The sequence below is a fragment of the Dendrobates tinctorius genome, unplaced genomic scaffold (genome assembly GCF_039654945.1).
Source record: "Dendrobates tinctorius isolate UK_male_01 unplaced genomic scaffold, ASM3965494v1 ptg000098l, whole genome shotgun sequence".
In the NCBI taxonomy this organism is placed as follows: Eukaryota; Metazoa; Chordata; class Amphibia; order Anura; family Dendrobatidae; genus Dendrobates; species Dendrobates tinctorius.
In genome coordinates, this window is record NW_027361766.1 from 28,664,082 (window position 1) to 28,736,170 (window position 72,089).

The 72,089-nt window shown below is 43.2% G+C and overlaps 1 protein-coding gene across 1 annotated transcript; it reads left to right on the forward strand.

Moving 5' to 3' along the window:
- Nucleotides 1-297: 297 nt before the first annotated feature.
- On the forward strand, nucleotides 298-53,348 carry LOC141099196 (protein lev-9-like). Its single transcript, XM_073587333.1, has 12 exons — nucleotides 298-477; nucleotides 2,032-2,217; nucleotides 4,925-5,110; nucleotides 18,630-18,815; nucleotides 23,495-23,591; nucleotides 24,173-24,249; nucleotides 27,697-27,891; nucleotides 43,284-43,380; nucleotides 44,561-44,637; nucleotides 48,206-48,394; nucleotides 50,213-50,309; nucleotides 53,010-53,348. The coding sequence occupies exons 5-12, from the start codon at nucleotides 23,509-23,511 to the stop codon at nucleotides 53,092-53,094; spliced, it is 900 nt and encodes a 299-aa protein (XP_073443434.1). The 5' UTR covers nucleotides 298-477; nucleotides 2,032-2,217; nucleotides 4,925-5,110; nucleotides 18,630-18,815; nucleotides 23,495-23,508; the 3' UTR covers nucleotides 53,095-53,348.
- The last annotated feature ends 18,741 nt before the right edge of the window (nucleotides 53,349-72,089 follow it).

The following is a 72,089-nucleotide window of genomic DNA, read 5'->3' on the forward strand; positions in this document are numbered from 1 at the left end:
TTTCATGAAAACACATACAAGACCCCCTTAGTATCTGCTACATCCATTTGCAACACAATTTGTTACCTAAGTATCATTTTAGTTCACTGATAAAAAACCCACAAATGATATATATATATATAGAAAGTACAACTTGCTGGGTTGATGCAATGGATTAGCTACTTGACAACTAATATGTATGTATGCAACTTTAGAGTATACTGTTTTTGTCACTTTGTCGCTGTTTTTGTCGTTTTTGTCGCTAAAGTAATTGAGTCACATTTTGACTGGATTGATTATTTATCAAAACGGGTGCTTGTCCAAAGCCGCCACCTCTGATATATGCTGTGCCCAATGCTGATAATGATACCTACAATGAAGGGGACCAAGTAACTTATTCTTGTTCAGAAGGTTATAATTTCATTCCATCCATAAGTAATATTGCAACTTGTGATGCTGATGGAAGTTGGACCAAATTTCCAGAAGCCTTCTGTCGTAGTAAGTATATGTTTTGTCAAACACAGAACTGCTGAGCTTCTTATTGTATTGCAGCTGTATTTGTCTTTAATGGGACTGAATGAAAACCTTGATTTCAATGATTGACAGGTGTGTCCCAATACTTTTGCCCATATTGTGTATGTCTCCGGGTTCCCCCAAGACCTCTCCAGCACATGACAACAATCACCTCTCCATGATGGCGTGGCCTAAGGCATTTCGCGGTCCATGTACAGAGTTCAATGCTTGGACCATCCACAGATCTTCTCACCTCAACTCATCAGCCCCATGTATGTTAATAAGGCTCAGTCCAGGTCAGAAGACCAGTGATCGGTCTGGGCATTGTCCTCCGTGCAAGGGCCATGGATTACAGCTGTCGGTCTTGGCCTTAGGCTGCCTCACACCTGCATTCAGACATTACATTTGCCTTTTCCGTTTTTAGAAACAGACAAATGGAGTTAATGATGGAGCTCAATCCTATGCATATCTGATATGAATGGAAGTAAAGGGACCCCGTTAAATATTGTGTAGGTCTTCTGGGTTCCTCTATATATTTGTATTTAGAATGGAAGAAAAAGAGCATCATGCAGAACATTGATTTTCTGTCCTTAAACTGAACATATTAGAACCCAGATGCATCCTATAATCAGTTGGATCCCAATTTTTCCCTTTGTATCAGATTTGTAGTGGGTTAATTTTGAACAATTTATTCTTTTTGCTTCTAAAAACAGAACAGATGTCTGGCATTTCCAAATGCAAGTGAGAAAGTAGACTATGCTATTACATTCAAAACTTAGAAAAGACAAAATGAAAAAAAAACCCTGCTGTAATTAAATAAGTAAAAAGCAAAAGTGCATTTAAATCATACAGAGTTCTTAGTAATACTGTATTTGATCAAACATAGCATAAAAGCCGTCCCACCATCGACAAGGTGACTCTGTGGTCGGGGCGGTCCTACACTGTCTAATATTAAAAACCTTATCATGTGTCAATGTTGACGTCTGTGTGAATAAGGGCAGACAAGGATCGGGTCCCAACCAGTGGACACCAGTCAGGGGAAACCTTTAAATACAATTTCCAGCTCAGGAGAGTGAGGCCACACCCCAGCTTGCACAGAATGCAAAAATACAGAGAAAAAACACAAATATTGAGCTTGGTTTGAGGTGGTACACATGTAGCATATAAATGCATGTTCACATGGCCAAAAAGCATACAAAACCTACAAAAGACAAAATGAAAAAAACCCTGCTGTAATTAAATAAGTAAAAAGCAAAAGTGCATTTAAATCATACAGAGTTCTTAGTAATACTGTATTTGATCAAACATAGCATAAAAGCCGTCCCACCATCCACACCACTGATAAAAAACCCACAAATGAAATATATATAGAAAGTACAACTTGCTGGGTTGATGCAATGGATTAGCTACTTGACAACTAATATATATGTATGCAACTTTAGAGTATACTGTTTTTGTCGCTTTGTCGCTGTTTTTGTCGTTTTTGTCGCTAAAGTAATTGAGTCACATTTTGACTGGATTGATTATTTATCAAAACAGGTGCTTGTCCAAAGCCGCCACCTCTGATATATGCTGTGCCCAATGCTGATAATGATACCTACAATGAAGGGGACCAAGTAACTTATTCTTGTTCAGAAGGTTATAATTTCATTCCATCCATAAGTAATATTGCAACTTGTAATGCTGATGGAAGTTGGACCAAATTTCCAGAAGCCTTCTGTCATAGTAAGTATATGTTTTGTCAAACACAGAACTGATGAGCTTCTTATTGTATTGCAGCTGTATTTGTCTTTTTCATATGTTTTACAACTCACTGTGATATAATAATTTGCTATCCGTGCATCTGGTTACCTATATTGCAGCTGAAAAAGGGAAAGCGTCACAATAAAATTCTGAATTCTGCTGCAGCTTCTAAAAGTTCAACTGTTCTTGAGATTGTTGGGAGTCTCATCTGTTGGACTCCTTTCCCATGGATAACTTACAATTTTGGGAAAACTCTCAGAATTTATAGTTGAAGCCAAAATTTGGGTGTGTTTTGATGTGTGGGAGTAGAACATTTATGAAAAGCATTAAATTAAAGAGGTGGTCTCTGTTACAGAATACAATTTTCCATCTAGAAAAGCTTTTCGAGCAAAACATTCTTTTACAATTATTAGTGCAGGTAGACTGCATGGCTAGGGGCTAGATTTTATACATCTGTGATAATGGGACTGAATGAAAACCTTGACTTCAATGATTGACAGGTGTGTCCCAATACTTTTGCCCATATTGTGTATGTCTCTGGGTTCCCCCAAGACCTCTCCAGCACATGACAACAATCACCTCTCCATGATGGCGTGGCCTAAGGCATTTCGCGGTCCATGTACAGAGTTCAATGCTTGGACCATCCACAGATCTTCTCACCTCAACTCATCAGCCCCATGTATGTTAATGAGGCTCAGTCCAGGTCAGAAGACCAGTGATCGGTCTGGGCATTGTCCTTCGTACAAGGGCCATGGATTACAGCTGTCGGTCTTGGCCTTAGGCTGCTTCACACCTGCATTCAGACATTACATTTGCCTTTTCCGTTTTTAGAAACAGACAAATAGAGTTAATGTTGGAGCTCAATCCTATGCATATCTGATATGAATGGAAGTAAAGGGACCCCGTTAAATATTGTGTAGGTCTTCTGGGTTCCTCTATATATTTGTATTTAGAATGGAAGAAAAAGAGCATCATGCAGAACATTGATTTTCTGTCCTTAAACTGAACATATTAGAACCCAGATGCATCCTATTATCAGTTGGATCCCAATTTTTCACATTTCCAAATGCAAGTGAGAAAGTAGACTATGCTATTACATTCACAGTTTCCAAGCAACTTTTTTGCCAACATGTTGCATGTACCTTTGCACTTTGCTTTGGTTCTGTTGCTGTTATAACAATGCTACTCACACATGAGAGCGATATGAGGTATCACAAGAACAGTTTCTATTTACGTACCAGTTGGTTTATTTTAGTCCTCATAAACCACATCACAGGAACACTTAAATACAGCCTTTGTCCGACATAAAGTAAAACATAAAGTAACAAGTCCATACAATTGTGCTGATTAGCCCAACTGGCTTAGAGTCCAGCATCTTAGTCCTTTAGCAAAGGCACTCAATCCAGGAGATGTGCACTCCTCCATACACACAAACATGTCTGAAACAAACAAGTCTCATTTTTCAAAGTGAACCACACCCGGGGTGGAGATATGGTGAGCAGCCAACTCTCCCAACTCTTCAACTGCTCACAGTCAAACTGTCATGGCCGATTAACAACTTTTAGTCTTATATATGCTAAAGCATTACTCCAGGATAACCTCCCATCCACTAGGTGTCCTACGTCCATCTTACACTGTGTATAATCAGAGTTAACTGAGTTGTTACATGGGACTGCAGGTTTCATATACATTGTGTGTGCTCAAAGAGTTATCTGTGGTGTTACATAGTACTGCAGGTAACAACTACTACATTATCTGTACTCAGTTATCACTGTGTTATACATAGTAACCCAGTAACATAGTTAGCAAGGCCGAAAAAAGACTTTGTCCATCCAGTTCAGCCTATATTTTGTCAGAATAAATCCCCAGATCTACGTCCTTCTAAAGAACCTAATAACTGTAAGATACAATATTGTTACGCTCCAGGAAGACATCCAGGTCTCTCTTGAACCCCTTGACTGAGTTCGCCATCACCACCGGCACCTCCTCAGGCAGGGAATTCTAGATTCTCACTGCCCTAACAGTAAAGAATCCTCTTCTATGTTGGTGGAAAAACCTTCTCTCCTCCAGACGCAGAGAATGCCCCCTTGTGACCGTCACCTTCCTTGGTATATCAGATCCTTGGAGAGATATTTGTATTGTCCCCTTATATATTTATACATGGTTATTAGATTGCCCCTCAGTTGTCTTTTTTCTAGACTAAATAATCTTTTATGTTACATGGTTATCTGTTATGTTACCTAAGATATCTGTAATGTTACATGGGACTGCAGGTAGCATCTACTACATTATATGTACTCATTTATTACTGTGTTATCTGTGGTGTTACATAGGCCTGCAGGTGACTTTTACTACATTATCACATCGTATCACAATCCTGCTGTAATTAAATAAGTAAAAAGCAAAAGTGCATTTAAATCATACAGAGTTCTTAGTAATACTGTATTTGATCAAACATAGCATAAAAGCCGTCCCACCATCCACACCACTGATAAAAAACCCACAAATGAAATATATATAGAAAGTACAACTTGCTGGGTTGATGCAATGGATTAGCTACTTGACAACTAATATATATGTATGCAACTTTAGAGTATACTGTTTTTGTCGCTTTGTCGCTGTTTTTGTCGTTTTTGTCGCTAAAGTAATTGAGTCACATTTTGACTGGATTGATTATTTATCAAAACAGGTGCTTGTCCAAAGCCGCCACCTCTGATATATGCTGTGCCCAATGCTGATAATGATACCTACAATGAAGGGGACCAAGTAACTTATTCTTGTTCAGAAGGTTATAATTTCATTCCATCCATAAGTAATATTGCAACTTGTAATGCTGATGGAAGTTGGACCAAATTTCCAGAAGCCTTCTGTCATAGTAAGTATATGTTTTGTCAAACACAGAACTGATGAGCTTCTTATTGTATTGCAGCTGTATTTGTCTTTTTCATATGTTTTACAACTCACTGTGATATAATAATTTGCTATCCGTGCATCTGGTTACCTATATTGCAGCTGAAAAAGGGAAAGCGTCACAATAAAATTCTGAATTCTGCTGCAGCTTCTAAAAGTTCAACTGTTCTTGAGATTGTTGGGAGTCTCATCTGTTGGACTCCTTTCCCATGGATAACTTACAATTTTGGGAAAACTCTCAGAATTTATAGTTGAAGCCAAAATTTGGGTGTGTTTTGATGTGTGGGAGTAGAACATTTATGAAAAGCATTAAATTAAAGAGGTGGTCTCTGTTACAGAATACAATTTTCCATCTAGAAAAGCTTTTCGAGCAAAACATTCTTTTACAATTATTAGTGCAGGTAGACTGCATGGCTAGGGGCTAGATTTTATACATCTGTGATAATGGGACTGAATGAAAACCTTGACTTCAATGATTGACAGGTGTGTCCCAATACTTTTGCCCATATTGTGTATGTCTCTGGGTTCCCCCAAGACCTCTCCAGCACATGACAACAATCACCTCTCCATGATGGCGTGGCCTAAGGCATTTCGCGGTCCATGTACAGAGTTCAATGCTTGGACCATCCACAGATCTTCTCACCTCAACTCATCAGCCCCATGTATGTTAATGAGGCTCAGTCCAGGTCAGAAGACCAGTGATCGGTCTGGGCATTGTCCTTCGTACAAGGGCCATGGATTACAGCTGTCGGTCTTGGCCTTAGGCTGCTTCACACCTGCATTCAGACATTACATTTGCCTTTTCCGTTTTTAGAAACAGACAAATAGAGTTAATGTTGGAGCTCAATCCTATGCATATCTGATATGAATGGAAGTAAAGGGACCCCGTTAAATATTGTGTAGGTCTTCTGGGTTCCTCTATATATTTGTATTTAGAATGGAAGAAAAAGAGCATCATGCAGAACATTGATTTTCTGTCCTTAAACTGAACATATTAGAACCCAGATGCATCCTATTATCAGTTGGATCCCAATTTTTCACATTTCCAAATGCAAGTGAGAAAGTAGACTATGCTATTACATTCACAGTTTCCAAGCAACTTTTTTGCCAACATGTTGCATGTACCTTTGCACTTTGCTTTGGTTCTGTTGCTGTTATAACAATGCTACTCACACATGAGAGCGATATGAGGTATCACAAGAACAGTTTCTATTTACGTACCAGTTGGTTTATTTTAGTCCTCATAAACCACATCACAGGAACACTTAAATACAGCCTTTGTCCGACATAAAGTAAAACATAAAGTAACAAGTCCATACAATTGTGCTGATTAGCCCAACTGGCTTAGAGTCCAGCATCTTAGTCCTTTAGCAAAGGCACTCAATCCAGGAGATGTGCACTCCTCCATACACACAAACATGTCTGAAACAAACAAGTCTCATTTTTCAAAGTGAACCACACCCGGGGTGGAGATATGGTGAGCAGCCAACTCTCCCAACTCTTCAACTGCTCACAGTCAAACTGTCATGGCCGATTAACAACTTTTAGTCTTATATATGCTAAAGCATTACTCCAGGATAACCTCCCATCCACTAGGTGTCCTACGTCCATCTTACACTGTGTATAATCAGAGTTAACTGAGTTGTTACATGGGACTGCAGGTTTCATATACATTGTGTGTGCTCAAAGAGTTATCTGTGGTGTTACATAGTACTGCAGGTAACAACTACTACATTATCTGTACTCAGTTATCACTGTGTTATACATAGTAACCCAGTAACATAGTTAGCAAGGCCGAAAAAAGACTTTGCTAATCCAGTTCAGCCTATATTTTGTCAGAATAAATCCCCAGATCTACATCCTTCTAAAGAACCTAATAACTGTAAGATACAATATTGTTACGCTCCAGGAAGACATCCAGGTCTCTCTTGAACCCCTTGACTGAGTTCGCCATCACCACCGGCACCTCCTCAGGCAGGGAATTCTAGATTCTCACTGCCCTAACAGTAAAGAATCCTCTTCTATGTTGGTGGAAAAACCTTCTCTCCTCCAGACGCAGAGAATGCCCCCTTGTGACCGTCACCTTCCTTGGTATATCAGATCCTTGGAGAGATATTTGTATTGTCCCCTTATATATTTATACATGGTTATTAGATTGCCCCTCAGTTGTCTTTTTTCTAGACTAAATAATCTTTTATGTTACATGGTTAGCTGTTATGTTACCTAAGATATCTGTAATGTTACATGGGACTGCAGGTAGCATCTACTACATTATATGTACTCATTTATTACTGTGTTATCTGTGGTGTTACATAGGCCTGCAGGTGACTTTTACTACATTATCACATCGTATCACAATCCTTGGATTGGCCGTCGACTCTCCTGACCTTAGCATGACAGCTGTATAGAAATATATGCTGTCGCACTCAGCTCAGGAGAGCTGACTGCCAGTCTGAGGATTGTGAGGTGATCCTCGCATGAGTAATATGGTAGTCTGACTTCACCCTAACAGGGTTATGGGTTAGCGGCCCTCTCAGATGTCCCCCTGCCCCCCCATGCTCATCCCCTAGCTTTGCATCTGCCACAATCAACAAGTTGTCACCTATTCCATAGATAGGTGATTATTACTTGTTTTCACCAGACAACTCATCATGGATAGCATCTTCTGTATCTACTGTTAAGCACCAACATATAGATGAGGCTTGTGCCTAACTGAGGAATGCCAATTTGCTATGCAGTATAACCTGGACTGTTTTCTGCAATGTACTTGTTAGTTCTAACAGTGTTTTCAGAAAAAATTTGAACCGGATCCGTTACCTCCCCAAAACAGGAATTTTTCCAAAGCCTAAAAATTTGTCCTTTGCTGTGCCCAATGCTGAGAAAGAAGTCTACAAAGAAGGAGACAACGTCACATATTCTTGTTTACCCACTTATAACTACATCTCAGCCTTAAATAATGTTTCCACCTGTGGAGAAAACGAAACATGATCAACATGTAACAAGGGCCAAAGTGATAGTCATGGCGAGGGGCTGCTGTTCCGGCACGCCCTGGCACCCCACAAAAACCTAACAGCTCTCCATCCTACTCATGACTACTACCTCAGGAACACATTCTCCAAACCCTTCTCTAGCTCCTCCCACTAGCCATCTTCCTATTGGCTTAACTAATTCTTATCCTAACTTGATCTAATCTCCTAATCCAGAGTGCCCTCCACTGTTCTAAAGGGGGCTTTACACATAGCGATATCGCTAGCAATATCGCTAAAGCGTCACCGATTTAGTGACTCAGCAGCGATATTGCTAGCGATATCGCTGTGTGATACTTACCTCCGACCGGCTCCCCCGCTGTCTGTCGCTGATCGCGCAAGATCGACCGGGTCCATTTCTCATCGGGCGCTTCCTGCTGGGCTTCCTGCTGGCGCCGACGAGCGACGCGTGGACGCGGGCGGGAGGACGTCAGGATCACCTCGTCTGAAAGGTAAGTAACGACCGCTGCTGCGTCGCTACATCGCTGGTGAGTCTGCCTGTTTGGCAGCTCACTAGCTACCATTTAGTGATACATCAGCGATCCCGACCGGGTCGTATCATGGTCGGGATCGCTGGTGCATCGCTAAATGTAAATGGGGCTTTAGTCCTATATTACCCCTTACTAATGCTAAACTTTACATTATTACTATATCTCCCTATCTCTATCCCTAGCCCATACAGTTATATATAACTTATACAACATATGAACATAATAAGTACAATTACAACAATATCACATTACATGACACTTTATGTGCAAACGTACCCGATTTAATTAGGAAAGTGTGCAAAGGAATGCAGGGCATAAGCTAGCCCCAGTACACCACCTACAAACATTTCAGAAGGTCTTCTGTAAAAGTAATTCATATTAATTTATTTTATGTGCTACAGTCAAATACCGTACAGGTCATTTATTGCCCAATATAGACAGGTGTGCCAAAATACTATGTACACAGAACGATCATTAATATGATCATTCTGCATGCATACAATAAATACCATTTTATTGATAGTCCATCGCCTGTTTATAAAGGACTATGTGATAAAGATGAATTTAAAGGCAACTTAAAAAATTATCGTATCCAACAAACGAGCGTTTTGTTCGTTCATCTGATGGATGCTGCTGGCCTAGTTAGACGACTGATAGTTGAGAATGAGAACTCCTATGAATACTTGTTCCCCAATTATCAGCCTGTCTAAATATACCTTTAGTGGCCTACCAATGAACCCTGACTGATGATTCAGAGGGAAAAAAGAATTGGGTGTCACAGGGATATCACGACAAAAAGGAGCTAGAAGATCTGGTCTGGTTTCACAAACTCCTGCACTGGTTAGAAGTACTTCAGCATCGTAATAAACAGTGCATGATTTTTCCTTGCTAGCAGTGGGAGGGTTAATCTGTTCAGTTGGAGCTTTTCTACTTGGATTGTCTCAGCTGTTCAGTGTTGGTCACTCCCCTTTGCTATATATGCTCACTAGGGATGAGCAAGTATATTCGCAAGTATTCGGTACTCTGCGAGTAATGCGGTACTTGGAACATAGCGAGTATTTCACTACTCGCCTCGCAATATTCTAATCTCTCGCTCAGTATGTTAGCCAATCACAGTAATGTCGCAGACATCTTGGATGTGGCATTGCTATGATTGGCTAGCCACACAGCATCATAGATCAGTCATAGTCTATGACTCATAGGTTCTATATAAGCCCTGCCGCCACCATATTCTGCACATTGCATCCAGAACACAGCTAGTGCTAGCGTAGGGAGAGTGTGAGTAGCTGCTAGGGAGAGTTGTGCTTTTGCAAATCGTCCATAAATCATCTCAAAAACACAAAAGCTCTTGTGAGAGCTACCTGCAGTATTTTAGTAGTAGGTGACTGTAGTGCAGGGAGACAGGCGTTACAGTACATACATAGTACCTCAATATCTCAGCTCTTCTGAGAGGTGAAAGTGCTATATAAGGTAAGGGAGTAGTGACAGTTTTCCCAGCTATTTTTGGGGTCACATTTACCCCTGCAGGCCAATATTTTTGCCCTTGCGGTGCTGTTTACACACTGAATAGCACGCATGGTACTGTACAACTGAGACGCAGCCAGCATCACTGTCTTCTGTGGTGACTGTCGAGCTAAATCTTCGGCTTTAACCTCAGGCCAATTTTTTTGCCCTTGCGGTGCTGTTTGTAAAACACTAAGCAGTGCTAGGCTGTAGTGCTACCTTCCACAAAGCATAAACTGCTCCTTGTTCCCCAATATCTGCATCTGAACATCTGCAACTATATCACAAAACCCCCAAATTCCCAAAAAGCCTGTTGTGAAGGGACAGGGACATGGACATGGACATGGGCGTGGGATTGTCAGCGGTGCCTGACAAGGCACTGAGTCTAGGAAACAGATGAAGGTTGATGCATCTATGTTCCTGGTGAAAATTCCAGGTCTGGAACGTAAGCATGTCTGGAAGCCAGAAGAGCAAGAGCAGACATTGTCTTGGATGGCAGCTAAGGGCTTAACGAAATTTTCTATCAGCACCCAATCTTCCACAATCACACAGTCTACTGTTGAAACACAGAACACTGGGTCATCCAATCCTGAACCTGGTCCTACTTCCTCCCCCCTCAGCAGTCACAGGAAACATTTGACCCCAAGCTTGGCCATTCCGATGATCTGTTTGGTACATATGATCCTTTGGTTGCCTCTGGCCTCTCAATGTGGAACATTGAAGAGGAACGTGAGGAGGTATCTTCGGTTCATGGCCAAATATTTGAAAACCCACGGCCAGAAGAAAGTCACTTTGAGCCACGTGATATACCGGCTCAAGAGGTGGAAGCTAATGAGGATGAGACACAGTTGCCATCTGGTCAGCCGACAATATCAATAGGGAAGGAGGATGACATGGACAACAAGGTGGTCGATGATGAGTACCACTGATCTGACCTGGACCGTTGGTACGCATAGCCAGCACAGCAGCACAGAGGAAGAAGGTGGATACATAGCACCAACAAAGGCACCAAGGACTACTGGTTTGAGCAGAGTGCGAAGTGTGTCAACTGTTCCCAAGAGCAATCCCTCTGTGCCTCAAGTCAAGGCAAGGGGGTGTTCATTTTCAGTCTGGAATTTTTTTTCGGATAGTCCTTCTGAACCAAACATTGTCATCTGTAGCATCTGCCATACGAAGCTGAGCAGAGGCCAGGGCAAAGGCAACCAGAGCACCACCAGTATGCAGAAACACATGGCAGCCAAGCACCCTAGTCGGTGGGCAGAACAACAGAGTACCAAATCAGTGTCTGCGGGTCAAAACACTGCCATGTTGCCTGTGATCCATACTTCCCAATCTGCTGGCCAGGAAGCAGGTACTCATACCTCCTGCTCACAAGCTGCGGTTGCAGAGACACAGGACACAACAATCCCATTCACTTGTTTGTCCCAGCCAAGCGTCCAGTTGTCCGTGCCCCATATCTATGAAAGGAAGCATAAATACCAACCCACGCACCCACAAGCACAAATACTAAACGCGCACATTGCCAAGTTGCTATCCGTGGAGATGTTGCCATTTAGGCTTGTGGGGACACAGTCTTTCCATGATCTCTTGGCTGTGGCTGCCCCACAATACTCTGTTCCCAGCCGGCACTATTTTTCCCGGTGTGCCGTCCCCGCATTACACTAGCACGTGTAAGGCTGGTTTCACTTTAGCGCTTTTTTAGCGCAGTGCATCATGCGCGTCCATGCGCATGCGCCATGCACCCCCATGTTTAACATGGGGGCGCATGGTCTAGCGTTTGCACGTGTTTGCATGGGTTTCGTGCGCATGCGTTTTTTTGTAGTGTGCGCCTAGGCGCGCCGGACGCAAACTGTTGCATTTTTGGTCCGTCCAACCTGTGTCAAAAAAACGCATGTGAACGGAATGCGCACGGAATGCGCCAAAATAACACATTGCAGTCTATGGGAACGCAGGCGTGTGCATGGAAATGCGCACGTGTGCGTTTAAAATCACATGCGTTTTAAGAGTTAACATGGCTAGAAACGCATGCGACTAAAAAAGCAAATGCATGCAAAACGCATTATGCGTTTTTTGCATGCGTTTCTATTGCGCACGAAGCGCAGAGCTAAAAAAACGCTAATCTGAAAGTAGCCTTAAACAATTTAAAGCGTGCTCTCACCAACACCGTAATTGGGAAGGTCCACCTAACAGACATGTGGACAAGAAGTTGTGGACAGGGATGATACATTTCTGTCACGGCACACTGGCTGAACCTGGTGAAGGGTGGGACAAAGTCGCAAACTGGAACACCACATATCCTACTCACGACATGAATAATCAATCATGGTTTCCACCTCATCATATACATCCTGTCTCCCCTCTTCCTCCTCCTCCTCATCCTATGCTGAATTACCCTCCACATCACTCCCAAGCTGGGAGCTGTGCAGCAGCGCATCTGCAAAGCGGCAACACAATCTGCTGAAGCTGATCTGTTTAGGTCAAACACCACACACTGCAGCATAGCTGTTGCAAGGAATAGAACAACAGACCAATCAGTGGCTCTCCCCACCCACTGCAACTTGAGCCCGGTCTGGTTGTCTGCGATAATGTGCATAACCTGGTGGCAGCTTTAAAGCTTGGGAAGCTGATACACATGCCATACATGGCTCACGTGCTGAAGCTAGTGGTTCATAAATTAATCAAAACATACCCTGACTTGCCATACCTACTTGAGAAGGTGTGCCGTATTTGCACCCATTTTCACCATTCTTCTACTGCTGTTGTTGATCTTGCAGCGCATCAAAAGCAATTTAATTTGCCAAATCACCGACTCATTTGTGACCTGCCAACACGGTGGAACTCAACATATCATATGCTGGCAAGGATTAGTGAGCAGCATAGGGCAGTTGCTGAATACCAGCTTAAACATGCCCTTCAGACTGCGACTCAGCCAAGACACCTAACAACTTTCGAGTGGGTGTGGATCGCTGACATTTGTGAGGTGATTGATAACTTTGAGTACTGCACCAACCTCATGAGCGGTGATCAGGCTATTATCAGAGTTACCATCCCGATGCTATGTACGTTGAAAGAATCGCTGCATAATCTACTGTAAACATGGAATGTTTGAGTGCCCATCAGCTGGGTATGGAGCAAGATTTCACACTGGGTGATCCTACCCAGCCCAGCCAATATCATGAGGCAAGATTGGGTTATGAAGATGAGGAGGAAGACAAGGAGGGAAAGGACTTCTTTTTCTGTGGTACCAAGAGGACTCTTGATGCTACATAGGGGACTCCCAATCCCAGCTTCATGTCTGTCCAGCATTGTTGGGCTGGAGAGGAGGAGGTGGAGGAGGAGGAGAGTGTTCATGTCTAACTGTCTGTCCCAAGACCCTCACGTGATCCACATTTTCAACAGCAATCTATACTGGTTGGCCACCTTTCTCAACCCACGGTAGAAGGACAAATTTATTTCGCTAATGTTGCAGTCACCAAGGGGTTTCACAATTGAATCCTTCAAGAGGGCTGTTGTCGATCATTTGATGACAACATCACACTCAGGCAATGCTGATAGCAGAGGTACCAGCTCTTTGCAACACCATGCATTAATGGGGAGAGACACGCCCAGCATGTCCAAAAGAGGTGGGGGGAAAATGTCCACAAACTGGGCCATCTTCAATAATCTGGCTCATCAGCAAGGGCTAGCTGGATCGGTAACAATGTCAAGGAGGCAGAAGTTGAACAACATGATCAGCGAGTATCTAAGTGACCATACCTGCATCCTTCCTGACACTTCTGTTCCATTTAATTACTGGGTATCCAAGCTGCACCATTGGCCAGACCTCTCCTTATATGCCTTGGAGGTGCTGGCCTGCCCTGCTGCTAGTGTGATGTCAGAGCGTGTTTTCAGTGTCGCTGGGGCAATCATCACAGATACATGAATACGGCTTACTACAGAGAATGCAGACAGGCTGACTCTGAGAAAATTTAACAAGGACTGGATTTCGCTATAGTTTTTAAGCCCTCCAGATGACAACATCCCAACCAAAAGTCACCCAAAAGGTTCTTTCATGCTACTGGTGATCACGTCCATACCTTCTCATACAAACCCCTTTCCTTCTTCATACATGTGTATCCTACTCCTGCTTCTGCCATATGTACCTCATGGTCAACAAGCTAGAAACAATGTTCCATTTTTCCCATCGGAGACATTTGTGATGAGACTTCCTTCCTGCGTCAACCATGATACAGCCCTTTGGGCTAATTTTTGGAAACACTGTCTATTTCTGCACATTGGGCAGTGAAACTACCGTGCTAGTAGTCCTAACTTCATAATTGTCTGGCCCTTGAGGCCTCCTTCCTGCATCAACCATGATACAGCCGCTTGGGCTGATTTTTGGAGACACTATGTCTATTCCTGCACATTGGGCACTGGAACTACTGTGCTAGTAGTGCTAGCTTCATAACTGTCTGGCCCTTGAGACCTCCTTCCTGCATCAACCATGATACAGCCCTTTGGGCTAATTTTTGGAAACACTATGTCTATTCCTGCACTATGGGCACCGGAACTATAGTGCTAGTAGTCCTAGCTTCATAATTGTCTGGCCCTTGAGGCCTCCTTCCTGCATCAACCATGAAACAGTCCCTTGGGCTAATTTTTGGAAACACTATGTCTATGCCTGCACATTGTGCACTGGAACTACCGTGCTAGTAGTCCTAGCTTCATAATTGTGTGGCCCTTGAGGCCTCCTTCCTGCGTCAATCATGATACAATCATTATACAGCCCCAAAGGCTAATATTTTTGGAGACACTATGCCTGCAGTGGCAGTGGAACAACAAGGACAGTAGTCCAACCTTTATAATTGTGAAGCCAACACACAGCTTCTTACCACCTGCTTTTAAACTATCATGCACCCATCTCAGCCTTTTCCTTAGGCCCCCAGACCGCTTACTTCCATTTCCCATTGACTTGCATTGGACTCGCTACTTGTTACGAATACCTGAGTATTAGTACCTACTCGTTACGAGTATAGCGAGTCCGAATATTTGACTACCCGCTCATCCCTAATGCTCAAAACTAGCACTTAAGGATTGCCATTGTTCACTCTTACTGACTGGTTCTGAAGTTGGAGGTGTAGTTCATGGTTGAAGATGGCATTTCAAGATTGTTCAGGAGATTGTTGCTTGGAGTTTTGTTTGTGTGCACATCCTCATCCTCTTCTATTTGTTTTTTCCTTCCTTAAACTCCTCTGTGTCTCACGCTTTTATTTGGTGTGTGAATTTTGTACGGTTAGTATTTTCATTTATCTCTGTCTGTCTTCTCTTGTTTGTCTAGTTAGTGTGTTACTATACACTTCGGCTTCCCACTACCCTGGATGGGGCAGGGGACAGAAAAGGGTTGATATAGGTGCATAGCAGCATCTCCATCTTCAGGAGTAATCTGGGGGACAGGGACAACCTAGGGCGCCCCTAGTTCTAGGGACCTGTTTAGCACTCATAATCACAACACAATCCACTGTGAAGTCAATTTTCCCTGCATGAATCAAAAGTCCCTTGCAGGGTGAGGAGGGAGCATATGGGTCAGGAGTTAAAGAGGAGAATGATTCATGTAATTATAGAAGGATAGGGAAAATGAAGGGAGGTCAGCTCACCAGTCTCGGTTGCGATCCATAATCCTCCTGCGCACGGAGTCACCTTGATCAGGGGTGTTGACTGAAGCAAAATAAAGGATGGAATCTCCAGCGCTGGACTTCAGTTAAAAATACATCATTTATTGTAAATTCTTAAAATCGAACAGAAAAAGTGTGGATAAGGACATACAGGCAGATGGGGTCTCTGGTGGTCTCCAACCAACGCGTTTCGACCTAGAGGGAACCATGAGTAAGACCCTCTAGGTCGAAACGCGTTCGTTGGAGACCACCAGAGACCCCATCTGCCTGTCTGTCCTTATCCACACTTTTTCTGTTCGATTTTAAGAATTTACAATAAATGATGTATTTTTAACTGAAGTCCAGCGCTGGAGATTCCATCCTTTATAATGATTCATGTAGGGACAAGAGATTTCCTGTTTCTACACAGAGCGAGAAAAAAAGCGCAGAGTGGATTTTCCCTCACTTCAGTACCGAGGATCCCTTTAAGAGAGCCTTGGCTCAGAACCAGAGCGCTGAGTGGATTTGCCCTGACTTGCATACCAATGATCCCTTTAATAGAACCCTGGGGTCAGAATCAGAGCGCCAAGGGATTTGCCCTAACTTCCATACAGGAGATCCCTTTAAGAGAGCCTGGGTCAGTTCCAGAGCATTTGAAGGCAATTGCCCTGACTTCCATACCGGGGATCCCTTTAAGAGAGGCCTGGGGTCAGAATTAAAGCACTGGATGCATTTGCCCTGACTTCCATATCGGGGATCCCTTTAAGAAGGGCCTGGGGTCAGTACCAAAGCGCAGAGTGTATTTGCCCTGACTTCCATACTAATGATCCCTTTAAGAGACCCTGGGGTCAGAACCACAGAGCTGAGTGGAGCGGTCCTAACTTCCATACCGGGGATCCCTTTAAGAGAGGCCTGGGGTCAAAACCAAAGCGCTGGATGGATTTGCTCTGACTTCCATACCAATGATCCCTTTAAGAGGGAAGATGTGCCTACGGGATGCAGGTTGTGTGATGTGTATATGGGCACGGGAGGGGGGATTCATTTCTGTCATGTGCTCTCTGCTCCTCTCGGGGGGGGGCAGACAATGGCTGGGAACTTATGTTCCCAGGGATGCTATATTTCTCCCACCATGTCAGTGTCTGCTGAGGTGTTGTCAAGTGTGAAAACTGTTGTTCATAGCAACCAATCACAGCTCAGCTTCTTTTAACCAGCTCTGGTGAAATGAGAGATGCTTAGTGATTGTTTGCAAGGAAAACTGTTGCTCATAGCAACCAATCACAGCTCAGCTTCTTTTGAACAGCTCTGGTGAAATGAAAGATGCTTCGCGATTGGTTGGTGATACATACACACACACACATTCATTTTTATATAGAGAAATACGGTACAGTAAGATACAGTACAGGTCATTTATTGCCCAGTTTAGACATTTAGACAGGTCTACCAAAATACTATGTACACAGAACGATCATTAATATGATCATTCTGCATGCATGCAATAGATCATATTTTATTGATAGTCCATCGCCTGTTTATAAAAGATGAGGTGATAAAGATGAATTTAAAGGCAACTTAAAAAATTATCGCACTCAACAAACAAGCATTTTGTTCGTTCATCTGATGGGTGGTGGCCTAGTTAGATGACTGATAGTTGAGAATGAGAGCTCGTACGAACACTTTTTCCCCAATTATTAGCCTGTCTAAATAGGCCTTTAGTGGCCTACCAACGAACTTTGACTGATGATTCAGAGGGAAAGAAGAATTGGGTGTCACGGGGATACCACGGCAAAAAGGAGCCAGGAGATCTGGTCTGGTTTCACAAACTCCTGCACTGGTTAGAAGTAATTTAGCATCGTATTAAACAGTGCAGGAATTTTCCTTGCTAACAGTGCGAGGGTTAATCTGTTCAGTTGGAGCTTTCCTACTTGGATTGTCTCAGTTATTCAGTGTTGGCCACTCCCCTTTGCTACATATGCTCACCTCTAGTACTTAAGGATTGCCAATGTTCGTTCTTACTGTCTGGTTCTGGAGTTGGAGGTGTAGTTCGTGGTTGAAGTTGGCGTTTTAAGATTGTTTAGGAGATTGTTGCTTGGAGTTTTGTCCGTTGGCACATCCTCATCCTCTTCTATTTGGTTTTTCCTTCTTTAAACTCCTCTGTGTCCCACTCTGTTGCTTGGTGTGTGAATGTTGTATGTTTAGTATTTTCATTTATCTCTGTCTGTCTTCTCTTGTTTGTCTAGTTAGTGTGTTACTATACATTTCAGCTTCCCACTACCCTGGATCAGGCAGGGCACAGAAAAGGATTGATATAGGTGCATAGCAGCATCTCCACCTTCTGGAGTAATCTGGGGGACAGGGATAACCTAGGGCACCCCTAGTTCTAGAGACCTGGTTAGCACTCATAATGCCAACACCATCCATCTTGAGGTCAATTTTCTCTGCATGATTCAAAAGTCCCTTGCGGGGGGGTGGGGGTGGAGGAGGGAGCATATGGGTCAGGAGTTAAAGAGGAGAATGATTCATGTAGGGACAAGAGCAGAGAAAAGAGAAGAATTAGTTGGGTAGAAAGCCAGAATGAGCAATTGTACGCTCACAGTGCTATATAATATGATGATTGCAATATATTAAGTAGGGTTGCTCCTTTAAAGAAAAGAGAATGGTCAATATTTAAACATTTCCAAAACTACTAAATAAGCCTTCTGCGTAGCTGAGGGGGGATGGGTATGGTAATTTGCTATACAATAAACTTGGGTTGTTTCGTGTTACAAAATTACAGTAAAATTGTGAGAATTATTTAGCGACATCTCAACTGGTCTGTTTTTCTCTCCTCAAAACAGGGATTTGTCCAAAGCCTCAAGATCTCTCATATGCTGTGCCCAGTCCTGAAAAAGAGTCCTATGTAGAAGGAGACAGTGTCACATATTCTTGTTTATCGACTTATCAGTACATCCCCGGGTCAAATAATGTTTCCTCCTGTGGCGATGATGGAAAATGGTCAACGTTTCAGAAGGTCTTCTGTAAAAGTAATTCATATTTATTTATTATATGGTACAGTAAAATACAGTACAGGTCATTTATTGCCCAGTTTAGACAGGTCTACCAGAATACTACGTACACAGAACGATCATTAATATGATCATTCTGCATGCATGCAATAGATACCATCTACTTATCAGTACATCACTGGGTGAACTAATGTTTCTTCCTGTGGAGACGATGGAAAATGGTCAACGTTTCAAAAGGTCTTCTGTGAAAGTAAAGATATTCCATCCCATTGCTGATTAATAATTACGGTAGTCATTCAGTACAGTAGTTATGAGAGGTGGGCAAAGGGTTTTGGCATAAAAACATATAAAAGCATGGAATCACATCATGTTTCATACAAAGTCTAAGAGAATTATGGTCTAAAGATTATCTATAAGGTCATATTTAATATGGTGATATAATATGGTGCTATAACATGCAGAAATCTGCAGGGCTAGTGTTGTGACCCATATTAAAGATTTTAAGACTCTACGTGCACTTTGTGAACACTTTTCTAATGATGATTGTGGGAAAGAAGGATAATGCATGTTACGCTGGATCCTTTTGTAAACCCAGGAAATAAGCTTTCCCCAGAAGTGTCTCCCCATCTACAAACAGAACACATGCATGCTCAGTTCAACTAAACGTGCATTTGTATGAGAGCGTTGAGAGAAATGAAGCGAAATGCTCAAAAGTGGGGATTTGTCAGAATTCTCATATTCTGACGTACACTACCGTTCAAAAGTTTAGGGTCACTTAGAAATTTCCTTATTTTTTAAAGAAAAGCACAGTTTTTCCAATGAAGCTAACATTAAATGATTCAGACATACACTCTATGCATTGTTAATGTGGTAAATGACTATTCTAGCTGCAAACGTCTGGTTTGTAATGCAATATCTTCATAGGCGTATAGAGGCCCATTTCCAACAACCATCACTCCAGTGTTCTTATGGTACTATGTGTTTGCTAACTGTGTAAGAAGGCTAATGGATGGTTAGAATACCCTTGGAAACCCTGGAGAAAGTATGTTAGCACAGCTGAAAACAGTTTGGCTGATTAGAGAAGCTGTAAACCTGACCTTCCTTTGAACTAGTTGAGAATCTGGAGCATTACATTTGTTGGTTCCATTAAACTCTCAAAATAGCCAGAAAAAAAGAACTTTCATGTGAAACTCGACAGTCTATTCTTGTTCTTAGAAATGAAGGCTATTGCATGAGAGAAATTGCCAAGAAACTGAAGTTTTCCTTCAACAGTGTGTACTACTCCCTTCAGAGGAGAGCACAAACAGGCTCTAACCAGAGTAGAAAGATGCATGGTGGAGGTAATGTGATGTCTGGGGTTGCTTTGGTGCTGGTAAAGTAGGATATTTGTACAAGGTAAAAGGGATTTTGAATAAGGAAGGCTATCACTCCACTTTGCAACGCCATGCCATACCCTGTGAACAGCGCCTCATTGGAGCCAATTTCATCCTACAACAGGACAATGACCCAAAGCACAACTCCAAATTATGCAAGAACTATTTAGTGAAGAAGCAGGGAGCTGGTAATCCATCTGTAATGGAGTGGCCAGCACAGTCACCAGATCTCAACCCCATAGAGCTGTGCTGGGAGCAGCTTGACCGTGTGGTACGCAAAAAGTGCCCAATAAGCCAAACCAACTTGTGGGAGGGGCTTCTGGAAGCATGGGGTGAAATTTCTCCAGATTACCTCAGCAAATTAACTGCTAGAATGCAAAGGTCTGCAATGCTGTAATTGCTGCAAAAGGAGCATTCTTTGACGAAATCAAAGTTTGAAGGAGAAAATTATTGTTTCAAATAAAAATCTTTTTTTCGAACCTTGCCAATGTCTGGACTAGATTTTAAATTCCTTTGGCAACTCATTTGATTAATAATAGTATGAGTTTTCATGGAAGACACAAAATTGTCTGGGTAACCCCAAACTTTTGAATGGTAGTGTATGCACAGTGCTGAAAAGGAGTTCTACAAAGGCTACAGATGTTAATGTATCATCATAATTGACCTATTTAAATTAAGTTCGTATGTTCCTATAAAAGTAATGTACTAAAAAATGTTATGTTTTTTAACTTGATATTAATGTATATATACAGTACATCAAGCCTAGTGAAGGCCTATGCTTCCTTTTCAGGAATATACAATATAAGACCGGGGTCAGACTTGCGAGAGCAATGCAAGAAACTCTCGCAAGTCTCGTATCATTACTCGCCACTGCCGCCGGCCAGGGGTGCCACTAGGAAATTCGGGGCCCCATAGTGGCAAAATTTTCGGAGCCCCCTTGAAACTCCGCCCAGGCTCCACCACTTGAACTGTCCGAAGCCCCACTGCTCTCTAGGAAAACTCCACTTCTCACCAATCACACATTAACAGTTCCCATCACCAGATCACACATATAACCAGCAGCCTTTGTTTTGGCCAAAATATTTTTTTAAGCCGCCACCATGACACGGTAGACTCTTTAGGTCGGGCCCTACTCTACTCTAACCTATTAAACATTTGTTAAAATATGCAATACAATTTAGGTATATTTTTAAATTTTTAAAATGACCAATAATATCACACACAAGGGAAAAATACCACCGTGCCATGACTAGTCACCATATTACCACCACATAGTGACCTATAATACCACATACAAAGAACAAATGCCACCACACCATTTTCAGACCACATAATAAAACCACAGTGACCGAATAATATCACATACAAGGGACAAATGGCGCAACACCATGACCAGACCACATATTACCACCACATGGTGACCAATAATACCATATACAAGGAACAAATACTACCACACCATGACCAGACCACATATTACCACCACATAGTGACCCATAATACCACATACAAGGAATAAATACTACCACACCATGGCTGGACAACATATTACCACCACTTTGTGACTGAATACTACAACACTGATCAGTAATAAAAAAAACACAATACTAATATCACCATATGTGCCATTATACACAGGAGATCTGTACTTAGTATGCAGTGTCAGTGCAAAGGTGATCACTGGTGACATTGTACACAGGACCTCTGTATATAATATACAGTGTATAGTGTCAGTGTATAGATAATAATAATAATAATCTTTATTTTTATATAGCACTAACATATTCTGCAGCGCTTTACAGCTTGCACACATTTTGAACACTGTCCCCGATGGGGCTCACAATCTATATTCCATATCAGTATGTCTTTGGAATGTGGGAGGAAACCGGAGTGCCCGGAGGAAACCCACGCAAACACGAGGAAAACATACAAACTCCTTGCAGATGTTGTCCTTGGTGGGCCACTGTGAGCCACCGTGCTGCCCACTGATAACCCACTGACTCACCAGTGATGCCTCTAGGTGAAGTCTTTCATCTTCATCCAGCACAGATCAACGTCACTTCTTCCAGCCAGGGATCGACTCTGCAGGAAATAGCACAGTTATCTAGAGCACCACTTGCAGAACACATTACTTATTTTTTTTCCAACTTCTACACTATACCAAATGAAGAAAAAAAGGCAACATAGTATCACGCCCCCTGTGTCTCCAATCATGCTCCCATATCTTTCATCCTGCCCTCGTGTTTCCATTCTGCCCTGTGTCTCCAATCATGCCCCCTGTGTCTCTAATCATGCCCCCTGTGTCTTCAATCCTGCCCCCTGTGACTCCAATCATGCCCCCATATCTTTCATCCTGCCCCATGTCTCCATTCTTCCCCCTGTGTCTCCAATCAAGCCCCTGTGTCTCCAATCATGCCTCCATATCTTTCATCCTGCCCCCTGTCTCCATTCTGCCCCCGGCAGGATGGACGTTTGTCTCCATCCTGCCAGCTTGCCACTTTCAATAAAAAAAAACCTTTCTTCTTACCTTACCATGCTCCTGCAGCAAGCAATCTTCCCTCCAGGCTGAAAGCGCACACTCGTCGGCGACTAACAATGACGTCAGACGCCAGCGATGTGCGTGCTGACATTATTGCCATGCGGGCCCGGGCCTGCACAGCAATAGAGTGTAACTGAACCGGCAGAATCCTACCGCTGGGGCCCAATCAGCAGAACAGACGGGGCCCCAATGCGGGCCCCCTCTGCTGACCAGGTCCCATACGCCAGTCAGGGAAGTAATGCCCTGATAGCGGCCCTGCTGCCAGCACTCGGACCAGAGTGTGTGGCTACATAGAAATACACTCTTGCGCAAGTTTCTCGCATCACACTCACAAGTGTGACCCCGGCCTAAAACAGAAGATCATGTTATTCACAATGGGTGATGTTCACAACACACCTCCCACTACTCACTGATCACACAGCATGCCTAGACAGGACTTTTATGGTAGTCAATGTGTCAGCTCCAAATTATAGCTGTCTGTGGTCCATATGGCTGCTGTAAATCATATTTCTAAAGGCTAACACAAATTCGGGCAATATGTCTGTTCCATAATCATGTACAGAAAATTCTAAAAAAATATATATATACAATGAGAAAATAAAAGCAAATGGAAAACTTGGCGCAGTATGTGTGCGCCCAGAACCCCACCCTTACGTAACAACTTCCTAGAAGAAATGTTAATGTGCGTGAAAGAGGGATGACTGTGTATGTTGCCATCAGATTCACATTATTTGGTACCACACATTAATATCAAATCATTTAATAACCATTTAATGTTTTTAAAGAATTGGATTGTCACATGCCAGATATTCTTCAAAATGGAAAAGTAGAATTTTTGAATACTGTGATTGGATCCAATGCATCTTATCAATGTGAAGATGGGTAAGTCTGAAAATGCAAATCAATATCCAATAGCATAGTGTTACACTGAATTATTCAGAAGGTTGGGAGATTTACATGTAAATACCTAATTCATAAATTAGGTGTATTATGTTAATTAGGTGATCTTCACAGTGCTGTGGGACTAAGAAAAGGACACCCAGGACATGAGTAAAGTAGATGTTAATAGTGAGATGCAATGTCCTGCTTCATTTGCCTACAGCACACAAACATTTCAAAGCCATACATGACTTAAATTGGTTATTCCATGAACAACATCCACGGGATAGATGATAAATATATTAATATTTAGTCACTGTTTTTTTAGTGGTGGTTTGAATGTGTCAGCACCTTTCCATTAATTTGGAGCCATTTTCACATGTGAACTACCACTCTATTTGCCATCTGGGACATAGGAGATCAGGTTCACATGATTTGCTGGGGTCCCAGTGATTCTGTGAAAATGTTACATTTGAGATAATCCCTTGAATGTTTTACTTAATTTATGGAGGATTTAAGATTATTGGGGCATAAATCCAGAACTTACATTATATTAACAGCCTAATGTTGTCTTCATCCTACAGGTACAAGCTGTTTGGAAGTGACACCAGATACTGCTTAGCTGATGAAAAGTGGAATGGGACAGTTCCCTCGTGTAACAGTTAGTAGGGTTTTAGCCTAACATGACATTACAGGGTTAAATCAGATGAAATAACACAAATATTTCTAACTTTTATTTACTTTGTGTGAGGTTTTACTTCAACAACAAGCCCCCAAATAATTTGCCCAACAGTCCATGCTGGGATTTATTGAAATTCATCTACAACAGTATATAGAAATTGGCAAGTGGCAAATAGAATCCCTACACTCAAGACTTTAGATAAAACTTAAATGTTATAAATATATCATTAGACACAAATTCTAACTACATAATCACAGTTCCTGGTGCTATTATGAGCAATCTGTGTGGTCTTAATGTGCTAGAATGGCATCCGACATTTCCGGATTTGTGTCCTATTAAGCACATCTGGGATGTCATTGGTCTTCAATTACAAAGGCAGCTGCCAGCTGCAGATCTTGATGATTTGCCCAAGTGCATCTAGTGTGGTAGAACATCCTCAGATGAGCATTAATAGCCTCACTGAAAGGCAGGCAAGGCATGTTAATCCGTGCATTCTTGCGCCTGCCGCTCACACTCAATACTGAATAAATCGCGATGTTTTGCAAATTTAGGGCCTGATTCATTAAGATCAGCAGAGTTGACGCTTGTCTTCATAAGGGAGTATGCTGGACTCAGATGCTCCTGATTCATGAAGAGGTAGACACCTCTTCATGAATCTGGAGAGTCTGATGAATGGAGTGCACCACACCAGAAATCTTACTCTAGTTAGGGACCTGAGTGAGATTTCTGGAGTAGGGAATGCCACAGCTTGTCATGAACTACATGAGCTGCAGCATTGCGCTTCTGCTGCACCCCAGTTCCATCCATTTTAGCACAAACAAAAAAAAGAGGGGACAAAGAAATATAGGGGATCAACCTGTAGCATACCCAATAAACATGAACTGGCAGAAAGAGAAAAGAAAGTATGCAATGGAGAAGGGATCGCTCATTAAAGAAGTGTAATTTTTATTAAACAACAGAGCCAAAACTACACATAAAACACTTAAAAAGCCAAAGGACTAGCACAAATGCTAATCAGACAAATCCCTTGTTAGGGCAGAAGTTCACTGCATCTGATAAAGATAGCAAGTACAATAAATAAATATATTAAAGAGTATGCAAAAGTAAAGATCACAAGTACAGATACTGTCACAGTAAGACACTATAATAGCGGAAACATTTTTTATGGTCAGTACTGAAATGCAACAGCAAGATGAAAAAGAAGTATTATTGTAGGTATAAAAATGTGCCTAAGGAAATATATGAGGCAAAATAGTACTTCAATAAAATGCAAACCCGGTCACCATGCAGTAGTGGAAAAAGCAAAGCAAGCAGATAAAATGTGAGACCTATAGCACAAAAATGAATGGAACCAAAAGAACCATATGAAGAAATACACATCAAATATACCTCATAATATTAAGAGCGATGTCAAAGTCTACAGTAACCTGTATAGAAAAGGAAAGGATGAGCAGATGGGGGAAGATGTACCTTATGCGTTTCGCCATAAAACAGGTGGCTTCTTCAGAGGAAAGAGCAATGAACCAAGGCACATCTGTTTAGTATATACACTGTGGCATATAAAAGTTTGAGCACCCCTGGTCAAAATTATTGTTATTGTGATGGTTTAGCAAAAGTAAATAAATAATAATAAACAATGATCCCAGATTAAATATTTATGCATGAGGATACACCCATTTTGGCAGAGCTGAGGGAAACTGGTGTGAAAACGGCAAAAGCCACAAAATTTTTGTGTAACCTTGAGTTGTGCATAAATTTTGCAACTTTTCAAAGCTTTTATGCCAGAATTCTGGCTTTGATCAATTGGGCCCTTAGTTTCCATATTTTCATAATTTCTATATCATTAAACATGTCTATCAATCTCGTTATTTCCATAACGTTTTCCTTCTTGGTGTTGCAATTTCAATGTTCAATGGCTGGGGAGACAGAGAGCCAACCTGCATTTTAATTGCCTGATCATTTTCAAAAAGTGTGGCATGGGGCAACACATCAAAACGTGGAAGGTCATTGTCATTTTTATGTTAAAGAAAGATGCATTGTACTTAAAACAGTAAAAATAATAAAAGGCAATGAGGAAAGATTCATGATTCTATCTATGAGAAAAATTGTCTTTGTTACATTTAGTAACCAATAACCCACAGGTTTAATTTTTCAAGAACATAGTACAAAATAAAAACTGCACTATGATTGGCTACTATGAATAATGTTCTGCCCTCTGATATAGGGCAGTCTGTCTTGTGTTATGTGCTCTGAATAAAGCAATATGTTTATTTTCTGCTGGGTTAATTATAGCACCATCTAGTGGTGGCTGAATTTATAGCAGTGTTTTTTGATAGCATTATATAGTCTGTGCCTTTAACAGAAGCAATGGCACATGGGATTGAAGCAGTGCTTTCTGGGAAGGAAGCATTGTATTCTAGGATGAAGAAGGGCCATTTTGCTTCTTTGTATATCATAGGATGCACGTGTTTACCTGTCCTCCATCTTAATTCTCCAACTTGAATTCGTTATCCGGGTAAATAGCATATCTGGTAAGCTCAATCTTTCTTACAATGCAGTGTGTGTGCAGAGAGTTTATTAGCTGCATTCAGTAGATGTAATTAGACACCTGTGTGATGATCATACATGATCATACTGTGTGATCATCTGCCCAATACTTATGTATGTCATTGCATTCTTTACAGTTTTACCGCGCATGTTCTATACTCTTCACAAATAAACAAGTTAGACTACAGAGAACAGTCTGCTTATTTTGGAAGACAGAGCTGTGGTTTATACTGTATGCTGGATTGCACATCTTGTCAGCGTGCCTGAAGGCAGAATAAATAACAAATATGCAAATTGCCTCTTCAGAGAGAAAGACGACTTGAACTGTAGAGCGCCACCTGTTGGAAGCAGGTCAAAATACCGTGTCTGCAAACTGAGATTCTGATTTGACTTTTATCCTAATTCATATTGCAAGACTTGTTAAACGGGCAATAATGACTTGTAGTATTTCTCTTTGAAGAGGCAATTTTCATATTCAATTTCCCCAGAGGAACATTGCACGGTAAATAAGCCTCCTTACCTTAACATGCCAGAGCTGGAATGTTACTCTCCACAAAGAGAAACCTTACCTCTTAGACTCCCATAAATAACAAAAGCATACTTTACCCTAAGACAATTTCATATTTCCCATCATGAGTTAGGCTACTTTCAGATTTGCGTTCCGAGGCGCAGCACAGAGCCGTCGCTAAGTCGCCTCCTCCAGTCAGCTCCTCCTCTGATCGTATGACGCTGCCCTATATTTATCGTTGGGTACTTAACAACGTGTCCATTTGCATGTGATAATCCAACATATAGTAGTATTTATGATACATTTCCCCTTAGAGTGCTATATTTTCATAATTTAACAGTATAATTACTTTAATTTCTTCTTTCCTTTAGGAACCTGTCCTGAACCTCCAGTCTTTAATTTTGCAATAATAAAATCAACCACAAGCCAAATTGCCCACTATTACCCACAGTCATCTAAGGTCGACTATTCGTGTATTTCTGGATTTATACCCCGTTTCTTGCCGCCATTATCTTCCACTTGTCAAAGTGATTTCAAATGGTCAGAAATCATAGAGCCCTGCATAAGTAAGTATAGCTTTACCAAATATAATCTACTAATCTAAATTTATAATACCGGTATTTATAATCTGAAATAAAGGTATTGCCAGACAATTCAAAGCTGATGTGTTATGTGTCCAGGGATCACCAGTTTACCTATCCAATTTTGTTATCTTGCTTGCCAGTGAGAAAATGAGCTCATAAACAGAGTAAGGACCCTGTCACACAAGTTTTGTGACACAGCAGCGATCTCACCAGCGAGATCGCTGTGTGTGACAGCGATCAGCGACCGGCCCCCCTGCCGGTATCGCTGATCACTGTAGGAAAGCCCTGGACATTTCTTTGGTCGCTGGTCTCCCACTGGCCAGCACGCATCGCTGCATGTGACAGGCGGGAGACCGGCGATCAGCTGGTAACTAGCGTACACATCGGGTATCCAAGAGACTTGTGTCCCTTAGAAACCCGATGTGTATGTTAGTTACCAGCACACTGATGCAGGGAGCTGGTAACTAACGTACACATCGGGTATCTAAGGGACGCACGTCCGTTGGATATCCGATGTGTACGTTAGTTACCAGTTTCCTGCATCAGTGCGCTGGTAACTAACGAACACAGCGACGCTGCGCGCTCGGCATCACTGTGCTGATCGCTGGTGAAGCTGTCTGTGTGACAGCTCACCAGCGATCATGTAGCGACTCACCAGCGATCCTGACACATTGATATCGTTTTCAGGATCGCTGGTGAGTCGTTATGTGTGACGGGGCCTTAAAGGACTCATGCCCACTTGCGATGAAATTGGACAAATTCAATCCGATAAAAAATCAGATTGAATTCAGACCAATGTTAATCTATGATTGTGTGTTCATCTGCGTTTTTCAGCTCGGATCGGATCACAATCAGGCTGGAAAAAAATCGCAGCAACCTGTGATTGTAATCGGTATTCGGATCGCATCCAGCAATAGAAGTCAATGGGTGCAAGAAAAAAAAAATCGCACAGCACTAGGTCCATGCGAGTGCTCTCCGATTTTTACGCACTGGTGTCCTTTGAGAAGCCGGCAATTCATATGCTGGTACTGTAAAATCACACTGACAGGTTAGAATAGAATAGGTAGATACTGGATATACACATAGAATAGGTCAGTGACACACACACACACATATATATATATATATATATATATTTATATATATATATATATATATATATATATATATAAATATTTCATAGAGAGATAGATAGAAGATTAGACGGTAATTCATTTGTCGGCTTCCTTTCCTAGGCTATGAATATCAGCCTGCAGCTGTCTGCATAGCCTTTTCTTAATAATAGGGGGACCCCATGTAAGTTTTTTGGGGACTACCCTATTTTAACAGCGAGTAAAGGCTAAGTATACAACTGCGGGCTGATATTCATAGCCTGGGAAGATCCATGGGTATTAACCCCTTCCCAGGCTATAAACATCAGCCCTCAGTCGCTGGGTTTCCCTGCTCTGGTTTAGAAAATTGCGCGGGAGCCCACACCATTTTTTCCCCCCAAAGAATCTTTTATTAATTAAATATTTGTCCCCTAATTTGCACACACACACTACTAATTTTATTGGTCACTGACATCTAACTATTCTGCATGCATTTACTGTATGTACACCATGTCTTCTATCCTGTCGGCTCCTGCAGTGATTTTACAGTAGCCGACAAATGAATTACCGGCTATTCTTCTATCTATCGCTCTATGCAATATAAAGACACATATATATTTAATATATATATATATATATATATACACTCACTGGCCACTTTATTAGGTACACCTGTCCAACTGTGTGTTAAGACTTAATTTCTAATCAGCCAATCACATGGCGGCAACTCAGTGCATTTAGGCATGTAGACATGGTCAAGACAATCTCCTGCAGTTCAAACCGAGCATCAGTATGGGGAAGAAAGGTGATTTGAGTGCCTTTGAACGTGGCATGATTGTTGGTGCCAGAAGGGCTGGTCTGAGAATTTCAGAAACTGCTGATCTACTGGGATTTTCACGCACAACCATCTCTAGGGTTTACAGAGAATGGTCCGAAAAAGAAAAAAAATTCAGTGAGCGGCAGTTCTGTGGCCGGAAATGCCATGTTGATGCCAGAGGTCAGAGGAGAATGGGCAGACTGGTTCGAGCTGATAGAAAGGCAACAGTGACTCAAATTGCCACCCGTTACAACCAAGGTAGGCAGAAGAGCATCTCTGAACGCACAGTGCGTCGAACTTTGAGGCAGATGGGCTACAGCAGCAGAAGACCACACTGGGTACCACTCCTCTCAGCTAAGAACAGGAAACTGAGGCTACAATTTGCACAAGCTCATCGAAATTGGACAGTAGAAGATTTGAAAAACGTTGCCTGGTCTGATGAGTCTCGATTTCTGCTGCGACATTCGGATGGTAGGGTCAGAATTTGGCGTAAACAACATGAAAGCATGGATCCATCCTGCCTTGTATCAACGGTTCAGGCTGGTGGTGGTGGTGTCATGGTGTGGGGAATTTTTTCTGGGCACTCTTTGGGCCCCTTGGTACCAATTGAGCATCGTTGCAACGCCACAGCCTACCTGAGTATTGTTGCTGACCATGTCCATCCCTTTATGACCACAATGTACCCAACATCTGATGGCTACTTTCAGCAGGATAATGCGCCATGTCATAAAGCTCGAATCATCTCAGATTGGTTTCTTGAACATGACAATGAGTTCACTGTACTCAAATGGCCTCCTCAGTCACCAGATCTCAATCCAATAGAGCATCTTTGGGATGTGGTGGAACGGGAGATTCGCATCAGGGATGTGCAGCCGACAAATCTGCGCCAACTGTGTGATGCCATCATGTCAATATGGTCCAAAATCTCTGAGGAATGCTTCCAGCACCTTGTTGAATCTCTGCCACGAAGAATTGAGGCAGTTCTGAAGGCAAAAGGGGGTCCAACCCCTTACTAGCATGGTGTACCTAATAAAGTGGCCAGTGAGTGTATATATATATATATATATATACATACACTAGCTATGAACCCGCTCTACCCCTGGGTGGTGGGCATTTTTATTGGTATATCGTCTCCCATCCTGGTATGTGCTGCACCCCTCATCCCTATCCTGGTATGTATGGTACCCTAACCCCCCAATCCTGGTATGCATGGCACCCCCTTATCCATATACTAGTATTCATGGTTCCCTCACCTCCCCAATCCTGGTAAGCATGGCACCCTTCTCATCCCTATCGTGATATACATGGCACCCCCTTCATCCTTATCATGGTATGCATGGTACCCCCTCATCCCTATCGTGGTATGCATGGTGCCCTCACCCCCAATCCTGGTATGCATGGTCCTCTCACCCTCCATCTTCGTATGCATGATCCTCTCACCCCCCAATCCTGGTATGCATGGTCCTCTCACCCCCCTATCCTGGTATGCATGGCCCTCTCACGCCCCAATCCTGGTATGCATGGTCCTCTCACCCCCACAATCCTGGTATGCATGGTCCCCTCACCCGCCAATCCTGGTATGCATGGTCCCCTCACCCCCCAATCCTGGTATGCATGGTGCTCTCACCCCCCAATCCTGGTATGCATGGTGCTCTCACCCCCCCAATCGTGGTATGCATCGTGCCCTCACCCCCCTATCCTGGTATGCATGGTCCTATTACCGCCCTATCCTGGTATGCATGGCCCTCTCACCCCCCTATCCTGGTATGCATGGCCCTCTCACCCCCCAATCCTGGTATGCATGGTCCCCTCACCCCCCTTTTGTGTTATGCATGGTCCCCTCACCCCCCTATTCTGGTATGCATGGTCCTCTCACCCCCTATCCTGTTATGCATAGTCCCCTAACCCCCCTATCCTGGTATGCATGGTCCCCTCACCCCCCAATCTTGGTATGCATGGTCCCCTCACCCCCCTATCCTGGTATGCATGGTACCCTCACCCCCCTATCCTGGTATGCATGGTCCTCTCACCCCCCTGTCCTGGTATGCATGGTCCCCTCACCCCCCCTATCCTGGAATGCATGGTCCCCTCACCCCCAATCCTGGTATGCACGGTCCCCCTCACCCCCCTATCCTGGTATGAAAGGCCCTCTCACCCCCCCAATCCTGGTATACATGGTCCCCTCACCCGCCTACCTGGTATGCATGGTCCCCTCACCCCCCCACTCCTGGTATGCATGGGCCCCTCACCCCCCCAATCCTGGTATGCATGGTCCCCTCCCCCCTGTCCTGGTATGCATGGTCCCCTCACCCCCCCATCCTGGTATGCATGGTCCCGTCACCCCCAATCCTGGTATGCATGGGCCCCTCACCCCCCAATCCTGGTATGCATGGTCCGCTCACCCCCCTATCCTGGTATGCATGGTCCCCTCACACCCCCTTTCCTTGTATGCATGGTCCTCTCACCCCCCTATCCTGGTATGCATGGTCCCCTCATCCCCTATCCTGGTATGCATGGTACCCCTCTTCCCCCAATCCTGGTATGCATGGTACCCCTCATCCCCCATCCTGGTATGTATGGTACCCTCACCCCCCCCTATCCTGGTATGCATGGTAGCCCTCATCCCCAAATCCTGGTATGCATGGTCCTCTCACCCCCCCTATCCTGGTATGCATGGTACCCCTCATCCCCCAATCCTGTATACATGGCCCCCTCACCCCCCAATCCTGGTATGCATGGCTCCCTCACCTCCCTATCCTGGTATGCATGGTCCCCTCACCCCCCTTTCCTGGTATGCATGGTCCCCTCACCCCCTATCCTGGTATGCATGGTACCCCTCTTCCCCCAATCCTGGTATGCATGGTACCCCTCATCCCCCATCCTGGTATGTATGGTACCCTCACCCCCCTATCCTGGTATGCATGGTACCTCTCATCCCCCAATCCTGGTATGCATGGTCCTCTCACCCCCCCTATCCTGGTATGCATGGTACCCCTCATCCCCCAATCCTGTATACATGGCCCCCTCACCCCCCAATCCTGGTATGCATGGCCCCCTCACGTCCCTATCCTGGTATGCATGGTCCTCTCACCCCCCTATCCTGGTATGCATGGTACCCCTCTTCCCCAAATCCTGGTATGCATGGTACCCCTCATCCCCCAATCCTGGTATGCATGGTACCCCTCATCCCCCAATTTTGGTATGTATGGTACCCTCACCCCCCCTATCCTGGTATGCATGGTACTCTTCATCCCCCAATCCTGGTATGCATGGTCCTCTCACCCCCCAATCCTAGTATGTATGGTACTCCCTCATCCCCTATCCTAGTATGCATGGTACCCCTCATCCCCCAATCCTGGTATGCATGGCCCGCTCCCCCCCCAATCCTGGTATGCATGGCCCCCTCACCCTCCCTATCCTGGTATGCATGGTCCCCTCACCCCCTATCCTGGTATGCATGGTACCCCTCTTCCCCCAATCCTGGTATGCATGGTCCTCTCACCCCCCCTATCCTGGTATGCATGGTACCCCTCATCCCCAAATCCTGTATACATGGCCCCCTCACCCCCCAATCCTGGTATGCATAGCCCCCTCACCTCCCTATCCTGGTATGCATGGTCCCCTCACCCCCCCTTTCCTGGTATGCATGGTCCTCTCACCCCCCTATCCTGGTATGCATGGTCCCCTCACCCCCTATCCTGGTATGCATGGTACCCCTCTTCCCCCAATCCTGGTATGCATGGTACCCCTCATCCCCCATCCTGGTATGTATGGTACCCTCACCCCCCCTATCCTGGTATGCATGGTACCCCTCATCCCCCAATCCTGGTATGCATGGTCCTCTCACCCCCCCTATCCTGGTATGCATGGTACCCCTCATCCCCCAATCCTGTATACATGGCCCCCTCACCCCCCAATCCTGGTATGCATGGCCCCCTCACCTCCCTATCCTGGTATGCATGGTCCTCTCACCCCCCTATCCTGGTATGCATGGTACCCCTCTTCCCCAAATCCTGGTATGCATGGTACCCCTCATCCCCCAATCCTGGTATGCATGGTACCCCTCATCCCCCAATTTTGGTATGTATGGTACCCTCACCCCCCCTATCCTGGTATGCATGGTACTCTTCATCCCCCAATCCTGGTATGCATGGTCCTCTCACCCCCCAATCCTGGAATGTATGGTACTCCCTCATCCCCTATCCTAGTATGCATGGTACCCCTCATCCCCCAATCCTGGTATGCATGGCCCGCTCACCCCCCAATCCTGGTATGCATGGCCCCCTCACCCTCCAATCCTGGTATGCATGGCCCCCTCACCTCCCTATCCTGGTATGCATGGTCTTCTCACCCCCCTATCCTGGTATGCATGGTACCCCTGACTCCTATTAATACTACACACATACAAAAAAAGAAAAAACTTTTATACTCACCCTTCTTTCCTGTGCTCCAGTGCTGTCATGGTCTGCAGGAGGCCAGGCCAGGAGTGCGGCCGGAATCGCGCATGCCTATAGCGCTGGCCGGCACCATATTGCTGAAGACACACTGCAAGTGTGTCTTCAGTAAAATGGTGCCGGATCGCGCTATGCGTATGCGCGATTCCGGCCACACTCCTGCCCCGGTCTCTGGCCGAAGAGAAGCGCCGCTGCAACACTCCTCCCGGTCAGGTAAGTATGGCGTCAGAGATGGCGGTATGCAGTGTGTACGGTATCGCCATCTCCGGCACCATACACATTCGTCACCGCTGGCTGCCTCACTCTGTCTGGAGCCAGACTGCGCAGGGGCATCGCGCTTGCGCAGTCTATAAAGGCTTCGGACAAAGTGACGCTTACAGTGTTATATTAATGTTTAATGTGCGCATGTGCCAAACCCGGCACCATTTTACTGAAGCCTGCAACCAAATTGACATGCGCAAGCCTGTGGCTAGGATTTTAAACAGTATGTAGATCCTTACACCAGAAGCACCTGAGGGACCTTGGCAGGGATGAAGACCCTACCCACAATCCCACCCCACAGGCCCGCTCCAATGCACAAACTGCTTGTTGTCTCAAAATTTTTATTGGTGAATATAGAATAACCAGGCTGTTTATTTCAACAATGAAGGTACCAATTAAATCAGCAGAACATTGCTGCCCATATATTTAGTTTACCTTGCCTCATCCTGATGACAGGTTCTCTTCAAACTCAAACCTGGGGCACAAAATAGTTCAATGCACTCTCATGAAATTCCATAGGGAACATAACTAGGATCCATATGATATCGAGCTTTAATACTGCTGTATGTATGAGAACACACATAGAGGTAGTACAAAAAGCTAGTTTAGATGTACCTCATAATTAATTTTGCGCATCTTTCACCTGCCATGCACCATTGAAGAAAATGTACTCCACTCATAGACTGGAGAACATTTCTGTCATAATTTACACCACTTTTGGGATGAATTTGTGGTCAGGCTCAATCATATCTGTCCACTCGGAGCTAGTGTAAAAACTAGCATCTACACAAAAATTTTGCGAGTCATTTCAAGCAGGTTTACACTAGAGTTCTGGTGCAAACTGATGAATTGGCTCCATAGTGTAATTGAACAATAATCATGACGAAAAAAATGCCAGGAAATTAAGTTGGAAAGTCAACAGTAAGTGAACGTAAACACATGATGATTAAACACATAATAACTATTAGTGATGAGCGAGCATACTCGGTAATGCTTGTTACTCGCCCGAGTTTCACTATACTCGCGGTACTTGTCAGATTTGTGGGGTTTTCAGTTAGTGTGGGTCTACCATCCTACAATTACAATGCACAATTCCAGCTAAACCAACAGTCCTTCTAAGGACTAATTACGAAGTATATAGATTGCAGTGCTAGGTAGGCAGGGGAGTGTATGTAGCTCTATACATATCAGTGCAAGGCATGCATGTGCAGTAATCGCAGGTACGCCGGAGGCAGTGATGAGGCGGGAGACGGGAGGAGCTTTAAGATGTAACTTATATATATATATATATATATATATGCCTATAGGTGCTATCTCGAGCAACCAAACAAGTTAACAGCAGTTATTCTCACAGGGATCAACACAAGAATACACTGGTAACACAAACACGACTAACCCGGCAAAGACCGGTCACTATAGGGCCGCGGTATGGCCGACTACGGGTCCAGATTGTTAACTACAACATGTCAGTTATCCACTCTGACGTCCGGCAGAGCGATGGTCGATGATGCTTCGGCGTATCAGCCGCTGGGCCCAGCCGACGAGGATTTGGCGGAGACTTCGGGCGCTCCTATGCCCCGGCGACATGGGGCACAGCAGGCCCCTGAAGAGTTCCTCTGCGTCACACCTTCCGGCGGAGGTGGGATGGCGTTGCCCAGGGTCTGGACGGCGTAGGCCGCAGCCGCGGGCGGCAGCAGACAGGCCGCACCCGTGGGGTGGAGTTGGACGTCGGCTGCTGCGGGCGGGAGCGGATGGGCCGCATCCGTGGGGTGGAGTCAGGCTGTGGCGGCCGCGGGTGGCAGCAGACGGGCCACACCCGCGGGGTGGAGCCGGGCGGTGTCTTTCCGTTGGACGGCTCGGTGCTGTCTCCCTTCTGTTAGCGGTGAGTCTCCCTTCAGTCTCTCCCGTCGCTGCTCTGCTCGCCTCGCTCTGATTCTGGCTCTCGCTCTGGCTCTCTGGCGCCCTCTAGCTTCCTTGCTTCTCCTCTCCTGCTGCGTCGACTGACTCCTGCTGGTGTCCTCAGCCTTTTTTATAGTGGCTCCTCCCCCAACCTTTCTAGGAGTCTCTGCGGTCCTTCCCCCAATTGTGTCCCCCGGAAACAATCTCCCTAGGAACCTTGGTGACGGCCCCCTTGGTGCCGGCCCAGATACACAGCGGGGACTCCTTCTCCTACACTTGCACTGCATGTGGGTATATAGATCTCATTACATACATCAAGACGGTCCATTCCATTACTGTCTGCTACTGCTGTCTATTACAAATATACCTAGCCACAGGTATCAGTGGCTAGGTATATATTTTTTTGCATCTTAATCCTGATTATTTTATTCCAAAGCAATCCAGAGCCCCATTTTTTACTCCATTTGCTTGAGGACACTGCAGAATACAGCCGGCTGCTTTTCATAGTACAGCGTGAAAATCCAGTTATTTTAAAAGGATTTGCCTGTCCCAGCCTTCACATCTAAGTGCGCAGAAAATTCTGCCATTTTTTGTGGTACTGTAAAAATTTTTTGGATTGTCTTATACAATTTCTTGACACTATTTTGCTGCCCAAAAAATATTTAGCTGCCAAAAAAATATTTAGCAACAGGGCAGATATTTTAAACTAGGCTATGTACGCCACACGAATCGCATATCATTGCGCTTATAATTGTGCCATTTCAGGATTCCATACAATTTTTTTTGTTGTGTCATTGCCTACTTATTGACACAATTTTGCTGCGCCCCCCCCCCCAAAAAAAAACCAAACAGGTCTGATATTCGAAAGTGGGCTATCTCTGTCACACGCCTCATCTGTCTGTGGACTACAAATTGTGGAACTTGAGGCATACATTCTACTGTATTTGCTGTCTGACACCCTATTTCTATACACTATTTTGGGGGAAAAAATAAAAAAATACAGGCCACATATTGAACAGTGTGGTATCTCTGTCAGATGCCTGATCTATCTGTGGGCTACAAATTGTGGAATTTCAGGCCTCCATTCTACTGTATTTGCTGTCTGTTACCCTAGGTCTATACACTATTTTGGGGTAAAAAATAGAAAGATACAGACCACATATTGAGCAGTCTGGTATCTCCGTCAGACACCTCCTCTATCTGTGAGCTACAAATTGTGGCATTTCAGGTCTCCATTCCACTGTATTTGCTGTCTGTTACCCTAGGTCTATACACTATTTTGGGGTAAAAAATACAAAAAATGCAGGCCACATATTAAACAGTCTGGTATTTCTGTCAGACGCCTCCTCAATCTGTGGGCTACAAATTGTGGCATTTGAGGCTTCCATTCACCTTCTTTTGCTGAGTGTTACCCTAGTTATTGACACCAGCTTGCTAAAAAAAAAATGTTACCTACGGGGCAGATATTTTAAACTGTGGTTTTCCCGCACACGGATCACATATAAGTTTGCTCCAAATTCATCCATTTGTAGCATGGCAGTACCAAATGAATAATGTGAACTTGGTTTTCCTGTGGCCATCCAGTACGTGGGTTCAAAGGTTTATTGGGGTGCGTGTGAATTTGGTGGGAGTATGGGAGTACCAAATGAATACTGGGAACTATGGTTGCACGTGGCCATCCAGTATGTGGCTTCAAAGGCTTATTGGGGTGCATGCAACTTTGGTGCAGGGCAGGCCTTGCATTCAATGCATAGGCTAACAGTATGGGCGTACCAAATGAATAATGTAAACTTGGTTTTCCTGTGGCCATCCAGTATGTGGCTTCAAAGACTTATTGGGGTGCATGTGAATTTGGTGCAGGGCAGGCCTTGCATGCAATGCATAGGCTAACAGTATGGCGGTACCAAATGAACAAAATCGGAACTTTGGTTTCCCTGTGGCCATCCAGCACGTGGCTTCAAAGACTTATTGGGGTGCATGTGACTGTGGCAGGGCAGGTCTTGCATGCATTGCATAGTTTAACAGTATGGCAGTACCAAATGAAAAATAGTGGGAACTTTGTGGCATCCAGGATGTCTGTTCCAAGGGTTTTGGGGGTACGTGTAACTTTGGGGCAAGGCAGGCCTTGCATTCAATGCATAGGCAAACACTATGGGAGACCCACTTTCTTATAATGGGCACATTTTTTCGCCACTCACTGCATATTCAATACCAGTATAGGAGACCCACTGTTTAATAATGGCCCTTTAAGAATATTAATGGCGCCTGATGGCCCTATAAAAATAGGCTTTGTGACTTTAAGAGTCCCTCCATAAATGAAACAAGATGTGTCTGATGATGTGTCACACACCACATGGCCAGCTAGGGTTGTTAAATGTTACAATGACATTTCCCAGTGAATGCATTTGCATTGGTTGAAAGCAATGCTAAAGTTGAAAAACGCAACAAAAACGCTACATGTGAACATAGCCCAAGTGATGGAGGAACATTTTTGTTTTGGCTTAATTATTTTGCCTTACATAAAAGTCATTACCCTGGAAAGGATGTTCCTTATTTCCCAGGAAAATCCATTTTGGTTTCGTTTTTGTATGCTTTTTGGTGCCCCGGTAAAAATGGCGTAAGACTCTGACAAAATTGTTCACAGCTGTGACCTGGGAGTCAGAAATACTTCCAGGAGCAATCCCCGTGATGGTCCCATGGCATTTGAGCACTGTTTCCATCATTTTTAGACGTTTTTATACCCTAAATGGACCCCCGGGGGGGTCGCGGTAAAAGTGCTCAGGTTTCCCATAAACTTACATTGGGCTCATTGTTCTGGTCGAGTACCTGCGTATTCCAATTAGCTCGACCCAAGCAACGAGCACCTGAGCATTTTAGTGCTCGCTCATCACTAATAGCTATCCTATGATAAAAATAAAAAGGAAATAATAGAAGGGCAAACTACATGGACAGACCACGTGGTTGTTTATGGCTATCAGTCATCTATATTTCTGTTTTTATGCAGATTTTGCCTTTCCCAACACAAATAATTTATTATTGTGTCAGTTTCAGTAATGAAGCTTGTGCTCCCCATGGATACTCTCTGTTGGTAAAACAAAGGTGCTGTGGTCCCCTTCTTTGCTGCCGAAAGCTTTTTTTAGTGGAATCAGTAGAGTGGTCATTCATGTGCACAGCTCTCCCCATTGAAAAATATGAGAGCTATGAAAACAAATGAAGAAGCAGCATTTTGATCTTTCTGTTATATCCTTCAGACTTCTATGGCGGACGCTACATCTCCACTGATTTCAATGGGAAAAGCATCCACTAATGGCTGTTTTAAACTAGAAAACTATGGATTAAATGGCCCCAATTGTCCCAAATATAAGGGTCCAAGAAAAGGAAATCCAACTTTACCATAAACATAAATGTGTGAGATAGCATAACATTCTGTGTGTAATAAGCAACCCCCAGCAGAGACTGGAGGCAAACACTAGGACTGTGAGGCCGGGTTCACACAAGCGATAAAAAAAGTTTCACCTAGATGATTTTTTTCTCCCTTGTCATCGATTTCCAATATTTTTTTTTTTTTTTTACAGCAGCAATTAGTTATAATTTACAAGACCATTTACAGTTTCCACTGTTAAACTTTTCACTCCCCAAGCCTGTTTTCACTTTCATGATCAGGCCAAATTTTACAACTCTGACCAGTCTTACCTCATGAGGTAATAACTTTGAAATGCTTCAAGTGATCCCATAGATTCCAAGAATGTTTTTTCCTGACATATAGTACTTTATGCTAGTGGCAAAATTTGTGAAAAAAAATTCAGAAATTTGGTGAAAAGTTTGCAATTTTCAAACTTTTAATTTTTATGCCCTCCTTAAACCAGAGAGGTATGTCACACAAAATAGTTAACAAATAAGTTTTCTATCATGTCTATTTTATATCATCATAATTTTTTAAACATTTTTTTTTTGTTAGGAAGTTAAAAGGGTTAAAAGTTGACCAGTGTTTTCTAATTTTTCCAACCAATTTACAAAAATCATTTTTTAATAGACCAAATCATATTTGAAATGACTTTGAAGAGCCTACGTGATAGGAAATATCCAACATTTACACCATTCTAAAAACTACACCTTTCAAGGAATGTAAGCAATGTGGAAAGAAAAAATTAATATTTAATTTTTATCACAAAAATGTTACTTTTATTTTCGTAAGGGTACCAGTAGAAAATGGACCCTAAAATGTGTTTTGCAATTTCTCCTGAGCACGTCTATACGCCATATGCGGGGGAAAACAACTGTTTGGGTGCACGGCATGCCTTGGATGGGAAAGAGCACCGTTTGACTTTTTGAAAGTAAAATTTGCTGGATTAATTAGTGGACGCCATGTCGCATTTGGAGAGCCATTGATATGCCTACGCAGTTTAATTCCCCACAAGTGACACCAATTTGGAAACTAGACACCTCACGGAGTGTAGCTACAGTACATGTGTGGTGAGCACCTTGAATCCCCGGGAGCGTCATAGAAAATTATAACGTTGCGCTGTGAAAAAAAAAAATCAAATTTTTCCCATAAAAATGCTCTTTTAGCCCCAAATTTTGCATTTTCACAAGGGTAACAGGAGAAAATTTACCATACAATTTGTTGTGCAATTTCTTCTAAGTACACAGATATGTCATAAGTGGTCGAAAACTACTTTGAGGCACAGTTTACAGCTCATTATGGAAGAAGTGCCATATTGGAGTTCAGATTTTGCTAGAATGGTTTGAGGGAGCAATGTCACATTGGCAGAGTCCCTGTGGTGCCAGAATAGCAGAAACCCCCCATTACTGATGTCATTTTACAAACCACACCTCTCAATTAATTCATCTAGGGGTGTGGTGAGTATATTAACACAACATGTGCCTCACAGAAATTTAAAGCATTGGGTGGTGAAGAATAATTGCAATTTAATCGCCAAAATGTTGTTTTAGCCCCAAATTTTAAGTTTTTATAAGGGTTAATAAGAAAAAAATAGACATCTCAGTTTGTTGTGCAATTTCTCCTGAGTACACCAATACCCTACATATAATCATGTACGGTATTTCTTGGAACTACTTTTGAGGCACAGTGCAAAACTCAGAAAGGAAGGAACGCAATAATTAGATTTTACGGTTATGGTTTGCGAGTGCCATGACCCACTGGGAGAGCCCCTGAGGTGCAAGAACAGCAGAACTCACCAATACATGACTCCATTTTATAAACTACACCTCTAAATTAATTAATCTAAGGGTGCAGTGATCATATTCACACCACAGGTGTGTCGCAGACCATTGTGCAGTGAAGGAAAAATAATTACATTTTTACCACAAAGATTTTGTTTTTACCCCAGATTTTACATTTTCACAAGGGGAAATGGGTAAAACTAGCACCAAAATGTGTCACATAATTTCCACTGAATGTGGAAATACCCCATATGTGACGGTACAGTACTGCTTAGCCGCAAATCAAAACCGGGAGGGACAGAGCGCCATTTGTCTCCTGGAGCACAGATTTTATTAGAATAGTTTGCAGACTCCATATACAGAGCTCCTAAGTGCTAGAAGAGCAGAATCGCCCTCAGGTGACCTGATTTTGGAAATTATACCCCTTTGAGAATTTATCTACAAGTGTAGTAATGATTTTGACTCCATGGGTGTTTTGCAGAAACAAGCAGCAGTGAATGTTGCCAAATGAAAATTTCAAATCTGCTATTGTAGCTCCCGTACATTGTAGTGCCCAGTACATTGTAATGCCCAGTATGTTACGCCCAGCTTATGCTTCTGGAGACATGCACCAGTAAGTTAAGTGGGCTTTCATCGCTACAGAAATGCGAAACATGTGGACGCTAAATGTGGTTTAGATATACAGTGGGGGGGCTCAGAAGGGAGGTGGGCACTTGGACCTTGTCCACGGGAAAACTGCATCCTACTTGAGGATAAAATACACAATAGACAGGTAACACAATAAAATACATCATTACTCTTCAGAAATGGTGTTCAACATCTTCTTCACCTTTACAGTATTAATGATCTATAGCAAAAATTTATGCTACCGACAGCTTCTAGTTAATAGATAATGATGTACCATCATATCATTGTAATATTGCACCCTCAAAATGAATGGTAGCAGCATGGGTTATGCAGATTCAGAGAAAACTCCGGTCCCAGCAGTTAAACCACTCAGTGCTGTAATCAAACATGATCACCGCACAGCACAAAGAAGGAAACCTCCTTGAAGTGACTATTGCTAGTTCCAATAGTACAATCTCTAAGGCTGGTGTCATCAATGTCATCAATGTCCTGGATCCACCAAAGGCCTCATGTGTTTGCCAATATGGATATATCTAAAGGAGTTTTCTGGTTTTTAGAAAACCCATGTCCCCTGGCTGCAGTTTGCTATAATACATAATCTATGCTTTATCCATCCTCCCCACGTCCAGCTCTGAGTCTCTGCCCTACGTCACACTGAGAGCGCTGCAGCCAATTATTGAGCTCAGTGGCTCGTGCCGTCAGCTTGGGTAGAGCCGCTGAACTCATTGGCTGCAAAGCTATCAACATTATGTCAACGCTCCAGATAATAACAGACCCTGGGACCAGCTCAGCACTCGACCTGGGGAGGGTGAGCAAAGTACAGTATATTTTACAACAAACGTCATCCGAGGAAGAGGAGTTATCTGAAACTGGAAAAACCTTTTCAAACAGGTAAGAGACAAAAAAAATTCTTATATTACTAAACTAATACAAATTCAACATTACTAAATGTATACCTTCTGAACTGGTCCTTAAAGGGCTGTGTGAAAAAGCATCTACATTGGAGTAGTTAGTCATCTATGAAATATTTATGTTTTTAAGGAGTATCCTGTGGTTCACCAGGAAAAGTGAAAGATGGAAATGTAGAAATGATAGACGACAAGTTTCAGTCAAAAGCATTTTTCGTCTGTGATAGTGGGTAAGTTTATATAGAAACACCAAAAAACAATACACAAATAAGCAAAGCAAATAAAATGGCCAGAAAACTAATGGCTTCTGCATGTCATACTAAGCCCCATGGTAGCCATTTGATTTGCTCTTTCCATTTTAGGTTAACTTTGTAAAATCTCAAATTGGATCTGATTGTTGTTGGCCAAAGTGGCACTTTGTTTGAAAAGTTTGTATTCATAAGCCCTGATGTTTGTATGTGTCCTCCAACTACTTTGTTAAGGTTTAACCTCATGTAATAATTTTAAAAGCTAAAATACCAAATAAGTACCTCACTTCTCCTGTACCAACACTTCCCTATTAACATGCCACATGGTCTATGTGTACCGAGCTTTAGCAATGATGTGATGTCAAACATTAGCTGGAGCGGTGACATGTGGCTCAGGAGCCGCATGTGACTCATGGGCCCAAGACGTGTGTCTCGCGGCTGTCTTACAGCATGATGAATTAGCAACAGTTCTAGCAAACAGCTACTTTATGAAGAGTAGGTCTCCAGATTCTGACTTTTGTGACTTTCCCCACATAGAAGAGCAAATACTGGCCTTGAGGGTTTAGGGATCTGGAGATAGGATGACACTGCCAGTCGGAGAAGGTGGTTTAAGCTGGGTGTGATAATGTGGTGGAAGTGCATGATGCAAGAATACTGAATCTGGATAAAGTCATAACCCCTGGCTATAAGTATACTGTCTTAGTGTAATTTCTTTGGGAAAGCTTTGGCTGACATTATACCGGTAATGGGGGCTTTGGGTGTTGCTACTTTGGGGGCGGGGGGCAGATGTCACTACTCTGAGGGGGGGGGTGTCTGGAAGTGGCTCGCGATTCTGTCTCAGGGCTGAATGTGGCTCCCCAGGTAGGAAAGATTGGGGACCACTGATATAATGCATGGACAAGATGAGTCTACCAGTGCTGCCCAGTCTTGGCCCAGAAAGGCTGGTCCTCTTGTATGCCCACTATGAATGTAAGTGGCTAGGTATTAGCAATGACTAGTCCTGTTGCCATACTGGTAACCTTATTGGAATAAATTATCAGTTGAGGGACAACACATGATTTCAATAGACATCCAACTTTAATATAATTGCAAGTTTATATATTTAATAAAAAAATATTGTATTCATCAACTGTGGTGTGTTTTCTTGTTATGTTTCATGAAGTTACAAGCTGGTGGGTAATCCATACAGAGAATGCCTGGAAGAAGGAATCTGGAGCGGCAGCATTCCATCTTGTCAGAGTAAGGAACTCGATAAATTCATCTATAGTGAAACTTCTATAGACCTTATACTGCTGTTATTGTCTTATTATAATGCCAGTCCAATGCACCTATTTACAGATATATGTGACGAGCTACAACCTTCACTTTACTTGTGGAAGTGTTGCGATTAAAGTCTACCTTATTTTTTCTAAATAAATCAGTTGCATAAATGAATCTAGTCAATGGAATGTGGTATACTCCTTTCTTTATAGCAACTTGTAATGGACCCGATACAATCCAAAGTGATGTCGCTGATGCGTTTCTAAAATACTGATAACCTCAAGAGCAAAATGGGAATATTGTAATTGGGCAGTCCACTATTAAAAAAAAACCAAATGTGTGCTTTCTTCCAAGACAACCAACTCTGTCCTAAGGTTGTACGTGGTATTGCAGATCATCCTTATTGACCCCAGTACAGCTGAACTGCACTTAGGATCGAAATCCATGGAAGCTGTGTTTATACAGACAGTTAAAGATCAACCATTATTTTAATTTTATATTTCATAAATCAAAAGTACTCGTGGAGATAAGAAACTCTGTAATATATCTTATTAGATAAATCTGCTTCTTTCTCCTCCTGGATTGATGATTCACTTTCAAAATGTTCAATTTAGAGTTAACATTTGTCTTTAGTGAATATAGATTTTCCATTACTGAGATAAAAGATGGCAGTTGGTGCTCATAAGTTGTATGGAGAACAGTACCTCATTTCAAGAGAACGTGTAGTAGAATGGCATGTATGTATCCAACTCCAGGTCCTCCTTCTCCCCTCTACATAGAATATTAAAAGCACCAACTCGTATCTTCTATTTCAATAAGGGGAAAATCTATCTTCACTAAGTACAGATTTTACCCATGAATTGAGAGTGCATGATCAATCCAGGAGGAGAAAGAAGTAGATTTCCCTAATAAGATATATTACAAAGTTTCTTATTTTCATGTGTACTATTGATTTATGATATAAAAATTAAAATCAAGGTTACTCGCTACAAGAATAGATATGAAGTCAGAAAATCTCTGAGAGATGAACTTGTGTCTGTCAAGTCCATAATTGCCTTAATGCAAATATATTGTACAACACTGAAACCTGGTGCTTGGCAATCTCTGACTGCCCCATAGACTTTGAATGGAAAGTCAGTGTGCATGTGTGACCACAGCCCTATTTGAAATGCTCCTCACTATGGTCAAGTAATGAGAAGGAAAAATGGACTTAGGAATTGCATTGTAGTAATCCACTGGTGTCCCAGAAGTGGGACATTCAGCAATCATACATACAATGCTGTGCAAATTATTTGGGACAAAGCATTTTTTTTAAGTAAAATTGTAAGTTGGTTACCAGTCAGTGAGTCACACCAGTTTTAACTGCTTTGAACAGGTGTGAGTGCCTATTCAAAGCAGTTAAACTGGTTTGAATCAGTGACTGGTAACCAACTTACGATTTTACATAAAAAAATGCTTTGTCTCAAATAATTTGCACAGCACTGTATATCACCTCTAGTGTGGATAGGTGATACATATTAGTAAGGTTCAGCCAGGACTGTAGTCATGGCCAAGGACACCTGGGCTTCTGTGTCCTGGCCTCCCCTCACAGGAAAACAATGTTCACTAGTCAACATACCTGTGTCTTCAGGTCCGGCTCCTTCAGCATCTTCCCTATGCCGCAGGGGACCCTCTCCAGGCGGATTTGCATTAACTGAGACACAGTCCATTTCAACTTTAGCAAGAACATCTTTACTGGGTTCTCTACACAGCACATCCATAGTCTTCACAGCATTAACAACAGATTTCACACTGCATTGTTCCTTCTCTTTCCCTGCACTTCTCTCACTGTCACACAGCACGTACCCGGGTCGGACTGTCTCAGACGAGTCCTCAGCATCCTCCCTGTTCAGCTCTGCTATGGATAGACATTCACTTGTCTGTTTTGCCCCAGGCATAAGATCATCAGCTCCCGAAGTCAGTTGCCACATGGCGAGCGACCTGCCCGCCCTTGCTGCTGTGTCCACAATTAGAGCACTGACTTCTCCTTGCACTGACACTGCTCTTACTGCTGTAGTCTTCTTCCCACTGGCACTGGATGGCTGGGCTTAAGCTTCAAATGTTACGGGTCCACTGTGTTGTCCCTAGGGCATTAAGCCCCCTGGACAGTGAGGGGCTCTCTTGCCCCAACTGAGCTCCTTTAGCTCCCTAGCCCAACTACTGGAAAACAGGAAATGTTTCTCCCTTACCTCACAGCAAGCCTCTCCTAAATAAACTATTTCCTAATCTATATTGCTAACTCTCTGTCTTACACTACACATCTAACTGGGAACTACATATCCTATAATGCCCCCATCTAGCGACCAATAATAGTAACTACACTTACCGTATCATATGAATATAACAGCACACCAATGTACATTATATATAGTTAGTAATATGGTAATACAGTTGACTGTGTAGCAGTACCAATAAAGCAACTAATGGTAATACACCTAATGGTGTAGCAATACCAATACATATTTTACAAACGTATCATCCATCCACTTACATATTCTTAGTGGGAAGAACGTACAATATGTTATATCAATGGTTGACCTAAAGGATGTACAACCTCTCCATTCACACACCACCTGCAAACCAGGACTCATCCCTAGGCTAGGTGCCTAAACTCATAGAAGGGAGAAACATTCCCTGGTTTATCTAATAAAACCACAAACTCACATTAGATTAAAAATAGATTCTGCAATATTGTTTCATTATTCTGGATACATGCACATTATATTGAAATGCTTTTTAGTCTACAAAGACTATTACGGTAATAGAATAATATGTTCAAAAGTGATATTAGGGCAGCACGGTGGCTCAGTGGATAGCACTGCAGCCTTGCAGCGCTGGAGTCCTGGGTTCGAATCCCACCAAGGACAACATCTGCAAGGAGTTTGTATGTTCTCCCCGTGTTTGCGTGAGTTTCCTCCGGGCACTCCGGTTTCCTCCCACATTCCAAAGACATACTGATAGGGAATTTAGATTGTGATTTCATCAGGGACAGTGATGAAAATGTGTGCAAACTGTAAAGCGCTGCGGAATATGTTAGCGCTATATAAAAATAAAGCTTATTAAATAAAGATTATTATATGTGATTGAACTTGACCATCTGTTGTTCATGATTTCATTGTTAAATGGATTGTTTGATGCAAAAAAATCACCAGTCACAGAAGAGGTGACATCTTGTTGATTGGTGGGAGTCCCCATTAGAATGGAGTGGCAGAGCTCATGTTTGATCACCGCTCCATTCATTCCCTATGTGGCTGAATTGGGTGCTCCATAGAAGGTGAATGGAATGGAGGTCAGGAATCCGTCCTGTCGCTTCATATTGTAACGTGGATAAAAAGTATCCAATTTGGAGGCTAACAATTCCTTTTCTGCTGATCGGTGCTCATCTTCATGAGTCAGCCACCCACCAATCACCAATCTAATGGATAGGTGATTACTTTTTTTTTTTCACTGGACAACCTCCTTAATGTACAATAATAAATAAAATAATTATATTTTTCCTACCAAATAGGAAGCTGCCCCGATCCACCTGTACCGAAAACTGCACAGATTATTCAGATGCCTGATACCCAGTATTTTCCAGTAAACATATTTATAGTCTACAGTTGCCTCCCTGGATACAAATATGATCCATTTTTATTACCTACCGTCCAGTGCCTGGAAGGGTTCACATGGTCAAAAGTCAATGAATTTTGCAAAAGTAAGTACAGTTTGGAATTAGTTTTAGTGATCTGCAAATGCTGCCACATTGTCAATACAGAAAAAATACTGAAATACTGATATTAGAGGTCTGAGCTACAGTGAAAACATAAATCAGAGTGATCCCTATTATTAACATCTGCTGAAGAGATAAACTAAAGGAGAGTAAAAAAAATAAAAAAGATCATGACAGTAGTTACAGACCTACGGATTTCACACTGTGGCATCTCATACCGTTAGACATGAGAGGAGCTCTGGTTTTGCAAATTTGGTCTATGTCGCCATTTTTTTAGACCCATAACATATTTTGCCATCGATAGAGCTGTATGAGGACCTGGTATTGCGTGGTGAGTTGATGATTGAAACCAATTTGAGGTGCATGCGATGCTTTGATTACTTTTCATTGAAATTTTTAGGGAATTATGGTGATTGAAATACTGGAGATCTTGCTTTTTTAACTTTTTTCCCCACTTTCTGTTGCTTAATCTATGGGTTGATTAATTTCATAATTCCATAGATTTATCTTTTTATTTCTTTATTTTTAATGGAGGAAAAGGCAGGTGCTTAGAGTTTTTATATTTTTTTAAATTATTGATTTTTTTTAAACTTTTTACTTTATTTTTTTAGTCCCCTAATGGGACTTGAACCTGCAGTTGTCTAAGTGCTTATACGCTATGCTAAAATGCAACAATAGTGAATATACCACATACTGCAAAACCACAATAGGGAAAATTGAGTGAACTGAGTGTTAAGGTCACCATGTGAAGTGGACCCACTAAGCCCCAGGTCTGGGTTAGAACATGGAATCTGGGCATTGGTAAAACTGGCAAGATGGTACGTGGGGAGTGAGCACGAGACACCTTCTGGAATCTTGGGACCACCAGGTCAGATGAAGTGAAGTCAGCAGGGCATCAGTAATATAAGCGGGTTTGCACTGAAGGTGACGTTCACCAAACTAGAGTTTTGAATCAAGGATCAAAGACAAAGGGGTGTGTCCTAATTACCCTTAAAAGGCCTAGGGAGATGATATTACTGAGCCATGCTAGGCAACATGGAAAACCTTATGTGGAGCACAACAGAGGGTAGCGGACCACGGTGAAGGGAGCAGAGCCAGGGATACCCAGGACAGGTGTGTGACATTGTGCTTCACAAGCGTACTGAGATGCCAGAGACAGGGGCCTTTAGCAGGTCATTGGCTGCCATAGTAAACCATAGGTGAACTGCGTACGCATCCATTTAAATGTCGCTGTCAGATTATGACTGGGGTATTTTAACAATTAACAGCAGCAATCAAAACTCAGATCCGGCAGCTGATGTTTTACAGAGATGACGTTTTTGTAACAGTTCCTGAGCTCCCAGGTTACATACAAACACCCCAGCACTGATGGACTTGTGTCATTTTGCGCTAGAGGTTTAATACAGCCATAAAATGCTGCAGAATTTTCATGTGGATTTGCAGGCAAAAAAATCTGTAGTAGATCCCAGCAACGGCCAAGTGAGATGTCGACAAATCTTATCCACACTGTGCAAAATTATTGGCTTGTGGTATGGATTTTAAAATCTCCAACATATACATTTCTGTTGCAAAAATTTCACTCCGGAATTTCACTTCTTCCATTGAAGAGCGGAAATTCTTTAGTGAAATCCACAACAAATCAGCAGCCAAATCGAAATATTACACATACAGATTTTGCTGTGTATTTGTCATGGATTTCAAATGAAATCACCATACTGATTTGCAGAAGAATATTCATCTCCCATTCTGTTAGTAATAGATTAACTAAACTAAGTCATAATAACTAAACTACTCATTCTATAGAAGTCATCTGTGGAGAACCTGAGGGGATCAAAAACGGAAATATGCTAATAACAGGAACAGATTTTGGATCGATAGCTGTTTACAACTGCAGTAAGGGGTGAGTGACCAAGAATAACGACTTCTTTGCATTGAGAATTACACATCCGTAATGTCTAGAATTAGATCAGATATTAATTACCCTGGTTATGAGTAATAAATATGTGCAGAACCTGAAACTCCAGATTCCGAAGAACTGCCCTGTAGAATGGTCACTGAACTTCACACTCAATGATCTGCATGACGAATGTTAGTAACTAGAAATAACTTAGAGCTTTGCTTGTTATTCACTGTGGGATCCCATAGTGAGGACGCTAATCCAGTAATATCATACAGTATACAGTATTAAGAGAAATATTATTTGACATTCTTCCAATTTCTGAACGTAAATGAAATTTCTACTCTAACCACTAATAAAATTCAGAATGTAAAAGATGAGTTAGCTAGTACACTACAAACATACTGATTTGCTTTTGCTCCTTTTTATAGCTTATCTGTCACCAGTAGAGCTTAGTGAATCTATTATTCAAAAAAAAATTAATTTCACAATGAATGTTCACCAAGATTTGGATTTTAAGAAATGTTTTTGGTTTTTTTTTTCTTGGGATCCAATTTGCATGAGTTCACAAAAATAATGGTCAGACAGTCGCCATTTTGCTGGATTCTGAGGCCTGGAAAGAGTTTAAAAAGTAATAAACTACACTTGTAAACACCGAAATCGCAACACTAAGAAGAGAAATTTGTGGATAATAAAAATGAAAGGATGGATAGACATGTTTATCATATGAACATTATGAAAAAAGGAAATAAAATTTTCCAAACATCTCGATTTAATCAATATCGAGTAGGAGCACCACATGCAGATATCCCCACTATAATTGAGGATACTAATGGTTGTTTGTGAAATATTGTACCACATTGAATGCACTTGGGCAGGCATATAATCATCACCACACAGGTAGCTCACAGTAGCACCAGCAATATGCGGCCTGGCATTTTTGCATTAAAAAACGACTCCTGGGACACTTTGAAGTTTCCTTGTGAAAGCCTCTTCATGGTGTTACTCTTATGGTCTGCAGACAAATCAAAAAATAAAAGCAGGACTCGTCACTAAGGCTAGTTTCACACTAGCGTTTCACTGATCTGCGTCGTTCTGTGCATGGCCGCCGCTAAGCTTTGCCCCTGGCCACGCCTCCTCAATGCCACTCCGCCTATGGGTGCATGACGCTGCATGCGGCTTGTGTACCCTATCTTTAGCATTGGGTACGCTGGCCGTGCGCAGGTATGCGTTTGCCGGCGCATGTGTCCCTTTGACAGTGCGCCGAGCGCACCAAAATGCAACACGGTGTTTGGCACCGTCAAAAGGATGCATGCGACAGCAAACGCATACCTGCACATGGCCTGCGTACCCATTGCTAAAGATAGGGTGCGCAGGTCGCATGCAGTGCCATGCGCCCATAGGCGGAGCGGCCGGGGGCAGAGCTTAGCGGCGGCCTGCGCAGACCGACGCAGGTCAGTGAAACGCTAGTGTGAAACTAGCCTAAGGTGGACAAATTTCCATTACAGCTTCCATTGTCTTCTTGCTCTATACCATGATAGCCTTTGAGACTGGTGGCGTGTAGCTGGATGTTTGGCTCATAGTCTAATGTCTTGCAAATGCCTTCTGATGATTTGTGTAGACAATGTTTGATGCCTTAGGCTTGGTATGTGATGTCTTATTTCACTTCCAGTACAGAATGCATCTCCACCGCTCATTCATTGAATCCAATGAGTCAATTTGCCAATGTCATGTGAAAGTCTTCATTATGGAACTTCACAGCAGTCCTATTCTTGAGATTATGGTGTGGGGTATAATATATGTCACCTTGACCCTTCTTGTCTTTATTCAACGTAAGCTAACAGCTCAGTGTTACATTGATTTATTTGTGGAACCAGAGGTACATCCATCTCTCCAAAGTGTCCCAAGAACCCTTTTTAACATGATAATCCCAGGCAGCAAGTTGCTGGTTCTACTGTGAGCAGCCAGGGTGGCCTAAATATGTCTACATGGCCTGCAGCATCTTTTGGGTTTGAATTCAAAAGCGCACTAAGCCTGGCAGAACGCTCCTCAGACAATTAATAACCTCAAGTGTTCTTGCTTGTGGTGTTCATACTTAACACTGAAGAAAAAATCAAGAGGTTTTGAAAAATTGGCTTCCATTTTTTCATCATTTTCATGTCATTAACTTGACTTTTGAGCATTTTCATATTTTCTTGACTTTTCCTTCTTGGTGTTGCAATTTCAATGGTAAGGAATGTATTATATTCAATTCTCCTTGGCCCTTTTTATGGTTTGCAGCCACTCCCATTCATTGTCCTACTCTTTGGCCTTCTTCTCCTTCCTGGTCTTCAAGGATCGAAGTTGACTATGAGACATGCTGTCACATGGAGCGGGACACACATCTTTGAGAACCTTTTTCTCTTTGCCAGTCTTTCAGCTCCACAGTTGAGAAGTCCCCATGATGTTATGTGATAGCGTAGGGCTTAGTCAAAGGTCATGCCAGAAGATCATGGTTGAGAAGTAGACTGAAGATGTTTAAACAGAGGACAATGTGGGTAGCGGTGATGGCAGGACAACTATGAGGAAGGCCAAGGAGAAGCCAGTATAATAGTCAATTTTTTAAAGTATTTTCTAGCTGACTTGAAAAAAAACTTAAAAACTGCCAAATATAGTAAATAGTTCTTCTTAAGATTAAGTAATCTATTATTTGTTTATTTACAGGTACAAATTGATTGGGAATTCACTGAGAAAATGTACAGCAGATGGTGTATGGGGGGGCAGTCCCCCTGCATGCCAAGCTATTTGAATACCTTGCTCGAAAATAGCATTTTGTTGTGTTTTGCATGATTTTTTTTAGCTTTTTTCTTTCATAACCTGAATCTGTATGAATTATCAGATGTGATTACTCTGAAATTAATTGATATTTAACTCTAATTGTTTAGCCAATTTGTTTTTGCATTCTATACTATTAACACTGTCAGAACAATCTACTAAGAAATAGTACATTGGTTTTTGTAGATATTAATCTTAACATGCTTAGAAGTAATAATAATAAAATATTTAAATGTTACATATTGGTGATTCAGTAATATAACCCAAATGTTCTTAATATTTTAATGATACAGAAGCAAGAATAAATCTTTTAAAATCATGTACAATGTTTACTTTGTATTGATGTTTGTACTGTGCTTTTATGTAATCTTAAATGTTAAATAAACTTAGATTTCAAGAATCAAGAAATTACTGTGTTTTCCTCTTTTTGGAATACTAGAAAAAGTAATATTCCTTTTTTAGCTACACTTTTTACAGTTTTGTGGGAATACTTCCTTCATTTTTTATCTCATATTGAAAAGCAATATATGGTAGCTGTTTTCTAGTTACATAGGTCCATCCAGATCAACATTTCTCAACCAATTTTATCTATAACTGAGCCAATATATAAGTATACAGTTATGTGACAGGAGCTGTGCAGTCATCATCATTATGTGTGATAAGAGCTTCTGTCTTCCCTCTGTGGTATAGTCCTTGAAACTTAATCTGTGTCTGTACTGTCACACACGTAACATTATGGCTGGTCCATACAATCAGGGCAACTGTTACCACCCACCTTTCGTGTCTACCTCTTTCCTCATAGACTGTAAGCTTGCGAGCAGGGCCCTCATTCCTCTTGGTATTTGTTATAATATACTATATGTGATTATTGCTATGCTGTAATGTCTATTGTCTGTACAAATCCCCTCTGAAATGTAAAGTGCTGCGGAATATGTCGGCGCTATAAAAATAAAATTTATTATTATTATTATTATTATTATTATTAATTATACAAGAACTATAATTTATTTTACTTTACTCAATCTCCTATTCTAATTTTCACAACTGTTTTTTTACTTCTAAAATCATGACACAGAGTCTCTGTGTTGCGGCTGGACAGAAACAGGACCTTGCATTCATCTAGATTGAAGAGAGGGAAACTGTTTATGGCCGGGGTCAGACTAGGGTCTGGCATCCCATGCGAGAGCATCGGATGCGATATGTTAATGACCCTAGGGCTCCTGCTCTGCTGCAAGCAGGAGCCGACTATCATGTGTCTGTGCTCCGAGCATCTCGCACAGAGTGAATCGGAGCACAGCTGCAGAGGAGGTGGAGAAATTAATTTCTCCATCTCCTCCATTGCCGGGGTCAGCGTATATTGCACATCACTCAGAAGATATCAGAGTGATGTGCGTTTTCTCACTCGCAACCATAGGCTTATATGGGTGCGAGTGAGCTGAGACTCGGCCGAGTGTCGGTGACAATTGCAGCATGCTGCGATTTAACTCGCAAGTTGAAAACAGCCGAGAAAAAAAAACGGTGATGGGAGCTGCCCCATAGATGAATACTGGTCTGAGTTCTAAGTGATGTTTTATCGTATAGCACTCATCCATGTTTATCACTAATGTGACCCTGGCCTATTTGTGAGAAGCACTACAGAGTATTAGATTAACGATCTGTCAGTTTGAAGTTGATGTCTTATCCTGGGACAATGTAAAAAAGTAAAAAAAGTAAATAAAAATTGCTTCTTCAGCGAGAAAGAGGACTTGAACTCCATAGTGCCACCTGTTGGTAGTAGCGAGCCTACAAGTTAGATTATACTCAACGGGGATCCGGTCCGGTCTGATGGGTGTTGTGGTCCGGCGCCTCCCATCTTCTGGAAATGCCAATCTTAACATGTCTTTGATTTGGTCTCACAGTCCAGTATGAAACTGATGGTGGAAGGCTTGGTCATTCCACTGTGAGTGAGTGCCCTAATCCCTAAACTCTTTACAGTACTCCTCAACAGTACGCTGTTAGTTTACTTTCTGCAAAACTATTTGGCCTGGGTCGTCATATAGGATCCCTGAGGTTTCAGAAACAAGTTGACTAAAGAGAGTTCAGGGGTAGGAAAAAAGTAGCACAAATAGAAAAAAAATGGGCTAAAAAAGCCCTAGCCAGCTCACCAACCACAGCCACAGCGCAGAACCTCGTCTGGACCCAACGATAGTTGATAGTAGACAGAAACATAAGGGGCGTTCCAGCTGATAAAATTTCTTGCTTTATTGAAAAATTAAAATAGTACAGCGGCTTACTCCTCAGGAGTGGATGGATGTGCTATGAGGCACTGAGACAACGCCCCTTACGCTTCTGTGTAGGAAAAAAGTCCAAGCCTGGGGGTCACCCTGCAACAAGGAAATGAGGCGTCCCACAAGTCGGCTATCAGGTACCGACAAATGTGGGTGGAGCCTGAAATGCATTTGACAGGGAAAAAAAATGTTTAAAGGTCACCAGAATTTTTTTCTGACAGATTAATCGTGGATTCAGAAAAGTATGCTGCTGCAGGGGTTTAGGCCAGAGTGGTTTCATGACACTGAAACTGCTCTGCAAGATCCTGGACTAAATGGGCCAGGTTCTGCATTTTATTCACCAATGTTTTTAGGGGATCCATAATTGGGCCAGATATAATATGGGGCAGAAATAATAACGGGGGTAATGTTTGTTCTCATCTGGCATCTCTAAAAATGGCTTCCATAAGCCTATTTACCATATTCCAGGCGCTACCCCGGCCTTCACCCTTTAACCTTTGCATGGAGATCTAGTTTTGCCTGGGGCAAAGGGGTTGGTTGCTGTTTGGTGGTGCAAGCTGGCAGTAATGGTCAAGTAGCCAGGTCAGAACCATAATGGCAGACCAGGTACAAAAATGTTAGGTCAAAGAATGGACAGTAAATGAGTTGAGGTGAGAAACATGTAAATCTAGTTTTGAATGACACTATTCATTTTACCATGCATGGACTGTATGCTAAAGAGGTTAACGGCAGAGGGAGGAGCTCAGCTATGCTAACTGCTGTCAAAAGCGGGTGCTGGCTGTGTAACACAGCCAATGTCTGACAGGAATAATGCCGGCTCAGCACCTGAAACCAGACATAGGAACTACTATTATGTCCAATGTCAGCAAGTGTTATAAAATCTGTAATAAAATATCCATACGCAGTGTCTTTTTTATGCTGGAGCCATATACAACCAAGTTGTCCATTGAACAGGTCTGGCTGCATGAGGGCTTCTCTGGTCCAGCTCTAGGACAGATTTGATGCAGTAATGGATATGCTGGCTGGCTGGGAACAATCCTGTCAAAATTTGTGGGATCAATTGTATGAATTGCTTTAGTTATGAAAATGAGCCCTTACTACTCTCTCTGGTCTCATCCCGGTACACGATTGAAAGGGAGAACATCACAGGAGTCTTTGTGTAAGCCACTCAGCAGGTCCTTAAGCCAGTCATTGGATCCCTGCTTGAGTTGATGGATTACCTTACAACCGATTCACTGATATTAAAATTATTTAATTTTAATATGCATATAATTTTCAGTATTATCAATTAATTTCATGACAAAAATAAGCAGAAAAGTCAGACCGCCAAGAAGAGGTGCAGCTAAGAAGCCAAATATTACTCCATAAACCATAGGCCAACACCACTCATTCAGGTGACGATCATACGGAGGAACCTTCCGTCTTTGAACTATTAGGTCCCAATCTTCATCCTTTATACTGTTTACTGAAAATAAAAAATAAAAGTGAATTTAAATGACTGGATTATAGATGCAAGAGGTTTTTGAAAATTTTAGAAACTAAATAATTCATCAGAAATTAATATATTGAATTCTAGTAAGTAGTGATTTTATACTAATGTTATTAAAATATTAATCATAAATGTAGTGACCTTTCTTTTAGCATTAGCAGCCTAATGTATGAAAGCTCTGACCAAGGCAAAATAGGTCTGAAGTACTGTATATACTGGTTCAGCTGAAAATTGGAAGTACCGTAGTCACATTAGTTTTTATCTCCAGACTTACCTTTTATGACTTTGCTCTCTCTTTACATTATCTGTATGATCGTTTAGTATAGCTTAACTATTTGTGACAATTGCATTCAAAGTACAAAGATCCCTCTCATCTAGAACTGGTAGGTCTGCAGCAGATAAAACTTTTTAAGTCTAAACTGAAGTAACTAGCAAAGTAAGTGACACATCGCTGCAATCAGGGTCTCTGCCTGACATTGTGCTGCTATCAGATGGGGGTAACAGACTCCTTTTAAGGCTGGGGTCACACTTGCAAGAAACTTGCACGAGTCTTGTGTCTCAATACCCGGCACTGCCGCCGGCAGTCGGACCGGAGCACTCAGCTGCATAGAAATACATACCGTCGCACACTCTGGTCCAGAGTGCCGGCGACAGAGCCAGGTATTGAGACGCGAGACTCGTGCGAGTTTCTCGCAAGTGTGACCCCAGCCTTAGAGGAAATTTCTTGCTTCTGAGGAGTTAGATGTGATGTTCCTTCATAAAAGGTCCTTAACATATGGGAGGCATCAACATGCAAACACCGCAGTCTTGGCAGAACCAGTGTCACAGAAAGCTTTTGTTGAGTAGGTCTGTTTAATCATTACAAATTTTTGTAAATTGCGGATTAACAATCCTTGACTCCCAAAGTAATATGGATGAATGATTAACACAGTGGAAGTTACACTAGAGGCGAAGAAAGTAGGGAGAAAAGAAATTAAGGACTCTGTTACACTGGCATACCAACAATCATAAAAGACCACTGATCTGCTGGTTTAGACAGACCACCACTCTTACGATACACCTATAATTAACAGTGACAGAAGTTTTTCTGCACTTAGGCTGTTTACATTGGACATGTGCGGCCAAGAACATTTAGTTTCTAAGCTTGGGAAAAGATCATTTCATCTGATGAACAAGAGTTTTTACTAATTTGCCAGGGGATCAGCAGCCTGTTTATAATGCACGACAATCGGGAAGTATACTTGTTCACGATAATAATTTTAACCCAAAGTTATAATGTGACATTTCGGTATTGCTCCATCACATATTTATATCAGAGAAATAAACAGGATTCAGTATATACACCCCAGTATAATGTCAGCATTTTCAATAAGACTAATGTCTTACTATTTCAATGTGGAACAGAAAGAGGAGACTCTGGGGTCTTTTTCCTTATTTTCTCTTTCCATCTTGTTTTCTTTTCTTTCTAGCACTCACTGTCTCTTCTCTTCTTCAGTTAGGGGACATATACACACTCGTAAAACTTTAGGCTCATTGTAAATATTGATGTAATATTGGAATGTATACTGAATAATGTTTATCTTCATGATATACAGTAAGTGTTTGATGAAGGTCACGTGAGATGACTGAAACGTCGTCTTATGTTATATCCTTGGCTTGTGTAACAATAAACTCATCTAATTCATAAGTGATAATTGAGTGCTGAGTAGAGATGATTTCAGTTTGCCTGTTTTTGCTGATTTTACTGGGAAAATTTGATTTGAGGAAAAGTTATTCCCTGCAAATGTAATGTCTCTTATTACACTGTGGGGTCTTTCCAGACGTGATATCTAAAAAAAATTACATATACTCACCTCATCGCTCACCTCTCCTGTCCCTCTAGTTCAATTCCCAGCAAGCATGCAAAAGGTCATGGTATCATGACGTCATGCCACGCGCCTTAGCCTTGAGAGTGCAAGCACAAAATCCTGCCGGGCCTCATCAATCCTGGAAATCCGGGCCCTGCGTGAGAAGCACAGGGAATTCCACGCAAACGGCGGCGATCTGAAGATGCAATGAGGACCAGACAGGTAACGGTGAGAAGTGGAGGGGCCAGAAAGGTGAGTGTTGAGGCAAGAATAAGGATCTCTTTTATTTTACCTTTTGGTGGACTTTTGTGGTTCAGAAAAATGGTAGCATCGAATTACAAAAAGAATTTGCATTTTGACGAATGCAGATTTTTGTAAAATTTGAGTAGATATCAATTCCACTCGAATTTATTTGCTTATCTCTAGTGCTAAGTTTTTTTTATTATATGGAAAAGCAGAAGGGCGACCTGTCTAAATTGAAAATTTTGCCACATCAGCTATACTGATTGGTAGCATTGAATAGCGCTATGTGCTTGACTACCAAATAGCAGTGGAATTAATCAGGCTGAAGAGATCACTGACTTTCGACAAAGAAAAGGATGGAACATCGCCAACACTTTATTATAAGTTTGCACTTCTAGAACTTCTTGGGTCAACTGCCAGTACAGTTATAATAGAGGAAAATATGCATGACAAACAGCCGTGTCGTAAGGTGATTTGTTGTGCAAGCAATTTCACAGAACAGGTATGTTGAGTGTTACAACATGTAGCATATAAAATAATCTTTCCATAGTTTGCAAATGTGCTGTTAAGTTACAGACAACTTCCTGGAGAAACGTTATTATAATGACTACTCATCTAAAGATTCATTTATTGGTATTTTTAGTCTATGAAAAGTGCCGTACAGTCGTGAGATTACAATGTGTAATGCCGCAAGTCAGCAGGAAATGTCTGGAGCCCACTAGCAGTGAAACATATTTTTTGAATTGATAAACCAAGGCAGCAGAATGCAGGCTTGGTAAATGCCAATTCTATGATCATTTTCTAAAATCCTGTTTTACAGCTAGATTATTAAGAAAAAAAAAAAACAGGAGACAAATGCATTGACACTAGTAATGGAGGAAGATATGTAAGTATCATGAAAAGAAGAGCAACATATAAATGCAGATTAGACAGTATCCTGTGTACACATTATATCTAAGTGGACAACCTATGGCAAGACTGAGTGAGTATACAGCATATAAAACTGGGGATATATGTTGAAATTGGCCTTGACAACTGTCATGTGACCAAAGTTCGCAAGGTGTCGCTGCTACATAGAAGCGCCATACATTTGAATGAGGTCGCATTGTGACCAATCGGGTACTGCGAAAATTGAGACGTAGTTGGACTTCATGCGACTTCATTGTCATGGTTGCAATGCTCTCAAAGTTGCAATGTCACCCCAGTCAAATGTAATGTACTGCGGCGTAGCAGTAGGTGTGGCAGTCAAATTTGCCGTGCAGCCCCAACCTAATGCTTGAATATATGGCTCAATAAATTGTATAAAATTACTGCAAAATCATAATAAATTCTGGTAAGGAGCATCAGTAATGAACTCAAATATTTAAGTCAGAATTAAATAAGTTGTGTAGGAGTGAACCATTGTTGACCTATCTGTAGGATGGCTCATCAGTTTGAGGCTGGTGGAGTCCGATTTCCATTGGATAGCTCATCAGTATGAGGCTCGTGGAGTCCGATATCCGTAGGATGGCTCATCAGTATGAGGCTGGTGGGGTCCGATATCCATAGGATGGCTCATCAGTATGAGGCTGGTGGGGTACGATATCCGTAGGATGTCTCATCAATATGAGGCTGATGGAGTCCGATATCCGTAGGAGGGCTCATCAGTATGAGGCTGGTGGGGTCCGATATCCGTAGGATGGCTCATCAGTATGAGGCTGGTGGGGTCCGATATCCATAGGATGGCTCATCAGTATGAGGCTGGTGGGGTACGATATCCGTAGGCTGTCTCATCAATATGAGGCTGATGGAGTCCGATATCCGTAGGATGGCTCATCAGTATGAGGCTGGTGGGGTCCGATATCCGTAGAATGGCTCATCAGTATGAGGCTGGTGGGGTCCGATATCCGTAGGATGGCTCATCAGTATGAGGCTGGTGGAGTCCGATATCCGTAGGATGGCTCATCAGTATGAGGCTGGTGGTGTCCGATATCCGTAGGATGGCTCATCAGTATGAGACTGGTGGGGTCCGATATCCGTAGGATGGCTCATCAGTATGAGGCTGGTGGGGTCCGATATCCGTAGGATGGCTCATCAGTATGAGGCTTGTGGAGTCCGATATCTGTAGGATGCCTCATAAGCATGAGGCTGGTGGGGTCTGATACCCAGTGCCCCCACCAATCAGCTGAAATCTATTCTTGCAGAGGCCATTTATATGTGATGTATGGAACAGAACATAGCAGCCCCTTACATCGCTTAATGGCCGCTACCAAGGATGCCTACCGAGAAATGAACATTTTTCTCTTTCATTTGAGTAGGAGATAAACACCAATACTCAGCAGTGCCTATTTATGCTATGTTTTTAATTATACTCTGAAAATATTATTCTATGATTACGTCATGAATAGTTCAGTCCCAGACAATCCCTTTAAAATCAGAGAGAATTTAATCAGTGATCAAGTGCGAGAAAAGATGCAGGTTCAGCGTGTGATCCCACATCAATGGCAGGGACAATACTTTTGATGTACATGTACATCAAAGGTAGTGAAAGGGTTACATTTTATTGCTCTCTTTTAAATAGGAGCACAAAGGTGGCAGACACAGGGGTCAGAATAAATTAGCACTCCTCAAATGCCACTGACCAATTAAGTGCAGCAGTTATTAATGAATGTGGCATCTCAGGGGTTAAACTACCATGCTAACAGCTATTTGCCACCATGGAATTACACTTCAGCCAGCATCAACACTGCTTGGAGTGGAATTAGTTCCTGAGCCTACTCCATACATGCGCACTCGACACCTGCCATTCATATATGGTGGATGTTGGGAAGGGGTTAAATAAGCATTGTTAAAATTTCTGACTATTTAGAAGCTTAGCAAAGCCTTGTGTACTTACAATCTCTCACTTGCCGCACATTTTCTCTTTCTTGAAATTTTTCATCTTTAGAAATAATTAAAGATGATTTTGACTCATGTGCAATCTTGGTCAGTTCATTCGCGCTCTTCTTCATTTGCATAGCTTTGTCCTGGTTTAAATTTTTGGCAAGCTCTGTTCAAAAAAAAAAAAAAAATCACAGATGAAAATCTGAACAAATATCAAATGAACACAAAATCATACTCACACTCTCCAAACCTTCTTAGAGAATATGGAAAAATATGGAATAATATATCCAAAAACCTCCAGTACACAGATGGAGCAGATTCTACTATAACCCTTAGCATGAGTAGTAATAATAGATGAGAAATTGGCTATTTCTTGATATACGTAGTAATAATATGACGCCTCACTTACCTGCCTACCATAGCCAGCATCCTGCTTTTCTCACCATGACCATTGCACTGGTCCCTGAAAGCCATGTGTCAGTCCTTGTAATTGAGCAGTCACCCCTTACAGTTCACAACCAATCAGATTTGCCTTTAGGGTCTGTGCACACATTGTGGATTCTGGAGTGGATCCGCAACGGATTTGGCCCTGCGGATCCACAGCAGATTTTCCTGCGGTGTACAGTACTATTGTCATGATCCCAGTGCAGGTTTTTGAGCTGCACACCGGGGGTTAATGTCTGGAGCTCTGTGCAGGTTTTGACCTGCACACTTGGGGTTAATGATTGTGGCCTCTTTCTGGTTCTGAGAGAGCTTCATAAACCTCTGGGTAGCTTCAATCCCTGCCAGTTATACTTTTGCCTTTGGCCTAGTGTGCTGACCCCCGTGTGCCTGTTTGTTGCTATAGCTTGTTTATATGGTTCTGACCCGATTCTGTTTCCCGTTGTGAGTTTGCCTGTTGTTTTTGTACTGCGTTATTATCTGTGTATGACTCATTGCCTGTGACCTGACTACTCTCTGCTCGCCCCTCTTGTACCTTGCAGCTATCTGTGTATGACTCATTGCCTGTGACCTGACTATTCTCTGCTCGCCCCTCTGGTACCTTGCAGCTATCTCTGTGTGTGACTCATTGGCTACGTCCTGACTATTCTCCCTGTCTATGCCCCTTGGTAACTTTGTCTCGCAGTTACTCTGCTAGGAATTGTCTTGCAGCTCCTAGCTCTGTGGAGTTTAGGCCACGCCTCTAGCAGTCACGTGCTTCAGGTCCTGCGGCTCTGAAGTACACATCTATTCGGTTGCTGCCCGCTCCATAGGTAGCTTTGAGCACGCTTTCGCTTTACTCAGGGCACGCGCACTGGCTCAGTGAGCAAGTTCAGTGCGGTGTCTCTGACATTATAACTGGCCTACAATTTTTTTTTTTTTCTCTCCTCACTTCTGCAGTGAAGTGTTCTTAGTTTGGAACACCAAGCTCTGGCCCAGTCCCAACAGTGGGTTGAGGACTCAGTTCAGGGGGTACTTTCCGCTGGCTTCCAGCAGGTTGGGGAATAGAGATGTCATTTTAGTCCCACCTGAATCCCCGGTTAAATTACCAGATATGTTTTCTGGTAACAAGGATGATTTCAGGGCATTTAAGGAGGGCTGTAAGCTTTTTTTTTCTTTGAGACCCCGCTCCTCTGGGGATGAGAAACAGAGGGTGGGGGTGGTGATGTCCCTGCTTAGGGGGTCCCCCACAAGCCTGGGCATTCTCGCTTTCCTCTTCTGCCCCTGAGAGAATGTCTGTGGATGCATTTTTTGAAGCCTTAGGGCTTATTTATGATGAGCCTGATAGAGTGCGGTTGGCTGAGGACAAAGTGATGAGTGTCTGTCAGGGGGAGCACTCGGCCGAATGGTTCTGTACTGAATTCAGACGATGGGCAGCGGAGATTTCCTGGAGTGACGCCGCCCTGCGGGGGCTGTTCCACAGAGGCCTGTGTGAACGTCTGAAGGATGCTTTGGCACTTCATCCTCCGCCTGACTCCTTGGAGGATGCCATGGTCCAAGCGGTTCGCATGGATCGCAGGCTGCGGGCTAGAGGCATTATGCAATGGGAAACGCCCTTATTCTTCAGTGGAGATGAGACCAAGACTCTTCCTATGGCTATGGAGGTGAACGCTGTCACCTGTGAGGGAAAGGAAAGAAGACACCGCCGGGAAAAGCAGTTGTACTTCTATTGTGGGAAATCTGGACATTGGAAGAAGGACTGCCCCTCCTGTCCATCACCCTCCAAGATGGCGGGAAACGACTAGGTCTGGGTAGTAATCGAGGAGGCTACCCAGACCTTCAGGTACAATTTTCCTCATGTGCAAAAATGGTGCTGCAGGTGGAACTGGAACTTGGTTATTGTCCTGTTCAGACTACTGCTTTTATTGACTGCGGTTCGGCTGTGAACCTGATTGATACCAAGGTTATGACTCTTTATAAGATAGGGACAGTCAGGCTTCACGATCCTGTTAAACTTGTGGCAATTGACTCATCTCCTCTTACCCAAGACGGTATCTGTTGCAGGTCTGAACTTTTTTCTCTAAAAGTGGGTTCCACTCATGTGGAGAAACTAAGTTGTCTGGTGGTAGATAACTTGCCTGCAGGACTGGTACTGGGGATGCCATGGCTTCAAAGCCATAATCATACCATTGATTGGGTTACAGGGGAAATCACTCAATGGGGATGCAATAGTAAATGTGGTAACCAGGGACATCTTGTTAACACTGTTAAATCAGTGTCTGTGTCGTCTGTCGATCTGGAAGGTATTCCGGAGTACCTGAAAGATTTCGAAGACGTTTTTTCCGAAAGTGAGGCTGAGGCGCTGCCACCACATAGACCCTATGATTGTGCCATTGATTTAGTACCCGGAGCCAAGTTACCTAAGGCTCGATTGTTCAATTTGTCTGGGCCTGAGCACCAAGCCATGAAGGAGTACATAGCTGAGAGTCTCCGCAAAGGGCATATCAGGCCTTCTGTGTCACCTGTGGCAGCAGGGTTCTTCTTTGTGAAGAAAAAAGATGGTGGTTTGCGGCCGTGCCTCGACTTTCGGGAACTGAACAAGATAACGGTTAGGAACTCTTACCCGCTTCCCCTCATCCCAGACTTATGTAACCAGTTAGCTGGGGCCCAATGGTTCTCCAAGTTGGATCTGTGGGGGGCCTACAATCTGATAAGGGTTCGGGAAGGGGACGAGTGGAAAACGGCATTCCTCACATCAGAAGGACTCTTCGAGAACCTGGTAATGCCATTTGGGTTAACTAATGCACCCCGCTATTTTCCAAAATTTCATCAATGTTGTGTTTTCTGATCTGATAGGCCGTTTTGTTATTATTTATTTGGATGATATTTTGGTGTATTCCCCGGACAGTCAATCTCACTTGCAACATCTAAAGACAGTTCTCCAGAGACTCAGGGAGAACCAATTGTTCGCCAAATTGGAAAAATGTTCGTTTTTTGTACAGGAGCTGTCTTTTTTGGGGTTGATTGTGTCCTGTGAGGGGTTTCGTATGAATCCTAAGAAGGTGCTGGCGATCGCTGACTGGGTTCGGCCTCGAGATCTCAAGGGGCTCCAGCGCTTCTTAGGATTTGCGATCTATTACCGGAGATTCATTAAAGGTTTCTCACAAGTGGTTAAACCACTCACGGATCTTACCCAGAAGGGAGCTGATGTAAAAAATTGGTCTGTACTCGCTAAGGAATTCTTCTCAGCAATTAAGAAATGTTTTATGTCTGCCCCGGTGTTGGTGCAACCTGACCCGTCCAAACCATTCATTGTGGAGGTGGATGCTTCTGAAGTGGGGGTGGGGGCTGTGCTGTCCCAGGGTCCGGCCACCCTTACCAATCTCAAACCCTGTGCCTTCTTCTCCAAGAAGTTCTCTTCAGCTGAGAAAAACTATGATGTAGGCAATAGAGAACTTCTTGCGGTCAAGCTGGCATTTGAGGAATGGAGGCACTTTTTGGAAGGGGCGGCTCACCCTATCACGGTTGTCACGGATCACAAAAATTTGGCATACCTTGAATCTGCTAAGAGGCTTACTCCTAGACAGGCCCGTTGGTCACTTTTTTTTTCACGATTTCAGTTCTCAATTACTTTTCGACCGGGATCCAAAAATGTTAAAGCGGATGCCCTGTCCAGAAGTTTTGATCCAGTGTCTCCCCCTGAGCCGCCGTCCTCCATTCTTCCCCCAGGGGTGGTAGTGGCGGGGGTCTCAACTGAGTTGGAACAAGAAATCCTAAGGGCTCAGGCCCTAGCTCCGGCAACCAGGCCAAGCGATAAACTGTTTGTTCCAGATTCATTGCGGCCTAGACTTCTGCAGGAGTTTCATGATTCTAGGCTGAGTGCTCATCCAGGTATCACGGCCACTAGAGAGGCAGTAACCAGGGGTTTTTGGTGGCCTTCATTAAGGTCCAATGTCAAGGAATTTGTTTCTGCTTGTGGCATGTGTGCCCGTTCCAAAAGCTCGCATAACCGACCGGCTGGGGAACTCATACCTTTACCGGTTCCTGATAGGCCATGGACTCATCTTTCCATGGATTTTATTACCGGTCTTCCACCTTCCAGGGGCAATACCGTGATCTGGGTGGTGGTGGACAGGTTTTCTAAACAGGCCCATTTCATTCCCTTGGCAGCATTACCTTCAGCAGAAACATTGTCAAGGTTGTTTGTGCAGCATGTGGTCCGATTGCATGGGGTACCCCTGAATGTTGTGTCTGACAGAGGTGTGCAGTTTGTGGCCAAATTTTGGAGGGCGTTCTGTATGAAATTGGGCATCTCACTCTCCTTCTCGTCGGCATATCACCCGGAGAGCAATGGTCAGACGGAACACACCAATCAATCCCTGGAACAAATTCTCAGGTGTCTGACCTCCGCCAGACAGGAGGATTGGTGTGATGCGTTACCGTTGGCTGAATTCACTTTTAACAACCGGGTGAGTCAGTCCACCAACATGTCCCCATTCCTGATTAACTACGGCTTTAATCCGCATTTTGGGGAGTTTTCTCGGGTGGATTCCGGTTGTCCAGGAGCAGAGGGGTCCGTTCAACGGTTAAAAAACCTCTGGGCTGAAGTCCGGCGTAATATCTCTCGGGCCCAGGGGAGATACAAATATTTTGCGGACAAAAAGAGAGCCTCGGGAGACATGTTTCAGGTGGGAGAGAAGGTTTGGCTCTCCACGCGTAACATCAACTTAAAGGTACCATCAGTGAAGTTGGGACCAAAGTTCATTGGTCCGTACGAGATTATGGAGATAGTCAACCCTGTGGCATATAGGTTGCGTCTCCCCGCCTCCTTAAAAATATCTAATATGTTCCATAAGTCTCTGTTGAAACCAGCAGGATCTGTCAAAGAGAACTCTGAGACTGTTGTTCCTCCAGTGCTGGTGGAGGGTCAATTGGAGTATGAGGTCGGACATATTGTGGACTCTCGGCGGGTGCGCCGCTCTTTGCAGTACCTGGTCCACTGGAAGGGATATGGACCAGAAGAGCGCTCATGGGTCCCTGCTCGTTCGGTACATGCAGATCGCCTGGTTCAGGCGTTCCATGCCAAGTACCCGGGGAAGCCTGGGGGTCCAGAGGCCCCCCCGTTGAGAGGGGGTACTGTCATGATCCCAGTGCAGGTTTTTGAGCTGCACACCGGGGGTTAATGTCTGGAGCTCTGTGCAGGTTTTGACCTGCACACTTGGGGTTAATGATTGTGGCCTCTTTCTGGTTCTGGGAGAGCTTCATAAACCTCTGGGTAGCTTCAATCCCTGCCAGTTATACTTTTGCCTTTGGCCTAGTGTGCTGACCCCCGTGTGCCTGTATATTGCTATAGCTTGTTTATATGGTTCTGACCCGATTCTGTTTCCCGTTGTGAGTTTGCCTGTTGATTTTGTACTGCGTTATTATCTGTGTATGACTCATTGCCTGTGACCTGACTACTCTCTGCTCGCCCCTCTTGTACCTTGCAGCTATCTGTGTATGACTCATTGCCTGTGACCTGACTATTCTCTGCTCGCCCCTCTGGTACCTTGCAGCTATCTCTGTGTGTGACTCATTGGCTACGTCCTGACTATTCTCCCTGTCTATGCCCCTTGGTAACTTTGTCTTGCAGTTACTCTGCTAGGAATTGTCTTGCAGCTCCTAGCTCTGTGGAGTTTAGGCCACGCCTCTAGCAGTCACGTGCTTCAGGTCCTGCGGCTCTGAAGTACACATCTATTCGGTTGCTGCCCGCTCCATAGGTAGCTTTGAGCACGCTTTCGCTTTACTCAGGGCACGCGCACTGGCTCAGTGAGCAAGTTCAGTGCGGTGTCTCTGACAACTATTTTATCCAATGGAATTTTAAAAAACGCTGTGCACATGCTGCAGAAAATTCCGCGCTGAAACGCAGAGGTTTATGTTGCGCAGCATGTCAATTCTTTGTGCGGATTCCGCAGTATTTTTACACCTATTCCATTGTAGGAATCCACAGGTGTAAAAACGCAGGCGAAATCCGCTCAAGAACTGCAGAAAATCCGCAATTAATCCGCTGGTCATTTTACCTGCGGATTCAGCAGATTCCGTGGGGAAAAATCTGCACAGTAATCCGCAACGTGGGCACATACCTTTAGTGTTAGACAAGTAGGCATGGGTCCACCAGAAACATTGACTCTGGGGGCCACTGTACAGCTACATACAAATATTGCATTACCTTCTTCCACAAATTTGCCTATACTTCTATGTAATAATAAAGTGAAAACTTTGTTGAATGATGAGACACTGCTTTTGTCTGGGACTCAAATGTATTGTGCCAACTACTGCTCATGTTAGAGGGAAAAGTTGCTTACTCATGCACATGGGCCCACCGGAGAATTCATCTGTTGCCCCGTGGGCCAGTCCGAGCTTGAGTGCCTTTCACTTTACTCGTTGCCTAAGCAATAGGTAATCTAAACGGAATCTCTCACCAAGTTTTTGACACATAATTTAAAAGCAGCATAATGTAGAGATCTTGATTTCAGCGGTGTGTCATTTACTGCGTTGCAGGTTGTAGTTTTGATAAAATCACTATTTTATCAGCAGGAGATTCTTACTATAGGACTATAGATGAGCGGATCTGATGAGATCAAATCATTTGAATTTTAAAGGGAAATTTGATTTTCAGAGCAGCAGCAGTAAGAAGATGTGCTGAGGACCATACAGGGAAAAACAAGCAGGATAGATAGGTGGCCGGAGACGCGAGTACCATTTTTTTTCTAAATCTTATGTTTATTATTCTCTGAGGTCTTTAACGGGCATAATAACAGGCATTTAAATTACGGAGTATAAATTCTCTGAAAACAGTTTCCTGGTAAAATCCATGCGATTTAGTGAATTTGAATCCCGTCAAATAGTCTCATCTCTGGTGCCATTGCAAGAAGGTTTACAGTACAGTGTCTCATAGAGCACTGCAACTAAGGCCTGTTTCACACATCAGTTTTTCACCATCAGTCAAAATCCGCTGTTTTCCAAAAAAAAACAGATCCGCCATTTTGGTAGGGCGGATCCATTTTTTTCCCCATTGAGTTGCATTACCGGCGGATCTTGACGGATGGCCATCCATTGGATCCGTTTTTTTGCGGATCCACCAAAATTTTGGCGTCCGCCAACATGCCTGGACGGACCATGCAACGTTTTTTCGGCCGTCTGGATCCGCATTTTACATTGCGCATGCCCGGTGGATTTGCCTCAGCCGCAAATTTAACCCTAAACCCTGTTCTGGTGGCAGAAAAAAATCAATCTCTCTCTCCCTCTCTCTCTCGTGTGAAACAGGCCTTAGAGCATGGATCAGATACCAGGAAATGTTTATATGCCTGTGGCATGGTACTATAGTGGGACCTGTTCACAGCCCAGCACTATGCATCTTGATTGGCAATTGCCACAGAATATCAGAAGTGGCAGGTCTACCATTGGTGCACGTTTTTTAGAACAGCAAATTTACACTGAGCACATGTGACAGATGTGAAAAATTCTGGAGATGCTGTGGTAAGCATTAAGCTACCTTCAACATCATTCTGCTTGACTGGGTTAGCGTTGGGTCAGTGATGGTTTGGGACACATATCATTGGAGGCTACTTTAGTATTTGGGCTGATGGTAAAGATTTTCAACTTTAATTTCCTTACTCGGCAAGAAACGATGAGTAATTTAAGTGTTCTCTTAAAGGGAAACTTTCATGTGAAAAACACTATTAACCTGCAGATATGGGGTTAATCTGCAGGCTAATAGTGTTCTGAACCTGCCCAGCACTTTCACTTAGAGCCCTGCTGCAGTGAGGAAATTTATTCCACCCGGTAGCATTCGGGTTTCAGTTGTAGTAATGTGAGCCGACTGGGGGTGGTCCCTTTTTCCGCCGCGAACAGATTGGAGACAGAAACAAGTGTACGTTCAATGGGTCCTCTTTATTGGCTGTCCTCCCGATGACCAAAGCAACACGACAATTTCCGTACACACAGGCCCAGATACCCTGCACCTTCTTCTCTCTCCTAAAGTGACGTCCCTCACGGTTCTATCGCTGTGGCTGCCCTAGGCCTACCACCACAGCGCTTTGCCTGTCCGAGTCAGTCTGGTACCCCCGGGGCGTCTTCTGTCCTGCAGCTCTCCTGTCAGGGCCACCCCCCTGACTGTCTCTCCTTCCAGTCCCTTCCAGAGCTCTTCCTCTTTCAGTCTCGTCCTCCTTCAGTCTCTTCCTCCACTGAACTCCTCCTCCTGGACTGGTTTCCCTGGACTCTCTTCTTCTCTCTTTTATTCCCCTCCCTGGGAATTCCCCTCTCGAGTCCCCATAACTCAGCCCACCATGACTTTGCGGTTTCTTTAGCATTAGCTGCTGTTAAGTTCCTTTCCCTGCTTTCTTCTGTCTCCCTGTAGTGGCCAAACCTTAGTACTGCACCGTCTCCTTTTCCTGCTGTTCTTCGTCTCCCCCTAGTGACCATAACCCAGTACTTCACCATCTTTCACTATTTCTAGCTGTCTCCCCACATGTATATACAGATTCACTTCAAGTATGTTTACTGCACATTTTCCATTCACCGTTCCTCTTCAGACAGGTCCATAGGTCAGTCCACTTCCCTACACAGTGACGGAGGTGGTGCCAGCGCGGCTTCTGCCACCAGTCTATGTATAGAGAGCGGCAGCTGTAACTGCGCCCCAGGTACTGACTGACAGCCGGCCCCAATGCAGAGTGCCAGAGGTGCAGTAACAGTCACTGCTCTCTATACACATAGCAGTAACTGAAAACGTGCTGGCGCCACCCAGATGACCAGCGCGAATATTACCGGGAACAATACAGCTGTCAGTCTAAGTACTGGCACCAAGCAGGTTTAGAACATTATTATCTTGCTGAATAACCCCATATCTGCAGGTTAATAGTGTTTTTTCACATGACAGGTCCTCTTTAACTTTTTTTGCTTCAATAATTTTTATTAAGGAGGGATTTTTACGTAAACAGGGATTAAAAGGGGGGAGGGTAGCCAAAAATATACAAATATAATACAAAAAATATGATATGAAGTACAAAAAGGTAAAGTGTAGGAGATGAATACAAAATATCATATTTTATTTAAAATATAGAAATATCTTCAAAAGTATAAGGGAAAAAGGGGGAAAAGTAAATGAACAGGAAAAAGGGTAAGAGAAGAGTAACGAAAGTTAAAACACGGAAAAGATATAAAGGAAAAGGGAAGAATGATCAAAACATACGAAAGGTAGTGGAGAGGGAAAGGTATAGAAAAAAAGGAAAGGGAGGAAGAGATGAGAAAGGAGTAAGTAAAAATAAAGGAATGGGAAAACAGGGAAAAGGGAAATAAGGGAAGGGAGAAAAAAAATTGTCATCTGAGATTAATTTACACAGAAAAGAAAATTACTAATAGTATATAATTCAAACTATATATTTATATGGCTAAACTGATTAACTTGACAGTGTGGGAAAGTGGACCGGACCATGGGTACCTGCACGCCGGGTCCGGAACTTGAGAGGCTGCATCTCCTGTTACCGGGGGGGAAGGCTGAGTGGGGCGGACCTTCCCCTGCTGTCGGCAGGAAGCAGGGGAGAGACGGGGCTTTCTGGAGTGACAGGGGGGCGGGGAGACCCGGAAAAGCGCGCACAGGAGGGGAAGGCTAGTAAGAGGAAGCACGCGAAAAAGAAGGGTCCGGCGCCAACGGAGAGCAGCGCGCAGGAGAGTGGTTAGGAGGGTGCACGGTTTCCCCCTCCCTCACCAGAGCGTACCGGGGCAGTGACAGGCAGTGCTGCACCCGAGGAGAGAGACAGAGACCACTGTGCAGAGCCATGTGAAGCCAGGTCAGAGAGTGTAG

Coding starts and splice junctions, on each gene's coding strand:
- LOC141099196 (XM_073587333.1), top strand. CDS start 23,509: ATGCCAGATATTCTTCAAAATGGAAAAGTAGAATTTTTGAATACTGTG. Junction 44,638..48,205: donor CAGCATTCCATCTTGTCAGA/GTAAGGAACTCG, acceptor CCTACCAAATAG/GAAGCTGCCCCGATCCACCT. Junction 48,395..50,212: donor AGTCAATGAATTTTGCAAAA/GTAAGTACAGTT, acceptor CTCATTCTATAG/AAGTCATCTGTGGAGAACCT.